Below are 72,089 nucleotides of genomic sequence, written 5' to 3' on the forward strand. Positions count from 1 at the left end.
CGAGCCAGTGAGACTGATGTGCTTTATGCCTCTCTCTACTGTGCACAGGTGTGAAGTTAAATGGTTCACTCCTCTTCAATGGTTTGGAGTCATTCCAAAACCACAAAAACCTTTGGGGGTTTTGGAAAGGGAAGTATCCTGATGGTGCTGCTGCTTCCCCTTCCTCCTGATTCTTAACAAGAATGGAAGGTCATATGTTTCCCTTTATGACAAGTTTTGTCATTTCAGGGGTTAAGAGGATCTCAGGTTTGCTTCATTTCTACCCTCCACCAAACTCTCCTCTTTTACTTCATACACACTCACACAAGCCAGTTCCTTTGAGAGACGTTTCCCAGCCTTCTGATGAGAACTTGGTACTCTGCCATGCCCCTTATCATGAAAAGTCTGAACACCTTCCACAGTTTTGGTGATTTTCACTTTTCCAGTACCAAGATTTGCAGAGAGCCTCGCTCTCTCCCCATCACTGACTGTAACGAGGATGTTTCTACTTGCCACTCCCAGCATGCCTCCTGCAAGGTTTCGTGGTGTCCCTGCCACCATTATGCCCAGATTATCTAATGTCTGCTCTCTAGGCTCATTGTAAAGAGTTCAACTCACTCTGCGCTTTAGGAGTGCAGAGTGATGGACAACAGTTGCACTAGGTATGGGTAATGGATTGCATTTCTGCAAAGACAAAAAGAATAGCCACTTAATAAAGATAATAACTTTTAATAGGCAGTTAATTTTTTTTCTTGACACACTGTGGTAGTTTCTGAACAAATTTTGCACACACACACAAATGTATATTTCACAATCTTTCTCTGCTTTTTTCTACTGTCCTTTTACTATGATGCAACATGTTACAAAATATTTTTTTTTAATCAACATGAAAATCAATCCACAATGATTGCTCTTATTGAGGAAAACTTCATCAATCAGGAATCTGAATAGCTGCAGATGCCAACTAGCATATTTTAGATGGCCTGACCTTTCCAAAGTAGGTATCCAAGACTTCTCTGCTTCTGAGGAACCCAAGTGATTCAGGAATACCTGAATGAACCACATAAGTTCAGCTGCAGCATGGAGGACACTTGTTTGTTCCCCATCTTTTACAGAGGTTCATCAGATATTTCTCATGGTGCCGCTAAGAAAGAGAATTATTAGACCCACCAAAGTGTAAGAGCAATGGTCAAGCACAGGGAAATGTACCATTTTGAGATTTGTATATAAACATGAATTAATAATTCTGCTCAATCTCTTACCATACTGGTAGGTAAGTTTTAAAATTTCAGCAAAGGGAATTGGAGAGAGAAGTTTCTCAAAAGCATTGTATCAATAGATATCAAAATGTAGATCATCATTCTGAATCTTGGTCCTGCCCTTAGGCCACCAGCTGTCTTCTTTCCATTCCCCAATAAAGCAACGGAAGTTCTTGGGACACTAACAAGAATCGAGGGATTCAAACTGAGGAGATGCTCACAGTAATATAATTTTCAAACATTTATAGTTCTAGAAAAGTAGGATACATGCAGGTATAAGCACTACTTGATATTTTGGAATTGCCAGCTCTGTACAAGTTAAGAGTGTCTTTAATGAGCACTTGAAACACTCCTTAAACTTCCAGAGTTATTCAGTAACCTACAGGAATCCCACGCATTACTCAGAACACAGGGAAGAAGGTTCATCTGTAAAATTGCTTGTCTTGCTGATTCCCACAGCGTGCCCCAGGCTATATAGAAGTCATATTTGTAGCACACATAATGCAATTAGCCAAGGAACAGGTGAAAATAAACTATGTTGCCTGTTACATTACAAGGATCATATTCAGTAATTTACAGAACTTCAAAGAGCCTCAGTGCAAGGTATATTCCCCCCTTAACAGAAAAAAGCACACACTTCAGCATTCCACCCAGGCATCCCACCCTGTAAACATTTATGACAAGCAAAGCATGTGCTACAGTGAGGAGTCTCATGGAAATCACTGAATTAATTTTCATAGTGGCTATTTGCCCAGTACTGTTTCAAGGGTCAGGCCCTGTTTGTATTTTGCTACATACAATTGAAAGAACCCTAGGTACTATAAGTTCAACAAAGTATGCCGACATATTCCTCCCTGTATGTGCAGAAAACATTTTTAGTAAGTACTATGTAAACCACCTGATTTTTACATTCTCGTCAACCTTGTTTCCCTGCTTTTACTATATGTGAAAATAATAAATACATATGATATACCAGTTATTAAGCCTTCAAAAAAATTACATATTCCAGAAGGGACAGAAGACACTTGAGAAATCAAGAGCTGGTCATTAACACAAGTGTCCTGTCTGGTAAAAAGCTTCAGCTGGTCCACATTTCCCATGGAACTGCAATTTTGGTGGTACATTCCTGCACATTGTGATAAAACAGGCTGTTTCACATCTGAAATGACAACAGTATCTATACATTATTATTCCAGGTAACATATTTAGAAACATAAGAGTAAGCTAAAATGGAAGGCATGGAATAAATCTGATTTGGGTAGGCAATCAGGATTAAATCCACTGTCCAGGCCACTGTCCTGCCCCCACACAAACAGAACCACCTGTGGGTTTTCAGTAATGTAGGCAAAATTTCATTTTCTTGCTCTAATTGAAGAAAAAAGGAGGTTAATTTGTCCTTACTGCTAGCATTGGGAAAGCTCAGTTTCTTCATCCGGGGGGCATAAGAATAGGTCAAAAAAATGAAAGACGTTCTTCACATTTCTGGTCAACCAGATATTTCTCAGTGGAGGGTGATGGGATCCATTCTGGAGGGGCTTCATTCTAAAGTGATGGTGGCAGACTGTGCTTTGTCTGAGCCCAACATAGCTGCCTCTCTCTGGTCCATCCCACATATGCTGTGACACTCAGGTCCTCAGGCCATCCTTCTCCTCAACCTCCCTGCCCTACCCGGGCTAAAGGGCCCTTCCCACACCTGCTTCCTTCTCTCACCCTCAGCAAAAGACCCCATTTCACCACAAGTGATGGAAGAAACTCCATGGGAAGTGGATTCTGTGGTGCCTGAGAAAGCTTCGTGCATGAAGGAAAATGCAGCACCCACATCACAAACAGTGGATTTCAGGGGTGCTCTGATGGTCTTCGCCCTCTCACACATAAAAATACCATCCAACACCTGCCATGCATGTTAACCACCAAGGATTTCAAGCCATAATAAACAACCTCAATAAAAGTACTGGCATTTGCATGAAGTGAAAAAGATACAGATTTTTCATGGAAAAAAAAAAAGGAGCAAAAAAATTCTGGATACCAAATTACTTTTTTTTTTTTTTTTACAGGTAACTACCTTTAAAAATCTCTTACTTCTCACACAAACAGAAAGAAAATTCACCCAGGGAAGTACACCTAGGAAATGCTGAACAGTTTAAGTCACATGCTCTGCCTATAAAGAGGTGAGGTGGCAGCTTCCCCCTCCACTGGCCTGGCTCTCTGGTCATGATGGTATGCTCAAGTCGAGCTTTGTTTAAGCTGTTTTTCCTTGAGGCTGTTACCAACTAAAGTCATTACTCATTTTATTTTTTTTATTTTTAACCTTTTTGTTTAGTTACATGGCACATACTGAGACTGAAAAGTATTAGAGAGACTAACAAACACTAACGTTAGTGGATGTAAGACTAGGGCTACAAACTTACAAATTTATTGCTGAGATGCGAAGAGCTGCCGAGTTTTATTCTTCCCTTGAGATGAGTGCTCTCCTAAGAAACAGAAAATATATTTGTATTAGTTAAACATGTAAAGATAAAAGGACCAATGAGTCTAGCACGAACACATCACTGACCACTAGTCTCCTTGTCAGATTTACTTAATCAGCAAAAACTGTCCATGCAATAGGTTTTTATCACTCTTTCTGTTTTATAGCTTATTTCCCCTACTACTACAAAGTATTTCCAAGAGAGTGCTCAAGAGGTTTGAAAACAAAAAAAACTTTAATTAATTTATAACCAGGATTAGAACATGAAATTATAAAAATAAGAAGATACAACTATAAAATTAATTTTTGCCAACAATGCTGACATCAGCTTGGTTCCTCCACAGCGGGAAAATGAACCTTTATGAACTTCTGTCAGGGATTACACACAGTTCTTACTCCTCCTTCCCCAGAGGAGCAGAACCATTACCAGCAGTTCCAGGCAGAAAAATAAGCCTCAAGATGACAATGTGTTTACAGATGTCCTATTTCCAAACATGCATCCCAGGAACGGCAGTGGAATTCTTTTTTTTTTTTCAGAGATTTGTACATGGAGATGAACAGGGAATGGCATTCCCAGAGTGGACAGAGCCCCATGGAAATACATACAAGGGTGGGAAAACCCAAACGCCTCCAGGAAACTGTCTTCTGCCTTTCTGCTCACCTGCAGGAGACAATTTAATGCCTCACACACACACACGAGAGGCAAGAAAGTGATGTATTACATTCTAGGAGAGGTGAATATGTATTAAAAAGTTTTATATGATCTATAGCCTGGGGTTGCAAATTGTAATACAAATTAGGATTCTAAAAAATTATCTGATTAGGCACTTAAATAATTAGTAGCCAAATTAAATTGTTGCTCTCCTGAAGAAAATGGAAAAGACTCATAAACAGTTTTTGAACAGCTTTTCTTCACCGTAAAGAAAAAGGCTCTTTATTTAGTGCAGCTTTTTGGAGATAAGTAGAACTTGGTATCTGTGGAAAACTGTTCATCAATAATGTGCCGGAATGATGTTCGCTTCCCAAGTGTTCAATTTTGAACAAAATTATTTTACAATCTTTTTAAAGTGTTGCTAAGTTAGAGCTTCCGAAGTTCTGATGATATTAAATTTCAGGTAGAGAAAAGAAAAGCACAAGTTTCTGTTAGAAAAGAAAAAGAAACATTTTAACAACATATATTTTTGATAGGTGAAGTGTTTTTGTTAGATAAAAATCTTGTTTTGAAAAGCTAAAGTGAACAAGTTCAAATACTGTACAGTTTTATACCAACAAAAGAATGAGATTTTCAAGACATCTCTCTTTTTTCTAATTTTAATTTTATTTATTTTTCCTTCCGCAAGTTTTTACTTTCCTTGTTCAATATGCGGAAATAGAAGACTTAATAGGGCATAAAAGTGACAAATTGACAAGATTGTTCAAAAAAGAAGGTGTAGCAGAAACTAATTGAGAAATATATCATGAGAAATAATTATTGAGAAATAACATGGAGAAGATAATATTCAGTAGTGGTAATAAATATCAATACTTTGTTAGCAGTTCCACTCTCAGCTGATTGTTCTGCAGTCAGACTTACATGGAAGGTCGATACTTTGCACCATAGGAAAACAGCATGTCTAAGAGGAGGCTCCAGATTCAACATAGCTCCCTGGATAACATCCCATTTATGCCAATAGACTTTGGATCAGAGTGTGGAACGAGTGAGGCAGTGCTGGCTGCAGAAGTCAGACTACTTGAGTGGTACCTGCCAGCAGCAGTGGTCAGGCCAGGAGGGGTGAGTCTGCCTTACTGCAGACCCTGTGGCTGCAGCACACAGACACACTCCCTGTCTGCATTTCCTGGTGCTATACACATTATCCCTGAAACAGTGAACCGCCACAAACTATTGCCAGGGTTGATGTTCCCATACAATATCAGTGTCTGTCTGATGAGGGTTTGAAGCAGGCAGGGATGCTCTACATTTCTTTGCCATTGCACTTCCAGAAGGGCAGGAGCCTGCAAGACTTCTGACACAAAACCGAGTTGTTGCCACTCCATGGTTGCAAATGTGTCTTAAGATATTTGCATCATAAGTCCTGTAATCATCAATGCCAACCAACAATTCAGTGATGAAGAGATAACAATTATATACTGGAGAGGAAGTGGTCACACAATACATTGTCTCTTCAAGAATAAAAAGGTAGTGCACAGGTTTAGATACAGAGCTACAGTGTGCCTTGAGACTGCACAGAGAGGTGTACAAAATATTCTGGAGTCCAGACTCAGTAGTTTGATATTCCACTAAATATCCAGTTGCAATCCAAACAGAAAACCAAGAAGAATGTTCAGGTTAGCTGCAAGTGGGAAGACACCTTTATTGGTCTCAAAGCAACCTTATAACTGACAGAAACAAATTTTAAGAACAAAAAACCCAAACTTGCCCCCAAACCATCACTTACCAAAATTGAACTTTGCTACCCATAAGGGAAATGGAAATCAAATACTTGTGTTTAGTACTTTGTTAAAACAGATGATATTTTTAATAGAATGAAGAAATTATTTCACAGTGAATTGTTTGCTGATTAAGAAAATACACGGTGGAGTGGAGGTGCTCAACCAGTCTAGATAGATTACCTGAATCCCTTGAAGGCTGTCACAGAATCATAGAATTGTTAAGGTTGGAAAAGATCTTTAAGATCATCAAGTCCAACCATCAGCCCAGCAACACCACCATGTTCACTTTAAACTGTGTCCTCAAATGCCTCATCCACATATTTTTTTAACAGTTCCAAGAATGGTGACTCCACCACTGCCCTGGACAGCCTGGTTGCTCTTCCAATGCTTTGCCATACTTTCTGTGAAGAAATTTCCATAATTTCCAGTCTAAACCTCCCCTGGCAGAACTTGAGGCCACCATTGAAAGAGATATAGTTATGCAAAATATATCAACAAGAGCAAAATTGCTGCACATTATCAGTGAATATTGTCTTTTATTTATTCTGGCTTAGGCGTTTAGGGAAGGATGATACACAAAATCTAGTGTGGTGTGCTAGGGGATGAAAGGTCTCAAGAGAGACTTGAACCATCAGCTTCTCACTATACAGTTATTCAACATCTTGCACGAAGGTGTTGATTGATCCAATTGGAAAGGTTCTATGGCAATAACTTTTTAATAATAGGTTGAAAATTCATTGTGAATTTGTCTACTTTGATAAGTGAGTGAACACAGAAAAATGGGAGACGAAGGGAACCGGAAGACAGTATTTGGTGCAGTTAAAGTGCTGTGAACTACAAGTGTAATGTGACCCCTTTTACCTGTGGTCCTGCCTTGTGTCACCTCTCCTGATGAAGGAGGAGTTGTGGACTCAGATAGATTGGCAGAGGGCAGTGAGAAGCCAACCTCATAAATATCACGTGCTTCTACAAAAACTGAAAGAAATGATTCACAGTTTGAGAAAGAGGCCTTAGGCAGAATATTTGGAAAATGAAATCAGATTGATACTGACATGGAAGTTTCAGCTGTCAAACAAACTCTTCCATTACACTCTTTATTTTCCCTCTCATTCTCCAGAGTTGCACCTGTTTGTTGATTTTTGTCTGAAACTGGATGGCAAACACAAAGACATAGGCACCATGAAGTCTCTAAGCACTACTGTGATAAAATGCAGATAGATCTGTAGTTACACTGTTCAGCTTATTGCCACAGGAGGCTGGAGATATCCCAGTGGACAAGACAAATCCATGGAATTAGAAGCCACTGAAAACTATGAAACACCAAAGACACAACATCTGATTCAGGACGTCTCTAAGCCGCAGGCTGCGGAAGGCTATGGTGGAGGACTCATTAATGTACTCCTTTCCTATTTGTTATCCTTCCCTTCACATCTCATGATAGCCACCCTCAGTGACAGGATTTGGGGCTACACAGATCCAGGATCTGAGCAGGTAGAGCTGGCTCAGATCATTGTTTCTCAGCTTCAATATTAAAGGAGATGGTGCTCTAGCAGCAATACAGCACTGGTCTTTCATACACACAGCCTTCCACATGTCACCCCTGAAAGACTTATGCTGCAGCCTTGCCCATCGATTCACCCCAGTGGATCAGCAACCCAGGCACTGGGCCCAATCCAATATACACTGCATACATCCTCCTCTAAAATGCAGTCATGCTGTAGAAGGATAAAGATAAGGAAGATACAATAGGAAAATTTTGTATTCATAACTCCTCATCCTTCAAAGTATTTGTTTCAAGTCCATGGAAAGTAGACTGAGTGCACAGATCTGCAAAGCTAAATGATAACCAGGAAAGAAATAGTACTGCAGTGAAAATGCAGGGTTTTCTTCCTAATTAAAATTTCACTTGTGTAGTATTTGTTTCGATTTTCCACTCATAAATATACTCATTTCCAACTATTATGATGCCAGTGAATAAGTAATGGGCACAATCAGCTGAAATTACACATTGTATAAAATCAGTTTTGAAGCATTGAAACAAACATTTCTTTGTCTCACCGTTGTGGAAGGCTATTGTATTAATCTTATTGTAATTTGTCCCTCCCCCCCCATTTGATTAAGAATCTGAATATATTATTCAGAATACACATACACTGCAGAACATCATGACAAAAAGAGAGTACAAAATGAGTACTATAAGTACAGAAAGTCTTTGACCTGAGCAAAGCCCTCTGACATTACTGGGAAAGCTGGAAGAAAAAGGATAAAAAAACAATCTTTGACATAAAAAATAGGTTGTACTGCATCTCAGATTACATTGTCTGTAAGAAAAAATGAGTTGTGCTGTTATTTCATTGTAATATCTGCTGCTGAGAAATTGCTCATAAGTGGCAATCAGGTTCAGAGCAAAAAATTAAAGTGAGCTTTTAATAAAATCTGATTGCAGAAGCCTATCTTTTACAAAAGTATAAAACTACCTCTGCAGAGAGAGGAATCAAAATGCCTATTTTTACCGTGCTGAACTAAAAGACTGAGAGGTGCATTACAGATGCTGGAGAACAGCCTTAAGTGGGAACCAACGCTTGGGTGCAGTGGCTGCGTTTATTGTGGGCCAGTGGGTCCAGCACCTGCAACGTGCTGCAGCACTCCCCTGCCACACACTTCCCCCACAGCCCTGCAAACTGCTCCTCACCACTGTCAGTGGGACAGAAGGATCTGTACAGCTCACCATGACAGAGAGGGAGTGTGCAGAGATGTCCAGGTGAGGGACAGGAAGGCAATTGCTGCTCAATGGGGAGCAACGAGTGGGAGGAGGCTCCTTCACAAGGTGCATCTCAGAAAACTGCAGGCTGGAAAGTTAACAAATGCTTCACAAATGGAAACATGACTTGACCCTCAGCAGTCTGACTGTAAGAGACTTCTTTAAAACCCCTTGAAAATATGCACCGTTCACAAACTGAATTAGAAATAGAGAAGGAAGCATGTGCTATTTAATGCCTTTGACTACAGTTTTGTCCAAAAATTTTAGCTGGAAGGGTGTGCAGTCAGATCTTTGTGGTGCAAGTAAACACAGACTCCAACCGTGAGCTGCAAAAGCTGAGAAAGTTTATTCTTCAGTTTCTGTGAAGACAGAAAACACAACTTCAGGCTATTATACAATACAAGGTTAAAAAAATATAGTGTCAGAAAATGAGAAAGAGAAGGAAAGAGAAGAAGGTGCTTGATTTTTCTCTCTGTTGTAAGGGGATCCTTTTCTATGAAGCAGCTTCTAGGTTTCCTATCTGCAGGGGAAAAAAAAGTAAGGCACTGAAGCAACATCTCATAATAGGAAAAACAAATAATCAATATCATATCCTCATATTAGTAGAAACACCCTCTCTTACGGTTCCTAAGCACACAGCATGCCAGAAGACTGCTCTTTGCTCACCTGTGTTGCTCATCTTGCAAGTGAGAGGAAGAGGGAAGGGAATTTTCAATGACAGAGTGCCTCACCTGGGAATTCGGCTTCTTCAACTGCTCCACAGGCATCCACCTGGATACTAGACACAATGAGAAAGAGATGAAAGTCCCAATGCAGGTTGAGAAACCCTATGGCCCACTACAGAACCATGCCCCCTGGCAGGGGTAAATTTCTGTGGGTTGAGCCCTTAATGAGGTAAAATGCAAAGATTTCTTACCTCCTTAAATGCCATAGTCCATGCTCAGATGTACTCAGCATAGCAGGAACCAGCTCCCAATTTGTCCCATTATACCAAAACCACATCATGTGTTTGATGTGTGAGGCAGAACAGTTAAACAGTCTCAGCACTTGGAGATTCACTGAAAGCAGGGACGCTGATACTGTCATTCAACTACATTGTTTCAGAAGATCACAGCATTTTCCAAGTCCAAAGCCGAGCACCACACTGGGTTGTCTTGAGGGATGCTGAACTTTATTTGCACTCCAGTGACCAAGGCAAGTTTTTTTGCTGAATGAGAGCAAGGGGTTTTTCATTGTTCTGGGATGATTATGGTGTTTGGTCACTATGTATAATAGAGTCACCAGCCTCTGATGTGGAAGGTTGGGAATTCTCAAAGCCTTTACAAAGAAGACTTTGGAAAAGCAGGAAGTCTGGAGGAATGATACAGGCAAAAAGTATGGTCATCTCAAATAGGCTGAAGTTCTAGGGTCCGACTAATCTATGCCATGAAATCCCATATATCTTCAAGGTAGGCAGCTCATCTTGTGCAAGGGATGCGCCCAAGACGTGTTATGAAAATCAGAGAGGAGGTAGAGCCAGTTGAAGTAAGAGATAACAGCTGTAAGGTCATGATTACTGTTGAACAATAGCAGTTTTTGGAAGAGATGTGGAGCATATGGGGAATGCAAGTTCTTCTGCATCCTCGGTTCATGCTATTTTGTACTGCACTGCCATCTGAGAACACCTCTAGGTGTTGACTGATCCCTTTCTCCAATGTGATTACAATGTTAAAGGTGGTTTTCATGTGAGAGGTTAGGTGTCTCCTCAAATATCCATGTTTGCCTGGCACATTTTCACAGCTCTGTTTAGTAGCAACACTTGAATTTTCATTTTTGTCCACAGTGAGTACCTTGGGAAGCCATAATGCAAACATACCAGGGATCCTTTTCCAGCCACCTTCCACTCCAGGTGCATCACCAAAATCTGAACCACATTGACACCAAGCTTTGACATCTTGAATATCCTTTCAGAAAATTCAGTGTAGAACAGGCAATACCCCTGCAGGTCATATCCTACCCTATTATCTCAAAAGAGCTCACTCTGGTTAGAAATCATGCCCTAATGAATCAGCTTATGCTTAGGTGCCAGAATTATACTGAACAACTCTGAAATGTTATGTTACCTGCACATTCCTATGGACTTTATATTGAATACCCAACTGGTGTGCTGCTACTATGTACCTTTTACATGCTCTAGAATGGGTACTCCAGGCAAGGGCCATAAAAGAAAATTGTCAAGTTGTTACTTAAGTATCAATATTTCTATCACACATCGTTCATCTGTATGGAGTAGCCTTACCGCAACCTTTCTGTACCTGAGGAATTTCCATCCCTCAGCATTCTTCATGAGTCCAAAATAGGTGATTAATACCTTTACTGGTTTTTCAGTGTAACACGCAAGAACCCTTACATAAAAAGTTAGGTCTGTTTTCAAGACAGCCAATACTTTAACACCATGGATGATGGTATTGATCTCTTAGTCATCAATTAGAACCCTTCATCTTATATTCTCAGGAAATATATCTATCACTGAAAAGCCAAATGTGCAGTTCTGTGAGCTATGTTGAACCTCAAATAAGAAATATTTTTGCAGGTAGATTTTCTAGAACTCTGTATTGTAGAAGACCATTTATTCTCCCTAGGGAGGGTCACCCTAAATTTACCTCTAGAGTCAACATGAAATGGCTGCCATAAGTCTTGCATTTGTATATTAGTGTAAAACTTTTGAGATGATTCAATATCCTGAGCCTTTTTAACCAAGCAGTTTTCAAGAGGCAACTACAGGCACTTATCTTGCATCAGGCATTGCAGTTCACTGACAAATGTGCATGAAAAATTCAAGGTGTTTAGTTTTCTCTGTCTGTTGTTTTTACTTTACATAAATTCTAAGGCACAACCAGTTCTACCTTAGAGCTCAAAGCATCAGCAATTCCATCTTTCTGAGAAGAGTTTTAAAAAGTGAGAATATTAAAGCTCTATTTTACCTAGTGTTCCTGATGATACTACTCTATTAAAAACCATTATTTTAGTCCAGGATTAATTGACAACTATTGTTTTCCTGTATTCTTTCACATTAATTACAGGTATTTGAAATAATATTCTTTATTAAATTTAATTCAGCTGTGCTCCTGAAAATGGAGCCTTTTCTATTTCTTTCATTTTATATTCAGAAGTTAATTTTAGAAGTCCTAAAATAGGATCTTTCAGTAGTCAGTGGACTGCCATAGGTCAGCTCATTCCAGCTCAAGGTACATATCCAAGACAGACAGGATAAATAGCCCTCTGGACACATACATCTCTTTCAACTATGTGCAGCTGGCATAGCTTTTAGATAGATAAAATAAGGCAAGATTAAACGCATCATAACTCTTGATCAAGGTATATCATGCACAACCCTGAGAAGAAGTTTATCTAGGTTGCTTGCTTGAACAATTTGTAGGTCATATCCTTATTTGTTCAGTATATATGGGGTTTCTTTACACTTTTTAAACACAATTATATAATCTCAAAATCTTCTGTTTGGAATGAAAAGTAAAAACTAAAAAAATATAATGTATAATTATAATAGAGCTTAATTTGAATACATGTCAAAGCAGAACTTCATTGTATATATGCTTGAGCTTAGGCACCTGAGCAGCCTATTGATAGAGGACGATGTAGATCTACCTGTAAAGTTAAGGTTGCTCTAAAGAACTCCCTAGCTTTAGTCTTTTGAATCACAACTTTTTGTCGTTTTGTTGGTACATGCAATCAGAGGAGGCCACAACACACACTTTGTAAACAGCTGGATGAAGGAAAAAGAAGAACCCATTTAAAGAAGTTTTATGCAGTGCAATTGTTGTCAGCAGTCGTAAGAAGGACCACAGGTCAGACAGCTCTCGAGTCTATCTATACCATAAGAAACACTTGCCTTTATGCCCAAGCTTTTAAGGAAGCAAGTAAATCTGATTCAAATGGGCAGGCACCTAACATCTTTGAAAATACCATCTTTGAAAATACCTGCATGAGTGACAAATATTTCTGTAAGAAACAGGACCTTCTGTCAGAGTGCTTTTAATTTAAGATGTAAAGTGACTCTAAAAACCTGGGCAAAACCAGGATTTCACTTTCTGTGAAAGCATGTTTAATTTTGAAACATATAATGATGTAAGAATGTGAGAGAAAATGGCAGTTAGTTTAAATATGAATTGTATTAATGAGGAGAGGGCAAGAATCTTGTCTTCTAAGTGCTTATGACTCATACCTTCTTATTATAGCACGTACACATCCTACTTCAGTAAAAAAGAATATCAAGCATACTCTGGATGAAAGATATTCAGATACTTGGTGAACTAGTGGCTGATTAACAGGCACCAGAGTTCATCTTGTGGGAAAAAAAAAAAAAAGAACCTGCAACTTTTCTTATTTTCTCTGCTGAAAAACACAAACAATTCTGCTGCTGACAATGGAATTCTTTTGTTGTTGAAAGGGCATGAGGGCAGAATCAATCAAAAAATGTCTATGAATAAGTTTCTGACTTCATTCAGATTACAAAAAAATAAAATATTAATTTAGGAAAGTATATACTCAACTCTGTACTCAAAATAAAGCTAGAAGACCATTCCCAAAGACAAATACTAAAAAAACCACCCCAAAACTAAGATTAATAATTTCCCAAATCACAAAGCTCTGAAATGCAGTCACTTAAGTGCAGTGGGGCAGGATGATGCATCCTGTGATGGAGTAGGCCCTTCTGCTCCTCTAGCCTCCTACCATGCTGCTCAGTATCGGCGAGGTTATAGGGACCTTGCACGACTCTGGTTTGTTTCAAGGCCTGCAAGAGATGCCATGTGGGTCTTTTGGATTGCACAAAAGCTTCTGGGAGTTGCAGAGAAGGCTGGAGAGTCCAAACTGTGCCTCTCCAGCAAGTAGAGGATAGTTCAGACAAAGCGCTGTATTTCAGAGGACTTCCCAAGGATTCAGACAAAAGGAGAGAGCAGCTATTGGTCAGCCTCGGAAATGTCACTAGGAGAAACACATGGCCAAAACCCTTAAAAACAAAGAAGAGTTTTATACCTAAACAGTAGAAAGTAAGAGACCCTTTTTCTGGAAGGACTTCTGCAAATGAGGTGGGACCTACATGGCTGAGGAAGCGTAGGGTGAAGCTGGGCAGTTTCACCATCACTACCTCTACCATAAGGGGTTTGATTTTATTTATTTGTTGAATATCTGTGAATCAGATTAGTTAGAATTTTGTTCTGCCTCAGTCTTATTTTGTGCTACTCCATTTCTTGCAGAACCTATAGCTGCATCCATGTCTTTGCTTTGAGATTTTGCTTTGTTTTGTGCATATTATCAATAACCTCTGTTCCTTTAGGCTTTATTACCATATATTTTGTAAAAAACTGAAGACCAGGACAGAGGAATTTGCAATGAGTGTAGGATTTTTAATACAAAGGGTGGCTGAGTACAGGGCTGACTGAGTACAGGCTGCTTAACCCAACTCTGACAGAGCCTTGTTTACATAGGGCACTGACTCCCAAACCTTTTGACCCCTGGGATATTAATAGTCTTCAAACTTCCTTGTACAGCCAGATCTAGCTGATAAATACCTTGATCATTGTTACTCCTGAACAAGCCTGGTTGTAGATCATGTACCATCAATGATTTTAAAAAAATATTTTCCCTAAACCAGTCATACTTCTCACTCCCAAATACCAACAGCACAGACTGTGCAGCTAAACTGCAGGATCCCAGTCTGAGGATTTGCACTGTGGAGGAATTGTTTGCACTGACTTTGACCTGACAGGAACTAAAGCTGGTTTTCCTATTAGAAACATCATCCCAAAAACTGCTCTTCTCTGAACTCAGAGAAGGAGACAGATATACACAGAGAGGAAATGCTCACCAGTCTCAGGAGAAGTTGTCTTCACAGAAAGAAGTTTGACTCCATCTTTGTCTGACTGGGCCCTGTTGAAATCAGAAAATAGTTAATCAGACAGACAGCATGCATGTTGGTCAGCCAAACAAAACTCTAAATCATGATCTGGAGAAGGCAGCAGCTACGCCAGTCTACACTGGCAGGCTTGAAATGGGCTTTGCATGGGATCATGAGCAAGACTTGGTGATGGAGAACACCATATACCAACACCTCTGATAATACTTTTCTCTTAAAATATGTAATAAATTAAGTTTCATGATTCCAGGTTTAATCTAGCATTTCACAGAAGTACATCTGGGAGAAAAGAGGGAGTCATCTTTTTTCTGTCAATACAAAGCTTTTAGCCATGTTGAATTGCAAACAAAACATTGACAAGAGAAAAAACATTAACAAAATAAGGGGGATGGGAAAGAATGGGGGGAGAGAAAAACCAATGGGGGAAAAAAATGAAAAAAATAAAATACTAGGCCAGTGAGTCCTGTGACACAGAATAAGCTGTTTGTCCATTCCAAAAGGATCCCCTGCAACACAGCTGAGAGTCATCACATTTCTATCCATGCTGGAACAGCTGCTTGTCATGCATACAGGTGTACAACAACTGCAAGAACAACACTTCTAGCAGGATATTTCTCTTTGGGGTGGTAACTGCTTATTATGCTTAAGCAGAGAGAGATCAAAGAAAATCCTACACAGAATCCACTGCATTTACAAGTGCCCTGTGATAGATCTCAAAGCAATGAAAAGGATTCAACCTACTGTTCAGCGCCATTCTCTTGTCTCTCTGGAAGAAGAAACAAAGGTAGTATCATTCTGATTGCTGGAACTCACTTAAATAAACATTTAGACATAGCTATTGCAGTTTCTGGCAGACAGCTTAGTTGTGATTTTGCAGTATTGCATTAAGTGCATTAACACAATCAAGCAGCTTGAATGGTAATTGTTATTTTTCTGGTCATCTATGAAAGTGAACTGATACTGCTGATACTGATGCTTCTGGAAACCAGGGAGAATGATATGTGACTTGTCCAAGAGCACAACAGAAGCACATTTTTCCCTGCAGCTCCCAGATCCCTGGGTAGCTGGCACAGAGGACGTGAGCATGGAATGGTTCTTGAGTACATAACAACTGAGCTAAAAGATACAGGGTGAGGGGAGTGAGGGAATATGCTGCCAGGCTGTACACCCTGGGGGTTTAACCTATCATGACATCTGAGAGCAGAGCCTGTCATCCTAATTGATGAGGAACAGGTTTCTCCCCAAAATGAATCATATACTGAATGTATTTTATGCTTATGTGCAAGTGTGGGCAGATGGATGGGGCCAGTGGGTTACATCAGAGACATGGAGCCAACTCTAGCTCCATGGCACTAAGCACAGGGGTTTCCACCCACAGGGGAAGCACACTGGATAGGTCTGGGCAAATCCTACAGGAAGCACCACAGGTATCTATCTTCCAAGTGAATTTGCTATTACAGTGCCTGATGGCATTTGTGCATAGGGCAGGCTGGTGAGGAAATGTTCTTCATCTCATGTCTTTATCTCTTGACTCCAAATATTTAATAGTTTCCTAAGCAAGGATCACACCTTCCTCTGTTTATCTGGGTCTGTTCTTCCATGTCATTGGCTAAATTGGTTGTGACACGCTGTTTGCCTTGGTTTACAGCTTCAACACCCTCTTGTGATTTTGTATTTCCAAGGCCTGGTGATTTCACAGCTGAAGCTCCGCACAGGTCTCCTAACTCATGCCAGCTCACAGGGACAGAAAAACCACAGTCTGGATTCTGCATTTTCACTTAATGAAGAATCACACTTGCCTGTAGCCCACTTGGGCAACTCTGAAATATTTGGCAAATGGAACTTGATGGAACTATAACCCATTATCTAAAGTATTTAATGGATAGCAGTGAAGGAGATACTGACTTTAGCTGTCCTGTCAAAATTACTGCATCTTAAAATACTGCTTGCTCAGGGATTTTGTTCCCATGTACATTATAGTGTAACTAGAAAATTCTAGTCATGCATAATGTGTGTGTGTATCTGTGTCTCTGTGTGTATCAGGTATATTCCAAAAGAATATTTCTTTGCCTGTATCTAGACCAGAAATAAAATAAATATAATGATTTTGTTAAACAATATCTTCAAACTTAGTTTTCGCTTCCTATTTCTACCTGATTGACTGATTGTATTAGCACAGGTGTGTGCTAGTTCTTGGTAGCTACAAAAATGTGAACAGAAAGCTTGCATCATTACACATATTCTCTAAAAATCAGAGACATTTTTGCTCACTCTGTTCTTCCTACTGATTTTGAAAATGAAGTGTTAGTTTCCCACTTTAGGCAAAACACTTCAAAATACAAGAAGGTTTCCCACCAGACTACCACAACAGCTATGGTTAAGGTAATCTAAAAGAGATCTTTTAACAATAAAAAGCACATTGACTGCTCCCCCTCCCTTTCTTCCCCCCCCACCCCCCCCATCCAGAGAAAGCAAAACAAATACCTGGAGTTTTCTTCTGGCACATTTTGTACAAAGCCACCAGTGAGAAGACAGAGAGGGTAATGACTATCAGGGTGATAACAATTGGCAAGATAATACCTGCAAAAGAGGGAGAACATATTTTTGGCTGCTGCCTCTGGCTTGTGTTGCCTCTGTGTACAGGCACTTGCACACGCAAAGGTGAGAGGCATCTCCATCTCCACCAAACCTTACCAATTTCTCAGGAGCAAGGTAGCCTGCTGCTCCTGGTATCCTTCCAGCAACCACTGAGCCTCAGGCTCGGCGGCTTTGTGGAGGAAGGATTTAGGAACTTTCTCACACCCTTACTCCTTCCCTGACATTTGTGTTGCCCTGTGTAACTGGCTTCACCCATTTTCCAGTAGAAGAGCGAGGTTTCAGTACCTGCTCCACTGGGACTACCATAATCTTGATCAAAATATTTATGATTCACCCCCACTGCTGATGGCCCCAAAGATTTTATGAGAGAGACGTGTCAGAAATAAATTTTTCATAGGTGTACTTTATTTTTTCCTGTTGTTTTTGAAAACAAGGTTTGTCTGAAATTCAGCAACAGAAGCGATTATTTTGCTTTCAACATTGTACACCCAGGAAGACACCAAGGAGTTACATAATTCGGTAACATTCCCCACAGCACTTATAACCAGGGATAGAAAAAGCAAGACCTCCTTTTAAAATGAGGACATTTCTTTCCTTTTATTATTTCCCACCATCTGCCATTTCCTGACAGGTGTTTCCCAGCCAAGAAGCAAAAACGGAAGAATTATGTAATGAAGAGAAGCTTTCCTGGGGAAATATATAAGCCCAGCTTCTCCCCATTTATCTTTTTTTTCTAGCAGCAACCAGACACTTTCAAATTTAGCAGGCACTCTCCCGCCTGCTGGCCTAAGCCTTGTTTTGGGGGGAGGCTGCCTTCCACAGCATCAGCCATCATGCTGCCTGATGTTTAGAGGTGGCATCTTCCATGTCTCCTGATGCAATTAGTACTTAATATTAATACAGGAGTGTGTGTGCATCTGTGAAATCAGAGGGAGAATGCAGAGACAAGTTTACAGTGGACAAACATCAAACTTGTTTTCCTAAGCCAGTACCCCGGGCAGGAAATAGCAGGTCTGCAGCAACACCCTTGCCCCAGAGATGCAGAATACTAAAATAAAATATTAAGTAACATGCATCATGCAAATATCAAGTGCTTAAAGAATCTGCAGAAGACTGCCTTGTAGACCTTCTCTACCATGACAATATAAAAAATATATTCATATAATACATTCATACCAATACATTCATATAATATGTACAACATGTACACGTGCAACTTTTTCAAATGTTTCCTTATGTCTTCTCTCACAGGGGATGATTGTTCACTTTTTTTTTTCAATTTTAACACTTTGAATCAGTCCTTGGGCATAATTGTGCTGCTCTACAGTGAGATCAATGTCAACTTGTTAAGCTCTGTTTCTCTTTGAGAGGAGTTTTATAATAGGCATTTAAATTTGGTTTCTAATAGGGCCTACATCAGGTAAGGCTGAAAATAAAAATGCCAGTTTCATTTGCCTGCTACTCCAATCACTCACCAAAAGCAAAACTGATCAACCGAAAACTCAAAAGCTGGACAATAAAGTAGGAATACTCACTAGAATAGTGGATATCACTCTCTGTCCCTTTCTCATCTTCTCCAGGACTGCTTCCACGACTGCCAGAAGCTAGATGTGCAAAAGAAATAGTGCCTTTCACGTATTGCCAGAAGTCACAAACAACTCACCCTGAAAAATTACCCTCTTAAAAGAACTTTTGTGTCCCCAGTTCTGGAGCCACTCGGTGCTTCACATCTATATTTTTTCTCAATAACTCTCTTCTTGGATAACTTGGCAAGTGGGGTGGAAAAGTTTATCTAGTGTGGCCTAGAAGAAACACACACTTTACATGGTTGCAGTCCTCCCTGGGATCATCTGCTGGTCCACTTACAGGTTATAAACTACAAGCTTTTTCACTTTTATGAGCTTATGGTACTGTTCAATATTAGAAGAGAACTCTTGACAAGTAAAAAACAAGAAAGAGAGTGAAAATTAAACCTCTCTCCAAAAGAAGAAAGACCAAAATATTTCACTCACTGCTAATAAAATTTTTTTTTAAAAAGTGCTAATAGTAGATGAAGAAGTCTAAAGAGGTGCAATATTAGTAGATAGCAAGTTTCTTGAGAGCTGTTATAGAAGGATGTGCATGCTCTCTCTGCCACATCTGGAGAGAGCAATGACTTCTGTGAGCCTCTGGGACATTTTTTAGGTCTGGGTATAAATGAATGAATTTCTACCTTCAGGTGCTAATCTGAATTTGAGTTAGATATCGAAACCCCAAAATATTTATTACCTTGTTGCACACAATCTGTGAAAAAAAAACAATCACTGAACTTCCAGAGAGAAAATAGAAAATGCAAACATTTGTGTTTCCATAGTTACATTACATAGCACATGGGATTGTATTCCACGTTGGACAGAGGCTTGAGTAGACATGTGCTCCCTGCCACTGAAGAAGCTGACCAGCTGGATATTTCCATTGCCTGTTTAAATATCAGATGGCTCTCAAACAAAGGCATCTGGGGAAGGTGGCCTGTTAAGAAGTGGGCCCAGCAGAGACTATAGCTCCATATATAAGTAGTGAGAACATGGCAGCAGCCACTGAGGTTTTGTTGGAGGCTCCACTGCTCAGGTACCTACTCACAATCTGCACCTGTAGGGATGCACGGTTCCTCTCCCAAAGAACACAGTAGGGCTCAAATTGTTGGGTGGAAGCTATGAAGTTAACTGAGTCATTAAAAACAATTTCCCAATGGTAATTTTGAGGTCTAGAATACAATTTTGTTTTACTTCCTTTGAAAGACATGTCCCCATTTTTACAGAAGCTTTTGTACAGGCAGTAATTGTAACTCTAGTCTACAGAATTATATCAGCTGTCATAGGTTTGAAAAGAGATGTTGGAATTTTTTCCCAAATGCCACCCCCCCTTCTGTTTCTTCCAGGATGGGGAGGGGGGTGGAGTGAAGCCACATGCACTGGGCGGGGGAGTGCTCTCGGGAAACGGAGGTTGCTCCAGGGATGGCTAGAAGTCGGTGGTTCGGGGGCTTTTGGGTTGTTTTTTTTTTTGTCCACAGACCAGACAGAGCGAGAGCCTGGTTTCAGCCACCTATTTTTCTTTTCCGAAGAGGAGGTTTTCTTTTTCCCCACGGGACACCTCGCGGAGAATGACACAGAGAGAGAGACAGACCCATCTCAGAGCAAAGTATTCTGCTTTCAAAGACTGCCCGTGGGGAAAAAAGGATTTTTTTCATTGCTGGCTGCGAGCACACGTGACTGTGAGCAGCTTTTGAACTGCCGGGACAGTCCTGTCCTCCTCCCGACTCCCTGCGGTTGCCGCGGGTTTTTCCCTCCCACCCGGGGAATTGGGACTTTGTTTTGCTTCTTCTGAAAGTTTTTGATTGCACCATTTGTTGCTTATTCAGATTTTGTTAATAAAAAGCTGTTTCTCTTCCTTTTCCGCACTTCCACCTGAAGTTTCTTAATTTCTAAGTTGTAATCTTCTTAAACTAAGACAGTAACAAACAAGGTTTGTTTGTCCCAGCCATGTAGGGCTCCCTCTTCCTTGCTGCACTGATTTTAAACTCAGGCCTGCTATTAAAAAATGGGTTTTGTGGACTTCCCTCTCCTGCCCATTCTCTCCCCTTCATTTGTCTGGCCACAAACAGAAACCACCATCACTTACTAAGTGTTTGTGTAGTGCCTAAATAATACAGCCACAGCTGAGACCTTTTGATGCTATAGTGTAGGAAACAACCATTGTCCAAGACCTTTATCTCTGTTTCTTTAAAGCAGAAGTTCTCTTTCCCATGGTGCCTGTCTGCTGAGGGGTGATAATGTAAGGATGGAAACTGAGCCATCATCAAGTGACTAAAATAATTCCTATGAATTCTTAATTCCATGTGACTGCTTTAGATTTCCCATGGAAATACTACTGCCCTTTTTGCTATCTTATCTGGTATACTACATGATATGGAGGGCAAGCAGGCAATTATCACAGCAATAAGTTACCCTGGATACTGACTGAAAATGTCAACAGAAACAAATTACACTGAAAAACATGAGCGTGTATCCCTGCATTTGTGCGGGAGATTTGTGCATCTCCTCAGGAGAACAACTGCGGATTGAAATCCACTGGCTATTTTCCTGATTATCTGTCAATTGACCAAGGTGTGAGTAACACAGGAAAGAAAAATCCAATAGCTTGGCATTTTAACTACTTGAGACCATCAATTAGTAATACAACAGCTAAAAAGAAACATTACTGAATGAAATAGATTCATGAACTAAAAGCTTTAGCTCATTTCTCCATGTCTTTCACTAGATTCTCACAAGCTAGCCCATCCTGTCTACTTTCCCTGATCTGGAAGGTATTTTCCAGTTATGGAATGATCTGGGATCAGAATAAAAATTAATTGGAGAAATACATCCATCATGGAAACAGGAGGGACAAGATTTTGCTGGCAGCAGCAGCAGCAGCAAGAACTGCAGGGACCAGTACAGAAGAGACTGTTTCCTGACAAGCATGGAGAAAGGAAAATAAGACAATACAGGTTCATTAGCACAGGAAACTTGCCTTACTCTGGGACTTGCCGCTTCTAACTACAGGACAAGGAACAAGAGCCACTGACAAGAACAAGCTCCTTGGTAAACACTCTATTTATATCAGCTTCCCCTTGCATCACACAATACACCAGCCCTGATTTTTTTTTGTGCTCCCACCCTGTTTTCTTTCCAGTATCTGCTAATCCGACATAGTATACTGCTGAAATCACAGCAAAGCTACTCAATGCTACAAGTCGAACACCACTCTTCTGCTTCTCTGTATTATGCTTCAGATTCATTCTTCCTCTAGAGCTTCCTTGTTTCCCCGAACATTTCCTTTCCTCAGGCTGTCCCTCTCCCACTCCACACCAGCGTTTTCATCAGTGTGCATAGAGCAAACTCTTCCATCACTCTTACTTGTTGATTCCGTTGGAGAGCTCACGGGAAGGCCTGCAATAAAACAGAAGGAATAGGTTATTAGTACAGTTTTAGATGTCCCAAGTCTTCACATCATGCAAACTATCAGACTCTAGCAACATGCTCAGTAACCCCACAACAAATGCTGCCCCAGAATGGACTTGCTAACACAGTTCCTAAGCCCAGAAAATCGGAGCTGTTAAAGTCTGCAAACACCTCATAGATAGGAGCAGAATCAAAAGCCCAGCCTATGCTAGGTTGTTTTTCTGCTCAAGAGAAGAAAATCCTGAATTAATTGATACATTAAAAAAAAACCTCCTGCCAAAACCAAATAAGTGCCTGTGAGTGAATAGCTGACATTTAACTGACAAATAAGTGTTTTAATAAAAGAAAGTCAAATGCCTAATTGAGACACGTCTTCAAGTGTCACAAAATCCTTTAAAAACAAATCTTCATTTATTATCTTGGTGCTTTTGGCTAGCAGACTGCCGAGTAGCAGGAGTAAGAGGCATTGGTAATGAGGAAGAAATTGACCTCGCAGAGCACTGGGCACAATGCTTACTGGCCCACTACTGTCAGCTTCCTCCAGCCACTTCACAAGTTTTTGGTGCACAATGCTCATTTTCTGTTAGCTTTTTGTTAGCATGCTGCTGCTTTTGTGTGTCTAGACTGTAGCAGGCTTGGAAATAAAGGGCGGCTCTGAATGCCTCACATTTGTAGCCTAACCACAAACAACCATCACTCCCATAGTGATTTTTATTACATCACATTAAATCTCTTCAAGTCGAAGGGAAACGAGCACCTAATTTATCTGTGTCTTTGAGAATGTTCACCTGTGTGAACTAAAAGCAAAACCTTTATCTGCTTGTACAAGACAGATTCTGTTTTACCAGGGACAAGCGACTGACACTCTGCCCACATGGTGAGACATTTCACACTGGATTACTGGGGCTACCAGGGGAAAAAATATCTCAGGCACTATATATCCTCAGCAGCCACTCATTATATATTTTGAGCTATAAACTACAGAATCATTTAGGCTGGAAAAAAACTCCAAGGTCATTGAGCCCAACCTTTGACCGATCTCCACTTTGTCATCTAGACCATAGCATTAAGTGCCACTCCTAGTTGTTTCCCCCACACCTCCAGGGATGGTGACTCCACCACCTCCCTGGGCAGCCCATTCCAGTGCTTGACAAACCTTTCTATGAAGAAATTCTTCCCGATGTCCAACTTGAACCTCCCCTGGCACAGCCTGAGGCTATGTCCTCTTGTCCTATCTCTGGTTGCCTGGGAGAAGAGGCTGACCCCCACCTGGCTACGACTCCTTTCGGATAGTTGTACAGAGCGATAAGGTCTCCCCTGATCCTCCTCTTCTCCAGGCTAAGCAACACCAGGTCCCTCAGCCCCTCCTCGTATGTCTTACTCTCCAGACCCTTCACCAGCTTAGTTGGCTTTCTCTGGACACGCTCCAGCACTTCAGTGTCTTTTCTGTAGTGAGTGGCACAAAACTGCACACAGAATTCAAGGTGTGGCCTCACCACTGATGAGTACAGAGTGACAATCACTTCTCTGGTCCTGCTGGACACACTATTTTTGACACAGGGCAGGATGCCACTGGCCTTTTTGGCCACCTGGGCACACTGCAGACTCATGTTTAGCTGCCATGGACCAGGACCAACTCATAGCATTTGGTCACCTTTCTCTAGGCTAGAGGACACTATAAAAGTCCTCCTAGTTGGATCTGTTCAGAGTTCACTGCTGCCAGTGCATTTGTGGGGAATGGGGTGCATCTAATCCTCTCCTGAGAGCTCCATGGAAGGACATGACCCACCAGCATGTCTTCCATGTCCCAGCTGTGCCAGGCTGGGGGACCACAAAGGGGGGGAGCATCTTGGAGGCAGCTCTGACTCTGGGCGGGCATTAAGCCTCTCCCCTGAGTGCCCTGGGTTGCAGTGCTCCTCCTCCAAATCAGGGTCTCTAGGGAGTACAAATCTACTCTTATGCCCTCGCTGCACTTTCTGTGCATGGACTAATGATTTGCACAAAGACAGCTCCTATCACCAGAGCTGTAACACACATTATTCTACTGCTGTGAATGTACTCTTTGAAAACTAGAATGCTGCTCTTGTTTTTCGTCCTCTCTACACTCAATTAAAAACATGGATCACTTCAGCCACTGGGATGAAAATAACTGCTTTTGCTAATGATTTATGTGACAGAACTTTAACTGCATTTTAATCACAAACATTCATGAAAAGCATGTTTAGGTGGAAAAGCCAAGTACTTAAAAGTCAACAGTAAGAGCTCTTCTTGAACTTACTAAATATTTGTAATGCTAAGTATCCTGAAGCTATAGTTACCTCACCCTTACTTCCTAGAATGCAGAGGATACTTTTTTCCTAAGCTTTTTGTTATCTCATCAATCCATCTGCCAAAAGCAATGTCACCTCGTTCAGAGAGGATCTTTGTGCTGATTCATTAGGTAATGTTTATACATTACGAACAAGACCAAGGAAAAGCTTTCAGGAAGTTAATAAATCATATGTCAAAGGAGGTTTGGAAAAACATGAAGTACAGAACGCAGCAGGACACATACCCGGCATTAAGGAAATATCCAAATATGATATGATTGCTTCTTACCAGAATACTACCTTTCCTTCAGCCTATGACGAGTGGGATCCCATGGAAAAAAATACCATGTGATCACACAGCAGTGGTCAAACAAGCAAACTGTAAGGCTTTGTGTGTGCGTATTCTTGGAGGAGTGCAGAAGACCTTGTCAAGTCTTACAAGTAGGTCACTTCTCTATGAAACTTCAAACCTTTTCCAAGTCTGTGGAGCTTTCCTATAAAAGATCTCCAAGACTACAACGTAGTTATACATTTCTGCTTGACTTCACTCTTAGAAACAAGGTGAACTGTCTTGGCTCAAATTAAAACAAATAAATACATAGAAACAGCATGTCAAGCCCAAGACTGATATCCAAGTTCACCTCAAAGGCTTAACAGTTTGTTAAAGGTGAATGCCAGTGACATTAGGCTCTGCGTTCAAGAAGGTTTGGGTGACAATGTACCCACTGGCACAAGCGAAAACCACTTTGCTGTCCTGGCCAGACCTTGCCGCTTCAATAAAAAGCAGACAGCAGAAACTACCCCAGGCAGGAAACATGACAGCAGCCCCCTGCCCTCCTTTCCTGAGCCTCTGTTATTTTTTAACAACTGCACATATGCACACATCTACACACAGTAGAACTACAAGCATCTTTCCCGAAGATATCTCACCCAGTTCTACTAGATCATGAAAAATTAAAATCATGAAAGATTAAAATCTCATGCCTTTCTCTCTCTCTCTTCCTGTCTCCAGTATGCAAGCAAGGTGCTAGTTCACCCTCTGTTCAGAGATTGCTCAGTACTGCCACACAAACAAATCTCTGCTTATTGGAATGATTAAACAGGTGCTTCCAGTTTGCATTTGTTAAATAACCATCCAGTGCCCTTTTTGGTAAGGGCTCTCATGCTGCTGTTCTACAGAAAGAGGATAGAAGGAAAAGCAGCATTTCACTCACTAACATAGTTACTGTAGTTGCTGTATCTGCCTGTCCAGAGCTTACCACATCCTTTGGTGCTCCAAGTTAGGTGCTCTGCATAAATAATCTGGGAAGATTTCCAAATTCATAATGAAAAATGAGGTGTGCAACACTGGCTGTGCTGGGTTCCTTGTTGTGCAGTAAGGAGGGCAAGGATAAAAAATTTGGCATGTGACCATGGTTTGATTTGAAATTACCTGTCTGAGTCAGTTCAGTGCTAGTGAGAAGCTTGACAGATGGAGAAAGAGACCAGTAGCTAAATTCTCCCCGCTCTGCTCTCCAACAACTGCTACCTAAGCAGCCTGGATACCCTGCAGTGTGCTACTTCTGTTTTTTGGAGTGCAGCCACATGCAACTGTGTTCACTGGCAAAACAAACGAATAAATATGGCTGATTACTCAGAGGGGATACCACAATATAAATCAAAGCAAAATTAAAAATTTGAAAAAACCCTTCTTGCCCTGACCATACTATAGATTTGTAATAGTGTTAACTGAGGCTTTTCTGTGTTTTCCATCTCCCAGAAACTTCTATTTTTGTGTCTCTCTCTTTGTGAAGGAGCTGAAGATACGGTGGGTAATTTTTGCCTAATATCACTATCCTGAGTTCCTACACAGTTTGTGTACAGAAAGAGTCAAACCCTCCTAGTCTTACTCATAAAAATTTTTCTTAGGGAGATGCCTCCTGTGAATCAAGTGAGTAGGATTTATAATTGGAGGAGTGCAATAAAGATATCAATAGATGTAGCAGGTTGATTCATCTGACAGTTTATTATAATAGATCATTTAATTTTACCACCCTGCTGGGTGAATTTAAGATCACACTGCTTTATGGATTTTTTTTTGTTGTTTAGATCACAGAATGAAAAGCCACAATACTTGCTGTTTCTCAGGTGTATTTAGACTCTGACTGATCCATTAATCTCCAATTTTTCATTAATTAAACAAAAGGAGAAAATTAAATATTAGCAAGCAATCCTCCACGGAAGTGAAGAATGAGTAGGAGGTATATCATATATGACTGCCAAATTTGGAGAAGCGTGTGTGTCAATGGCACACATGCAGGTTGCTCTCTTTGCTGAAAACAGTCCTTATTGCCTTCTCTAGCCTGGGTGAACACTATGCAACCTCTCCTTTGTGGCTGCTGGTTTCAATCTTCTTTAATACAGCAATAATGTTCTCTGATGTTTCTCCAAGTTCTTCCCTAGGCTCCCCCACTCATTTCAGGCGCTCTCCAGCTCTCTGTAGCACTCCTCCCACACCCTGATCTTTTGATATGGTTGATTGGAAATTTCTCTGCAAAATATGCTTTCTTCTTTTTCTGCATCAAGAAAGGAAATTTTCACCAAAATGGCATTTTTTTTAAAAATGGAAAATGGTCTCAAAACTAAATGTATTTAGCCAGCTGAATTATTTTTTTCTGATCATACCAAATAGAAACATTCTGTTGTGGATAAATTTCACATTAATTTGTCTTCCCCTGAGCTCCCTCGCAGAGGTTGTGGCTCAGGTACCTTCAGCTTGCAATCCCCTATGGGCTGCAGCCCCAGCACCTTTGCACATACCAGCCTCTGCTCTGGTGAACGAAAGGTATCCAGCCCCTGAATAAGTCCCTGAATACAAAATTTAAAAGACCTAGGAATACATAATCTGGTGGCAGTGAGAGAGTCAGCATTTCTTCTAGTCTCAGCACAGAATGAAACAACTGGCTTCACACTTGCATTGCTTTAAAGTTATTAGGGTGCAGCATATGGCTTTTCTTGGCCCTGAGCAATTGCACATAGAAGAAGAAATCTATTTAGGAGGGATGAAAACATTTTTTCTTAAAGTCTTTAATGTATACAGAGAATAAGGGAGCGAGGATAGTTCTGAGGTGTAACCAGTTGGGGTAAGGTATGTAACACTTCAGGGTGAGTAAGGGGATTTCTTGGATATATGAGCTGCAAGAAAGAAGCAAGGAGCTGGTGCTGTGAGGAGACAGGAAAGGTGACAGTGTGGAAATCCTGGTGTGGGAGGAAGTGATTTCAAAATGGCAGCTTTATGGGCACCCAGAGTACTGGCTATGCCAAGCACTTAGGCTGACTCCCCTTGGATAGGTAGGTCCTTTCTGTCTCAGCCAGGCAATTATAGTTCTGGCATCTTGGGTAGTCTCTGAGCTCAAGAATATTTATTGTTTTTACTGCAAAGTGAGCTGCGTAAGATGATGACTTTTGCAAAGGAAGTTTTTTACAACCAAGGAAGGTTGTAAAACTCTTGACAAATTTTACATGTAAAATGTAATTGCACAAACAATGTATTAGATAATTCAATACACATGATCCGTAGTCACATATGTATTACAATTTAATTTTAATCTGGAGAATTTACCTGTGTGAGAGACTGTTGAATCAAAACAGTTATAATTTACTGTTTTATTGCAGTATAACAATGGTGAGGTTTCTATAACATGCACATATCTGCTAAAAGACACAAAATCTAACAGGATAGTCAAGAAACTACAGGTCACAGTATATGCGTTATGGGCAATGGGCTTATTGAAATAATTGCAAAGGATCCTCTCTAAATCAGTGGCCTTGGGTTAAAAATGAAAAATTCCCAACTTCCTTAAAATGCTTATTATAATATCTTTTTGCATACTTCTGGGCATTTCTGTGCATACTGAGCATATGATATTGCTCCATTTTATATCCAAACCTATCCTTTATGAGGAAAAATCGCAGTACACATGCATGCTTATCTCTCACAAACACAATCCAGAGTTTTAAAAGGGGTCTTGTATCCCTTGGGGGATGTTAAACATTAATAATAATAAGGATATGCAAACAATGACAGCGTCCTTGTTGGATTTATGCACATGTAGCTGAGAGTAAGTACTGAATTAAATGGAGGCTCAAGAAACCTTAAGAAAACCTGAATAAGTGGGTTTTCAAAATATATGAAAGTTAAGCCAGCTAGAAGCAAAACAAATGATCACTCATATGACCTGGCATCTGCATTCACCACAGTGTTTCTTAGTAGGTGCATGTACCAAAACACACCCAGAAAAACAATAAAACTAGACTGGAATTGGGAATAATTAATATATTATTGACTTTGCATGTGACCATGTTGTACTTTGAACAACATCATTTAATTGGTAATATGCATTAACTTGCTGTCCAGATTTATTAACAATTGTAAAAATTATAGCTGTTTTCTCTTTTGCCTCCTCTGCTTTGCAGAGAGAGAATTTATCTTGATGACCTCCTCTGACAGTAAACGTTACACAATGACCACGTACGGCATATATAAAGATTACTACTATCACTTGTAATTTATATCCTCCTGTAATGACACTGAGTATCTCAACTGAATGTTTTGAAGTTCACCCGTCACTCGACACAACTTCATGGCTAGATGACATGGACACAGTGTACCCTGCATGAATAAGGAGATGTGGTCCTCATTCCAGAACTATGAACATCAAATGAAGATTCAAAATTATTTCCATCATTTGTATAGAAGAAGAGAGAGTACATTTTCAAGGATTACCTGAGGTTCCAGAAGCAGAAGTGTTTATTTCTGGAGAGACTGTAGAAGAATAAGATGATCCCTTAGTAGATGAATCTTCCGAACTCCCATTTTGTGGCAACTCTGTTGCACTTGCTTGTGTAGCTGGAAATGAGACAGATGTTCAGGTAAGATACACTTGTCTTAGGCTCTGGACCATCCCTCAGACAAATGCTCCTACCATCATAGAAGATACTTAAGGTCAGAAAGCACTACAGCTTCTGGTAACTGCTTGTCAAGCAATGAACCATCCCTATGGAGTTGCTACTACTGGCATAGTTGAGGCATCTTTAAAGCACATCCTAGCAACAGAAACAGCCTCACATCTGTGCCAGAAGACATCTCAGAGCTCTGACTTGGAAGCCCAAGATAGCTAGACAGTCTTGCACCAAGAGCAACATGAGCAGAAGACAAAAGCTCAACTTATTGCCCTTTGTATATTCTTAATTTGAAAATAGATAAATAAATAAATAAATAAATCAAGCTTCAGCCACAACTGTCACATAATGTGATATTGTATAAAATTTTAGGGATTGTAATTAAGTACAGAGTTAATTATTTAATTCTGGGCTGTTAAGGCCTAGGAAATAATATATCCCTGAAAATTAATATATGAAAAAGTCAAGTGTCTTATTTCTGCTCTCACTCAGCCAATAGAAGATCAAGACCATCTGTGTCAGAAGATTTGCAGCCTAAGGTGAGTCCAAGACAATGGTGCAGGGCACTGCCTGAGCCCAGAGAACTGAAGGTTGCCAAATGACTACAAGAAATAATTTAAGCTGTTCCAGCACTGTTGATAATTCCTACGTATACACTCCGACCTCAGCATAACAACAAGCAAGACAGTCCCTGCTGAATAATACATGGGGTGCCCAAGAGTAACCTTATACTTCCTTTCTGATATAAATCAGAGATGCGACTGAGCTGTAAGCTGTTTTCAGTGCCCCTTCACATGAATTTCAAACACTGGAATTAAAATGACTTTAAGACATGTTTTAGTCAGAGAGCAACATCATGCAGATGCAATGTGTAAATCTTGAGGAATGCTTCATCACATGCTTTATTCAGAAACTCTGATTTCCAGTTTGGGCCCTCAAAGAACCCTTTGTTTGGGGAAAAAAACCTCTGACAAGCTCCTTATTTGACCACTACACACCTTCTACTCGGCCCTTTCCTTCCCCTCTTGCTTATTAAGTGCAATACCTTGGAAAGGCAAGCTTCAAAAATCAGTGAGCTAAGAAAGAGTGAGCTGAAGGTGCTAGAGTCAGGGGATTCATATAACTTTGGAAACTGAGAGAAGCTAGGCAGCCAGAGGTGGTATCTTTCAAGGCTGAGGCATGGAAATTATGCAAAACAAGCTTAAGCCTAAAACTTTCACTGGGATTCTAGTAACAAGAAGCATAACTTCACATCAGCTCCCTTCAGAAACCTCAGCATTGTAACCCTTCAATATGCAAGCGTGACCTGCAGTAGAGCTGAGTGTAAAAAGCCCCTCTAACTCATTTTTCACTATAGTATAATGCAAGGATCTGAAAACTTTAATAATTTCTGCATTCTTGTCATAGAAGCCTTGAATGAATCTTTAAGAGCAAACCTTTTCCACTTTCGATTCTTACTGTGGTTGCTTCAAACTCAAATTTTATATGTTGAATTTTAATCTGAGATCAATTTTAAAAACACCCAGAGTACCTCCCTCTCCCTTGAAGATGCACAGGCTTGTAACTGTAAGAGCAACCATCTTGTGGCACCCTTGTCATAAGTTACTAAAAGCTTGCATGGGAGAATGAAAAGTAAGTAAGAACAACAGTAAGCCTTCATGTGCAGAGACATTAGAACATGAATATGTTTTGTGAACAACAAAGCAAAATAATCAGGTGTGTGGGAGAGATGAGGAGGGAGGCAGCCAGTTGCCCTGTAACCCTATAGAGGACTGTTTTCCCATGAGGATCACTCGTTCCAGGCATCCTATCAGTCCTGGCAGCAGCCCAGCCCCGGGGTGCTCCTCTTGTGTTTGGGAGCTGCAAGAACAGATCGTTCTCAGGAACATGGGCTGTGCGCTAATGTCATGGTTTAAGCCTTGGCAGGGGGTCGGGAGGGGAGGGGTGACAGCATTTCCACTTTATTTCCTTTAATTCAGCCTGGGTGAGATTCTTCCAGTGACTCAGGTAACACCAGATATGACTCACACCTTTACCTAGGGCTTGGCATGAAGCTTGTTGCATTTATTTCATCAGACTGCAGAACAGGCTCAGTGCTCCTGGTGTCAAAGGGTGAAGTAGATGTGCTACAGTGCAAAAATCCGTGTGCCAGTTTTCACTTTCCCAAGATGAAAAACGCAATCTGCTGGGTAAGGTTCCCTTAATTCCACTGTACCGATGTAAGATGAAATCCTAGCAACCCAATTCTCTGCTGACTTGTGGCTTTGAAGCAGCTTTTAAGCAGCATCCAAGCCTTACGCCTAATACACAGCCTAGGCTCTACCACCAACACATATAGCAGATCAGACAGCTTCTGCACCAAAAGCCTGTGGGAACAGAAGCGTCCATATCCAGCCACTGCTCACGCACGCAACCACAGCACTGACAGCACAGTACGCCTGCTAGAAATCTGCCTTTTTGGTAAATCCTGTAACTCATATCTATGCAAGGTTTAATTTGATCTCAACTGCAGGAGACAGCGCAAGCCCTCACTGCGGTGCCCGTGCTCCGCGCGGGAACAGGCGGGGGACTCTGTGCGGGCGCGCCGTGACTCAGTTCTGTCATCCCCACTGACACATCGCTGCAGTAATTCATCACGCTTCAGCTCAGCCAGCTGCAGCAAAGATTCCTGCCTGCTGCCAGGGGGAGGCCTGGGCTCGCAGAAAAGCAGCACAGTGCAGAAGGGCTGCTGCTGCTGCTGCTGCTGCAAAAGCACTTGCCTCATGGGTTAATGGGTTTGTTGTCAACAGCTGATTATGAATAAAAACGGTAAAGCAGTAAAGACTGTAAAATAGCTGTCCAAATGAGGATGATTGCTGCAGCAGCAGAACTCTCTGGTGGAGATGCAGCTTTCCCTGCTGATATTTTGATAAAATAAACGACAGTGTGTTAACACATATTTGGCAAAGGGATAATCAACAACAGGGAACCTGAAGCTGCTTGACAAAGCTGCTGTTTGAGCTTCAGATATTTCCTTACTCTCTGTGCTCTGAAAACCCTTCATTTTCTTTAACCAGCTGAAATTCAACACATATTCTCTCTTGATCTTAGCATGATTTTCTACTTAACCTACGTATAATCCACACATATTTTGGCATTTCCCCGCAGTACTTTAAATTTTCTTTACAGCAAGCTGTTACCTAACTAATTTTGACATTGTAATATGCTTGAAGTAAGCTACAAATACTCTATGCACTGCAAAGAATATAGACATCTGTATGCGTGTTAAAACGTTAAGTGACCAATAAATGAATCAAGGAAACACAGGGCAAAAGGAACAGCACCCAAACCATGTTAAAATGCCATCATGAGGGCTTTGTTAGATGAAGACTAAAACTTCTCCCTTGAGCTCATATTTTGAGCATAAACACACAGGCCTTGCCCCTGTAATCAGTAGCCTGAAAAGCCATTTGAATTAATGAATACATTCATGAAAGCTTTGAAAAATCCAATTGTAGCAAAAACAATTACATTTTTACCCATTTAGAGGAAGGAAAATTGGCTAGGGAGGTAACCAAGCAGATCTCAGTTTTAATGTTTACACTCATAGTTGATTGCATCTGCTGTTTGCAGCTTTATGTTTTCTGGTAAGAAAAAGCCCCAAATATATAAAAATACATATTTTAAAACTTCTTTCTGCCTAACATATCTCAGCAGCCAACTATACTCAGCGTTTACCTGTAGCATGTGGTAACAACCTGAGGAAAACTGAGCAATACATGTTAGTATAACCCTCTTCTGGTAGTGCTACCGAAGTAAAGCTTCCTTTTTAATTGCCCGTAGTTCGATAAAGAGAGAAAAAGGATCTCCTCCACTCTTTCCTTTCCTCACTTTTAAATATTTAATATCTAATTGCACCGTGATGTATCATCATCCAGGAGAGTGGCATGAGATAACTCAGAAACACAACAGTCAAAAATCCACTCTTAGTAGTAACTTAATAACTTGAGCACTGACCTTGCACAAGATGCTTGCTCCATATCCAAGGGAGGAAGAATAGAAACTTTTGTTGCATTTCATTTTGCATTCTCTTTGATAACTTCAAGTGTCCCAGGATATGAAATCCTGATTGCAGATGCAACTTTCTGTGGTGTGACACCACATAAATTCTTGGGTTTGGGCCTGAACTGCACAAGTGAGGTCATTCCGGCAAAATGTGAAATCTTGGATTTGACACCTTATACTGATAAATAAAAAGGCTAAGGAGACCAATCTACTGCTGGTTTCCATTATAATAAACAGGGCAGGAGGGTTAAGAAGGAGAGACTGTACTTATGGCCTGCAGAGGAAAAGAACACTGAAAAAAAAAGACAAAGACTTTTGCATGATTTCACAGTGTATGGAGCACTGGAGACTTTTCCTGAATCTATAATAAAAGGTGACAGCAGCCACAGAAATTGCAGCAGAGACAGGAAGCCCTGTCACATCTTTGCTGTGTGAATGTGATCATTTGCTGAAGCTTTTAGCAGGGATTGAAGCAGAGAAAGTGATGACTTTCATTACAAAACAACAGAGGCGCCTGCTTTTTATTAAAAATCAGGTGTAGCAAAAGTAAATTTTGAACTGCCATAAAGGCACCACCAATTTCTGGCTCAGTCTCATCCAGTCAGTGCAAAAAGGGGGAGAAGTGAGTGACAGTGAAAAAGAAAAAGACAGAGTAACCAACTTTCATCTCCTGTCCATTTTGAGAGCAGAAATCTTGCTGTGCCTATGCTTGTTTCAGGGAGCACAACTCCCTCCTCCCTGTGCTGTTGCTGGGGGTGCCGGCAGGGGTTGGGAGGATGCAGTGAAGCCAGGGGCACCTCGCTGGGCCAATGTGTGGGCAGGGAGCAGAGAGATGCCTGTAGCCAGCAGCCACACAGTGGCTGGGGGGTCTGTGGGTTTTCTGTGAGGCTGGCCACACATCTGCACAGCCCTTGTGCTATACCCTGTTCCAAAACTAAAACCTTGTGCCCCATCCACTCCTTTGCGCTGAAGCCAAGGCTATGACCATCTTGAAACGTAGACCAGAATTTTTTCTTAAAAAGCCACTAAAATTGGTTTTCACATACACGTATTTCCAAACACCACTGTAACATTAAAAGAATATATTAAGTTCTTTAATGCCGGGCAGTTGCCAGTGTCCTGGACACACTGTCCCAGTTTTCCTTTATACAAAGGCAATTGAGAGGCAGGTACGCCCTGCTTTTAGGTTAATTTATCAACCATTTTTTTATCACAAGATTTGGGGGATTTTTTTAGCTTAAATGAGGAGTTTTAAAAACAAATCACAATGCAAGCAACTAGGGACTGAACTCTAGTTGCTGGGAAAAGAATACAAGAGGAATGGAAAGGAAGCACGTTGGTGAAAGCTTCTTGCTTGGAGCCCAGCATATCTCCAGTGCCATTGTATCCCCAGCACCAGTTTTTCAGTGCAGAGCAGTGGCTGGAGCGAAGGTGCACTGGCAGGCATGCCTTTCCTCATTAGCTTCCCTTCCCCTGCTGAGAGCTCTACCTGTCACCAAGGTTTAGTTCCAGGTGGCTGTGCTGCTCCGGTACCCACAAGCCAGGAATTTCTGCCAAACTGAAAAGACTAGGAATCATATCCATAATGCAATGTGCCACGCCTCAGGCTTTTGACAGGCCTGCAGTGTAACAAATGCAAGTCTTAAAAGATTCTCTGTGGCCTTTGGTATCACTTTCAGCACCTTGTGCATTGGCCAGGCTGTATGTGTTTTGTGACTCACTGACACCGGTATTTAAAAGCCAAGATAAAAACCAAAAGATTTTGGGCTGACAATCAGACTACTCCTTACACAAAGCACAGTAGGAAACCTGCACCAGTAGAAGATGAAACCACTAAGTGAAAGGGGAATAGCTCTTCAGGCAGCTTAGCAGGCTTGGGTCTATGAGGGGTGGCTTTAAAGGAAAATTTGCACAAAGAAAACATGCAGGCTTAAAAACATGTGTTGCTTAAAAGCTGCTTGAAAAGAGACAGGAGCCTCTTTTTAGGCAAGTAAGCCAAGGGAAGAGAAGTCACATTCTAATCATTAGTCACAGTTCAGTATGCTGTAAACATCAATTCTGAGAGCATTGGTGTACTGAGGTAAATATTTGGAGTATTTTTTTAATTTTTTAGTAAATTAAATATAAAAAATGGAGTATTTCAAAACTATGGTTCATCAAAAGACTGAAGCAAAAATTTACAGTGCAGTTAATGGACAAAACCCGAGACTTAATTTCATCTTAAGTGTATTGAGCTCCTTTTGGATGTTATTATATTGTTTACATGAATCCAACTACTTGCTGGATAATGGGTTTCAGTTTTTATTTAATTTTATTTTATTTTACTAAAATCCAGTCTGATGTTCCAGCCAACACACACATTATTCTGAAGATTTATGGGTAACAAAACTGTTTCCTGTGATTGATGCAGAGTAATTAGTATCACCTCTCTGCTTTCAGTACGATGACTCATAATAATATGGCACATAATTAACTGTAGTATTGTAACATATATAAACATAAAAAACAAAGGAGGGCTATTCTGACACTATTCTGATCACGCAGAATAATTTTTTTTATTAAGTACTTATAAAAAAACAAACAAAGAAGAAAAAAAAATAAGACCTTTTCAAATACATCTCTCCCAATTATAAGGAGATTAAAATCCTGTGCAATGGCTTCAGATCATTGCAAATTTAAGGTGCCATGTTCTTTGTGTAAGATTCTAGGGCAAGATTCATTAAAGATATTTAATATGGTAGGATTAGTAGCTCTGCTTCCCTAGACCACCAAATTCAAAACCCAAACCAATCTTTTTTACCTCCTTTTACTTCTCCACACTGTTTTATAGAAATGTAGCATAGAATGAACCAGAAATGGCTCAATGAAATTATCACTTACGGTTTATTGTGCTGAAACTTTCATTTGGTGTTGTAGTTGTCACTTTTACCACTGCTTGTGTTGTTGTATCTTGTGTTATACCTTGTGTAGCATTCGACAAAGAAGACATGGATGCTAACAAAGGAAAGACATTCAATTTATTTCCTTTAGTTTTGTATACACACATATGCACACACACAAAACACACCTATTTCCCCGCTTGAAGTTTAATTTTAAATTATCAAAAGTATATTTAATTTAAATTGAAGATCAACAGGGATAGGACTCCATTCACTGCAGAGGAAGCCACTCCCTGTCCCATAGGTGGGTCATCCCACTGAAGACAAGCGGTAGTACAGTTAGAAGTCCTAGACTGGAGCTGTCTGGAGCCTGATGGGGAGGAAGCTCCTGCACACTCCTGCAAGGTTTCAACAAAGGGTTCACTGTCCCAGAACAAGAGGCACCGCTGCTTAGTTTCCTGAATGCCCACTGGAACACCACCACCGACTAACTGAGAGCAATTTTCACTTACTGTTTGTGATGGATTCAGTTGTAGCTCCAATTGCAGTTGTTGTTGGCACTGACGCTTGCGATGGTGTTACTTGTGAAGTTGATGTCTTCATAGATTCTGTTACTGCAAGAAAGGCATTCACATCTTAATTGATCTATTTTATCATGCATGAACAAACATCACATACCTCCAGCTGCATTCTCTCACCAAGCAGTGAATTTCTGTTTTAAGTCTCACCCTTACAGAGTTTTCGTACCCATTTTTGAAGAGGATTCAAAGGGTGTATGGTTGGTTTCAGAGGGGAGGTTTGGCCTGTGAACAATCTGCAAGTTGCCTATTGAAAATTAGCAGCTGTATCTACCAGCCAGCTCCTAAAGGAGAGGTGCTTGATATGACTTCCAAGGGAAGAGGTGAGGGGAAAGGAGCCTGGTGTAGATGGATGAGTTCACTGTGCTGGACTACACCTCTGACCAGCCCTTTGCTGCATATCTGTTTATAAGGAGGAGGGATGTAAAATCCCCATAAAGAATTGTGAGTGACACCCGGGAGCACAGTTTACAGGTCCCAGGTAAAGAGCTGAAGGGGAAGAGGCTCTACTAGTCTTTGTGCAATTTTCCCCTCCTCTCCCTGTTTGTTCGCCTTGAGCCACATTCAAGTCTTCATCATTGGCCAGCTTTCCTAGATCCTCTTCCTCTGCACCCAGATTTCTGGGGAAAAAAGGGCACCCAGCAGGCCTTCCTCTTTTGAGTACAGCAAAGCTTAGGAGATTGTGCACGGTATGAATAGTATTCTCTAGTAAGTGATATTCCCTGGGGTGAACTCGGTGGCCTTTTTACGATGACTCCTAGTTCTCTCCTCCAGAGGAGTGAGACTTGGAGACTAAGGGGAGGGGAAGGGGCTCCTGCAGGCAGCAGGGATCCCTTCCCTGCTGCTGCTGGTATGGAAATATGGGGACAGAGTTGCCCAAACATGACTAAGGCAATAGCAAGGTTTAAATCAGTGTCTCTTGCTGTGCACAGATGGCATACTGCAAGTCCCATGTGGCCCAGGCACTTGCTCAAGGGAACGGACTGACTAAAATACTGCCAGGGATTCTGGACTAAACAAAACTCTGTAACTAATAATTTTGAGAGTCCAACTTTCAATTCTGTAATCTAATGCAAACAGAAAGTGCTACAGGTGCTCATTTAAATACCTACAACTACTACTTCTACCTACCTACTACCTCCTCTAGCACTTTTAATGGATGGGATACATGAAAGAATAGGAACAAATGTCATGTAATTTTCTCTCATAGGACTTTATTACGTCTAAAAGCAATGTTCACACCAGAACTTTTAAAATACATCTTATAGTCTCTTTCTCTGCTCTCAGTTTTCTGGCTGTTCACCTAGAATAAGCAATGCCTCAAAGAATGGACCTCCTAGCTCCACACTCACAAATTTCTTTGGTCTCACAGTGGGTTTCGGATGTTTTTCTCATGGGCATAAGTAACAATGCTGCTTTCCCTTCTGCGACAAAAAGCTGCAAGAGAAATTTCAGTGAAACATTCAAAGGGTTCATTCACTGTGAGGTGTTTGGCCTTTATGGAATGCCTTTTAAACAGACATGAACATCATGGTATTTGAAACATAAAAGAGCTGCAACACAATTTGAAAAGGACTAATTCTTCTGCTGTAATAAACATAACATTAGGCATACTTCACCTGGTTGTATCTTATTCACTTGCATTACTTGCATGTCAAGTGTATACTTCGTAATCTCAGTGCTTTCAGCTCCACAGTAGACTCATTAGTATCTCTAGTTATCAAAAATTAGAATACCATGTTCATGTTTTCTTCTCTCACATGCATCACTCATTAAATGCAGCAGTCTTCAATATTGAGACTAATAAAGGAGTTGATATTTAGCTCACACGAATGAATCATGGCCAATATTGATTTTTCATAACTTTCCATAACAAAGATGCACAATAAAGAAAACTGAATGTGTCAGTTAAAGATGTAAATCAGAATCCCAGACTTTTACTATCTGAAGCAGGTGTTTTCTCTGTTAGGTCTGCATCATTTTAGTACTTGAAGTTTGATCTAGTTAAATCAATCCCAAAAAAAAGAGAGACCGAATGGAGCTTTTGAAATTGAGGGCATTGGTGCCATCCTCTTATCCTGAAATGTGAATCTTGACATCAACAGTTTCAAGAAGTTATCAGCAGCATTTCTGCAAATGACAGGTTCATGCAGATGTAATCTCGTCTATCAGCTGAGGCCCAACATTGGCATGTATTGGGTATTTCTTTACTATCAAAGTCCACCTTCCTCTTCTGTCATTCTACATCTATCAAATCAGCTACTTCCTGCTGCCATATGTCTTAACTGATGCTGTTACCCAAATCATCCTCAATCTGATAACTTCTTGAACTGTCAGTCTTTGGTAATTTATTAATATCCAATCTCACTTGAACCACTCTTGAGCGTATAGGAACTCACAGAATTTCAACCTTTTTCACCTGAAACAAAAAATGTAGCCCGCTCAAACCAACTGTCTCCATACGAAGATACTTCAATCCTTTCTTTGCAACAGTGTTTCATAATCACCCTACATGAAATAATTCACCTGATTTCTCTCTGAAGTTGGAAAAGCTGAAAACTAAAAAAACAGGGGCTTCAGAACACCAGAAAAGGGTGAATTTGAACTCTTACCGGATTTTGATCCTGATGCAGAAATGGTTGAACTGAGAGTAGGGGTTGGAATGCCATCTTCTGAAATAAGCACAGAAAGAATCATGTTAATTCTGCCACCTTCCAGATCTATTTAGCACTACGTAGTCGTATTAGCAGAGAGCAGCAAGACCCTTCCTGGAAAATCAAGTTCAGAAGCCTATTAGCAGAAGCAACTACATCACATAACTCTGCAAAAATCTTTTCATGCTGTATCCTAAATCTCTTCATTTTGCCCTCACTGCTGTAATGTGGAGCATTTTCTACTGCCTCCCACCTTGGACTGCACATTGTTTTCCAACAGGTGTCTCCAAGACTAGTTTGAGGGGAAAAATGGAGCTATTAAAAGTCTTTCTTTATCTCCTCGTCTCCTTGAGTACAACCACATCTGCTCTGAGTCTTCAGGATGGAGGATTACCTAAAATAACTGTCCACAGGAGAAAGCATCCATTCTCCTGCCTTGAAATAATAAAATTGTGCTAGCTCCCTGGCTAGTATAAGCAGTTCAGGAAGTGTTTTCAACAACCCCTTGCTCCCTATATGTGAGAGAAAAAGGAGAATTCATAAAACATGGCTTGAGAAGCACCAGGTTGAGTAATGACTGGCTTTCCCCACTGCCCTGAAGGCAGTGCTTCAGCTATTGGGATTTTACTGCAGTAAATTTTGCCAGTCTTAAAAATTCCAGGTCAAGTTAGTAGGTGGGTCTTCAATATTACAAAACAAACAAACCATCCAAAAAAGAGACCCCAACAAACAAAAAACAAAATAATTTCTGTATTTTCTGACTGTACTGAAAGGTTGTTGGCTTCAAACAAGATTTTCAATCTTATTTCTGGTTTGTCCATGATTTTCTACTAAAAGAAGTTAGGGGTGATGAAGGGGGTGAAAAAACTACATTGACTCAGAAGCAGTGGCATTTCTCAACCATTTTACACTGCTGTGAGACAAGTGTGGGTACATTTGGGGAGGACTAGATCAACTCTGTAACTGAATGGGAGAGGAAAATGGCACAGACTAATCCCCTAGTGCTTTCAGGTTTGAAGCGTGACATCCTGTCATGCTGCATTAGCATCCTGTAATACAGACATCGCAAAACTGAGTCAGGACAGCATGTCACTATTCTTCTGTGACTCTATTCATGGTAATATCTGCTGGCATTCTCTCTTTTTTTTGGCTACAGGGCAGAACAGTCAGTTGTGTTCCCTTTGCTCAATGTGCTGCGCTCCGATTAACATTTCACGACCACCACCCAAGGCCTGCCAGAGTCACAGATCTAACCTGGAAAAAAACCCAGCATAATACAATTGCAAGGGCTCTGCAGGAATATATTAAAGTCTAATCAGATAAGCCCTTACAACTCCGCTTCCAGCAGTGTATTTTCAGCCCTCTTGGCACCTGCGTGTTTCTAAGGGGTCTCAGCCCGTTCTCAGTGAGCCCCAGTTCCTTGAGTATTTTTCTAGGGATGCTGCTGCCTTCATAATGCCTCATCACAGCACATGCTAGGCCAGCTTGTTGTGAGCATGTCCTACACAAAGTTAAATGTCTCCCCTACGGGCCTGCTGCTGCCCCAGCTCTACTCCCCAGAACACATGGATACACTCTGACTATGCACAGTCTCTTGCACACTCCATTTAAAATATAGATTTTCTTGCCATTCAGTTCCCCAGTCAGAATAATGCTTCATAACCCACACATGAAATACTTGGAAAAAAAATTTTATCCAAAGAGACCTAAAGGCAATCTTGTTTCCCTAAACATCAAGCATTTTTCCATCTCTTCATTCTCATTATGTGCTGCTGACAAAGCTCCTCTAATCCTCCACACCACAAGGCCACAGCACTAGAACAGAATGTTTTTTCAACAGTGCCTACATTTCATATGGTTTTGTTTTAACATCTCTCAGTAGCTACCATATCTGTAACACCAGCTAAACGCACTAGCTGGCCAATTAGCTCATTCCTGAACTCATTTTTCTCAAAACTCTTCCCCTAACTCAGCATGACTTTCTGGGAAGCCCATTGAAATACTTAGATTATTCATCCTTTAAAGATGTTCCATTTAATAACCATGTTGATAGGCCAAGCTTTCCTCAAAACTAAAAAAAAAGGGAATTTAAGGCACAGTTTTGTTATGACTCACTATTTGCTGATTTCATCACAGGTTAGAGATAAACTAAGGTAAATTCAATTAACAGAGTATAATAAAGTAGAGTTTTATGAATTAATTTTTTTCTTAAAAAGGTGAATAATTAAATATACTTCAAAAATAAGTTGAAAGCAACATGCAAAAGACAGGATTGTGGGGGGAGAACTGGTTGATTAAAAGAAATGATAGAACTCGTGGCTTATTATGCTCTTATTTGCAATGTTAAGTTGTGACTAAGGAGAATCCTATGAGGGATAAAAGCAAGAGATCAAAAATGATCAAGAAAAGAATTTTCACCCAATAGAGACTGTTGTTAGACAAAGAGGGAGACAGAAAGCTTCATTTTTCTGCTCGTGTCAGGTTGCCTGCAGCCTCAGGTGATGGACAACTAAGTAAAGTTATAATTGCAAGTTTTTTAGTAAATTTAGATGCAATGATCCTTTTGATATGAGAGTCCCTTGATATACTCTGATGTGGGAGCAGCCAAAATCTATGCAGCAATTTCTCCCACACAGAAACTGCTGCAATTTGCTGTGCTCACTGGCAAGAAACTCAGCTAAAAGGGCATAGGTGACCTGTGATGTCTGGAGAACATGCAAGGAGCTAAAGGTGCTCACATACCACACTGGGCTGATTAAAGGGATGATGGTGGTAGTGCTAAGACTGACAAAGAAAAAAGAACATGCCTTAGAGCAGATACCAAGGCAAGAAGAAATCAGAACTGGAAGAAAGATAACAGGATGGGAAGATGAGAGCGGAGGAGCAGAAAGGTCTAGAGACAGTAAGACAGTCAGGATGGCAGGGAAAAATGAGAAGGATCTAAGAAGAGATCAAAGAACACTTGACACATGGCCATAAGACAAAACTGAAAAGAGAGTAACTGTTGTGGTTTTGTTGGTGTTTTTGGTGGTCCCTCCCTCCTCCCCTCAGGTTCACAGAATTTCCATTTATTGTTTTTCTGACTTGGATTTAAATAGTATATTTGTTCTAAAATGAAATCAACAGTACAATCATTTGTATCTGGTCTTAAGATTTCTAAATGGACAAACTGAACCACTGAACTTACTATCTTCTTTTAAATTCAGAAGGAGTCTTTGAATTTAGATAGGGTTGACCAACAGTCACAGTTGTCCTCAAACTGCAGCAAGGTCTGAGCTTGGAGTTCTCATAATTCCTTACCTCTCTCTCTCATTATTTTTGCCTTTACACTGGGAAGACTAAGATAAGTGGGCTCTGACCTTGTGTTAATTAGGGGCCTGTTATTGCTATAATCAAGACAGAAAAAAAAGAAGAAATGACTGCATGATATTAAATCAGTGGTTCTGTTTATATCCTACAGGATACTACAGGGCACAAACCACAAAGTTTAAAACACCACATAAAACAGATAACACAAAACTGAACGTGAAAGCAAAAACATTTTTAAAGATTAATAGATTGTTCAAAGTAGATATGGATTATATTCATTACATGAATTACTGAATTTAAGTGCTGTCTGGTTTGGCATCAATATCTGATTTTGAAAAGACATTATTTTTATGGAAAACTCACTATAATTACAGAAATAGCGAGTGAAATGGCCTGTTCGGCATTTTTTCACTTGACCTTGCACTAGGTAGACAAAAGCATTTCATTCAAATCCTTCTGTTCAGAAGGACCAAGCTACTTGGTCCAGCTTCAGAAGGGTTTTAAGAAGGGTGTGGATTCATGGAGGTGGGGAGTTTTTGGAGAACCATAAAAATCATCAGGAGCCTCAAGAAAAATAACCACTCAGGAAGGACAGCAAAAATTGCATTTGTTTAGTTTAGAGACAGAAAGATTAATGGAAGGCACAACAACAGCAGTCAGCAGGTGAGGGGCTGCAGCAAAGACAAAGGACTATAATTATTATTATAACATCCACTGAGGATGAAATGAGAGGCAATGGACAAGGAAAATCTGAACTGTAAACTCTGCAGGTTTTTTGGTGCCTGTGTCAAGCTGTCGGTGTAACAGCCAAAAACTGGTATTTTAACCGTTTTGTTGATAAGGATGTAATACGTTCCCACTCAAAACCAGACCACTGCCCAACAGGCTGTAGCTAGGAGCAATTACCAAAGAGGTGTCCTGAAGAAACCTGTACATGTTAGTTCCCTGCTTCAAGGTTATAAAGCAGAATTTGCAATTGGTGTTTTTATATCATGTTTGTTTACTGTATATTATCATAGAATGGTTTGTTTTGGAAGAGACCCTAAAGACCATCTAGTTCCAACTTTCCTGCTGTTTGCATGGATGCCTTCCACTAAAACAGTTTGCTCAGAGCTCTATCCAGCCTGGCCTTGAACACTTCCAAGTATGAGACATCCACATCTTCTCTGGGCAAACTGTTCCAGTACCTCACCAGCCTCACAGTAAAGAATTTCTTCCTTATATCTAATTTAAACCTACTCCCTTTCAGGATGTTATATTATGGTTGGTTGTGTGACCTCGGGTCTTTGCAATGGCATACAAGTCATGGAGAGGTCAAAGCTGTGTTTTTGCTTTCTGTCTTACCATGCCATCAGAAATAAATAGTGATCTCTTTCCAGCAAATGCTAATTCTGCCAGCCCTTATGACCATGATAGAGCCTCCTGTAACAGCTGCTCCAGCAGTACCCATGTAAAGACTGTACAATTCATCGAATGTTTTACCCTTTGTGGAAAAAGTTATAGCTGTCCTTGTAAGAAAATCTAGCACTAATCTTCTCAGAGTTCCCAAGAAATAGCTGCTGCCTGACAATGTGCACAACCTGTTTACTCTTACCTTGGAGCTCTGTTGTCTACTATGTTTTCTCTTTCATTTTTATTTATTGCTGCTTCATCTCTTCATTCTCCTATCTGATCTTTCCCCAGGCCCAATGTAGTTCTTACATTTCTCTTATTTCTGTTTTCAGTACTTATTCATCTTTCTTTCCCAGTGCATGACCTTTTACCCTAACCTTGAGATAAATTTCTTTTTTCTTTTGTAATGCATTTTTGTGTAAAGATTCATATAATCTCGAAAGAAAAAATAAAATTTACCTAGATGATCTCCCATCTGCTAGTCACTGCACACTGTTCCCTTGTGTTGACAGCAAACCCAAGTCTTAGGCACTGCTCAAAATCCTACTCAGGCCCTTCAAACAGAATTGAAGTGCACCTGGATACATTAATTTAGGAGTCAACCTTAAGGTTTAATTCCTGATCTAGAACTAGGCCTTCTGCATGGGCCTTCTACCTGGGGAGGTTTAGCATTTAGGTGCCCTTGGCCTTCCCTCTTGAGTAATGTTTTGTGGAGGCCCAGGTTGCACTTCCAGCCTAGGGAGAGAAGGCAAGGTGCTACAGTGTTCAGGAAACCCAGGCTCAGCTTCCTGCACAGCTTCAGGTTAATATTCTGCCAAGACACATAAAAAGATGTTTTAAAGCAGCTACCACCAATGGTTATTGCTGTTTTGTAACAATATGGTGCTGGACAGTTCTTCAAGGATCTACCTGATTTCCTGCATGTCTGTGGCATCCACACTGCAGTGTCGTGCTACCATAAGTAGTGTGTTGGCTTGTCAGTTTACATCTCTCCTGGATATATCATCACACTTAAGGTACATGGCTATAAGTGCAGAGTAGAGATTACTCACAGAATCATAGAATGGGAAAGGCTCGAAGAGACCACAGTGGGTCATCTGGTCCAGCCTCCCCATGGTCACAGGTTAGTCACTGCTTGACAAACCAAAAATGACAAACCAACACAATGCAAATTATTTAGAAAACCAGCAGGCACTGCAAAAAAAGTCTTATAGGAAGCATAGATGCTTCCAGTCACAAAAACTATCATTCGACATGTACTATTAGAAGAGGTTTAAGTGCAATTTTAACAATATTGGTTGAAACTGTCAATTCCTTTCTTCCTATTCAAAACCTCTAAGATCACAAATACAAAATCTATACATTAAACACCACAGAAATAAATTAAACAAACAAACAAAAAACCAAATCTCCAGACCTGCATATATTTTGTTCTGAAAGAATTAATTTTATAGAAGTAATACTGTTTCTAGTACATTTCATCCTTAAGGACTCCTACTTTAAATCTTGCTTCTATAGTCATGTCAACTAGATTTTAAATGGGAATCAAGGTTCTGATGCAATCCTGTGAATGGCTGAAGCTGGTAATTGTGTCGTAAAGGATGTTAAATTAAACAAAGCCATTTGCAAACTTCATGAATTTGAAGCAAACTCAAAGAAAAGTACAACCGTTATGTCTTCGTATTTCTTTAGTATGCTAAAGCAATACACAAAGCATGACATCCCTCACACATACATTCAGATGGGTTTGTAATAGGGCCTGCACACAACTATTCATGCTGTGGCAGCACTTGGTGAAAGAAAAGCTGTGTCCCTAGTAAGAGTCCCATGCTGGATCACTGCCACTTCACTATCACTAAAAGTCAGAATTGCAAAGTGTTTTTCCAGCCTGGCCTCACAATGGTTTTGCACTGCTGCAAATGCTCTTAACACAGCCTCCCTTGACGTAAGCCATTTTCCACCCCAGGATTGAATATCTTATAGTGGCAACCGGAAGGACAAAGTTACACCAATCACGCTTAAGGCAAACCCCTGTGAGATGTAGTCAGATACTACAGGTACAAAACGATAAGGCAGGGAGAAAGGCCACATTCTTTGCTGCCTATGCCGACCAGCTGGAAGCCTGTGGTTCCCACTGCCTAGGGAGGTGGGAAACCACCTCCCGTTTGCCAAGCTGTTACCTTCCTTTCGGTCACGTCTCTCTTCAGCAGCAGTCCAAAAACATAATATACAATCCTACATGTGGAGATCTTACACTTTAGTTCAACTTTCTACTTCTTCACTGTGGCTACGGGTCCTGGTTTGTGGACTAGTGTCACACAACAGAGACAATCTGCTATAAAAGAGTGGGAAAATCTTATAGGCAGGAGCACAGGGGAAGACACGAAGGCAGTAAGGAGAAGCTCCTGGGTCAGAAAGGCACAACACTCTCCCTGCAGAAGGCAAAAGCACCTGAAAACAGGTGACAGAGATAGGCATTAGGAAAGTGAGAGCATAAATGCAAAGCCCCATAGCTGGAAAAGGAGGGACAGGCTCCTCCTGCATGGCATGGGAACAGGCAGCAGTGATTGGGATAATACGGGACTTGGGTTCTGCAGAGGAAGCATAAAGTAAGTGAGCTGGAAGCAGCCAGCAGCAAGAGCTGAGGGGATGAAGAAAACAGAGGTAGGTGCCACAATTTCTCCAGCAGGGAACAGGGAGAAAGCAGGGAATGCAGCTTTGGTGCCAGCACTTGCCCCAGTGCTCACCCAGGTGTGTGGCATGACCCAACACCAGGCATTAGCAGGGAGCTGCTGGGAATTACTAATTCCCCAGGCAAATGGCACTGTTTCCACAAAGCCTGCTCAAAACACCCAGCAAACAGCTCCTGCACCAGGACCCACTGCCCAGAGAAATACTGACAAAGCAGCTGCCAAGGACCAACCTCAGCTAACGTGGGTTGTTGAGGGCTCCCCTCACCAAAACATTAATGAGAAAGGTTAGATGAGTGCCCCCATATTACTGAGTATTTGAAACAACCCAAGCACTGCATGCTTTGCCTCTCTGCACGTGTGGACATAGAAATCTGGGCACTTTACTAGCCAGCTTGATGGGGTTTTTTATTGCCTCAGAAGAAATGCAAACTCCCTATCAAAAGCTTTTAATCACAAGCTTTCTCATTGTGCCTTCTGCTCCTACGTGAAGCCTGGTGGGTATCTTTATTACTGTGTACTACAGAGGGATGAGTACATTGCTTGCACTCCATAAAACAATAAATGTGCTCAGCATGCTCATCAGCACTCCAGCCTGCTTTGAATGAAGGCTCCAAGCTCTGCACTTCTCTTTATTTAAACCTGTTAAACCTATTTAATAGGTTTTAATTAAACCCTTTAAAGCTATTTAAGCCACCAGATTGTCACCCTTTGATGCTGATATATTTGTTTGCCCATATGTAAGATAAAAGGTAGGAGCTTATAAGGGCTATTTTATAGTATGAAAAACGAACTGCCACCCCCTCCTTGTGTTACTCATGCTAAATAAATTTGGAAAATGTCTTTAATGGGTGCAATTTCATACAGAAAGCTTTTTAAATATTGTGCATTGCTGAGTAGAACAAGACAAAGAAATAAAGGAGAGCCCCTTCCCCTGCAACAGGAAGGAATAAGAGTGTTGGTGTAAGTCACCTCCGCCCAGAAGGTGGAGAGAAAACTATGTCCTTCTCTGTGTAATCCTTGCAATGCTTTTTCCTTACCATGCTATTTGGAAGCCTATTTTTGTTTCCCAGGAAAGCGTGTGTTTGGGTAGGGCAGATATAAAACAGCCAGAGCGGAAGCTGAGCCCAGGTCAATCCATAGCTCTCCTTTGCAATGTGCTGCAGCAGTTAGTAAAGTCCTAGTTCTTCTGCTTTATGTTTGAGATCCAAATGCATCTCCAGCAACATGACTAATTGTACAATTCAGAAAAGGGTCACTGCCGTGTCTGCTATGATGTACTTATTTTTAGAACATCCGGGATCAGCCTAGACACCCATTTGAGCTACACCCGCCCATGCCACTCTGTTCCTGACAAAGCTCTGAAAGCCTCTGGAGCATCAAAAACCAGTTCCTGTCAGAAAACTCTGTGGAAACATTGTGAATTTCTTCTATAATTAATGTAATTCCATGCTCAATGGTCCACTGAGACTCACTTCATCTTTTCCACACTGCCTGGAGCAAAGGTTAAATGGTACAGACTATCCCAAAGGGAAGGCCCCAAATGGGCTTTGCAAGCTCTGAGTGGAGTACAATCTCACTGGAGTTACTTTATATGCAAGGATGAAGGGTATACTTTGAAAATATCTCATCCCTCTAATTGGCACATATAGCTGATGAAGACCTCCTTGTCTGTAAGTATCTTGCCCAGCTTATTTGAACTCTTGTTATTTTGAATTTCTACCAATTCACAACTGCTCAGATCAGATGCAAAACTGAAACTCTTTTCCCACATGCTTTATTCCTAGTAAAAAACCAAAGTTGTTACTCAGAAAGCACTTAAAACAGACTGTCAGTACTGAGGACCTATCAAAGAGCAGTGGGAACTGCTGCAGTAGCCATGTCAGCTCCCACGCTGATAACCACCTTCCTAGTGGAGCAGAGTGGCCCACATTCAGGATGCTCAGCCTTGTCAAAATCTCGTGTCCCAGTCAAGGCACTGGAAAGTCCCCTTAATAGCTGGGAGCTATTCATCTCCTGTTGGTGAGCAGTTATGGACACCCCTTGTACTTCTGTTGGCAATTAGAGTAATTTTATTCCCCATGACAATTACAACTACTGTGAATAAGCTGTTCCATTGCTACACAAACCCTTCTGCTCTTCTTCAACCTCTTCTCCCAGAAATGATCAATTCCCATTTTCCATTTTGCATCTGGAAAACAACATTTTCTGCCAGCTCTTGGAAATGGAAGCTGAAAGCAATTACAGAGGAAGCAGAGAGTGCACTACAAGAAAGTGTCTCTAAGCCAATAAGATGAATTGTGCACTAGTTCACCTAAATTCAAGAGCATTAAGACATACCAGCCACGACTCCATTAGCACAGGGAATGACACGCAAAAGGGAAATAATGGAATCCTCTGAAGCCATTTGAACTAGACAGGATAAAATGTGCAGAGAACCAAAAACCAGTCCTGCACTGGGAGGTTTTTTTCTTCTAATATGTGTGCTCTGTCCTTCCCTTTCTGTCGTTAGCACATCCTGGGTATTGGGTTATTTGGCATAGATCTCTAGTAAGGTCTTCCTTTTGTTACATGTTGGAAAACAGTGAGTTGTTAGAAGTCCAATAGTTTGTTAAATATGTTTTCTGTCTTCTGAATCACAGCAAATATATTAATGCACTACTCTTATAAGAAGAAACCTTCCTAAAGAGAACCTAAAGGTGCTCTGCTGGAAGAGGTTTCTGACCAGCCAGCTTTTGGTGTAGTTACAATTTCTAAGAACTATGTGTTTAGTCTCAAAACAGAGTAAGACTCCATAGGATGTCCAGAAAGCTCCATAATTCAAAGAATTCAGTAGTTTCCAAAAAGAGATTTTAACAGTCCTGCGCAGGAATGAGCAACTACAATGAAACTGCACACTGGCCCCAAACATTTCATCTTGTCACAGATTTATGCCTTTATGACCATCTGTAGGAGTCAAGGGCAAATGAGGTTTGACAACTTGGCAGGAGTTTCAGAGTCTGTAATTCCTGGGAAAAGAAAAAGCCCAAATTTTGGCTGTTAGAGACTTTGAATGGCCATGGAAGCATCAGCCATGCATCATGTCCAAAGTTGCCTTTCTCTATTGGACATGAGATCGGGAATTTGGGGGGGAAAATATTTGAATTTCACATTTTTTGAGAGTAATCCTCACCTATTTTTGCCATTTCACCTAACAATGTTTGGTGATATTTTTGCTTCCACAACCTTTGAATGAGTTTCCAAACACTGATATTTACATCATCTATAGTGCTGTGATATAGTACCCATGCTGAGATGAGGAGGAATAATTCATCTGTCTGGAAAGATGATTTCAGCCTGTCCTCACATGGGCATAGATAGCACCCCATGCACTAACATTTAGAAGGTTATCAAGACTGTATTTCAAATAAAACCCTAGATTTAATGTTGAGCATGAGCAAAAGTAGGAAAACTAATAAAACCCAAAGCAATATATGGGGTTTTGATCACTTCAAGTAATTAATGTGCACTGAAAACACATCTTGACAAATAAGTATTTTACAGAGAAAAAGAATACAAATCACTGGCCAGGGAGGTTTGTAAATCTCCTGGCACAATTTTTCTCAGACCAACTAAAATCCAAAGCTTTTGCCATTCATATCAGTAGTTGCCTCAGTAGCTAAATCTATCAAGCCCCAAAATGACATTAATCTCCTGCTAAAAGTTATGAAAGAAGGAATCTGCAGGAAGCGTACACATCTCATTAATATAATCATGGATTTAAATAATTTAATCCTAAAGTTTTGGTTACACTGATGCTCATCAAACCAAGTACCAGACTGAGAAATCACACCATTAAGACAAACTGAATGTGCTTTTTAGAACAATTACTTATCTTGTAGAAATCTTCAGACAGCAAGTCTGGTATAGTGCTCCCATCCCAGCAAAACACATAATATCTTTAGAGTGATAAGGCAAGGCAAAAAGGTTCCAGCAGATAAATATGATGCAAAACTACGTGCCACTTGCTCTGTGGTTCCAGAAACCTGAGATGCATTGCTCTCTACAACATGTAGCTAACACACACCCAGGAGCATGTTAATGTCATTGAAAAAAGATTAAAACTTGTTGTAAAAATACTCTATTGATAAATAGGATAGAATTTGCACCTGTACCAAAGTCAGGCAAGCATCCACTTTCCCCACAAAAGCAGTGAGAAAATCCTTGCCCTGTTACTAGTTTGAAAGATAACCTTTGGAGCATTAGCTAGTTAGCCTGGCCTGAAAGGGGATGTTGTCTTCCCTGACTGCTGAGAAAAAAAAAAATCTTTCTGAATTAATTTGGACCCCTCCAGACCAGCCTCTAGGACATGTGAGGATGGCAGCAGAGGGCTTCCTACCCTCTTTCTACAATACCCCATCAGATCACACTTGCTGAATTTTGTTCCAAGTCATTATATCAGCAAGCGATAATCAGCACAGTTTTCTCACATGGGGAGGTAGGGTCAGAAGGCACAGCATAGAGACAGAATCATATTAAATTGTGTCAAACTTTTCTTAATGCAGGTAGGTCTGGCTGATACAGCATGCAGCTCTTAGGGCACCCAAGGGCCAATTTTGACAAGATGAATGCCAAGGTATCACTACCTGTATCTCAGTTGCTGGAATAATGATGGTGACTTCCATGGCAGAACACGGTGCAACTCAGGGGTTTGACCCTTCCATTTACATCTGGGAAACCTATTTTTAGAGGGCTAGCTGAACACAAAAGTAGATGTTTGTCTTCCAAGGGAGCCAAGTCTTTAATTCTTGACTTGTATTTGGAAATAACAGCTATTACACACAAATCCAACATTGTCTCTCTGTTTTTCAAAAAAACCCCAAAAACATTAAAGGGTCTTTCTTGAGTTGTTGCAGCAAAAAATACAAACAAACAATACCTTCTCTGCCTCCACTTCATGAGGGCCACAAGTAATTAGGATGGCTTTCCATGCAATTTTACTGTCTTTAGTGTTTTAAGTTAGTCTGACTATCGAATAGTACCAGTTCAAAGTATTCCCTTCCCTAGGTTAAGAGTTTCTTGGAGATTACTTTTAATTCATACTTTTTCAGGTTTTTTACATAGGACTCAGATGTATAAACAATTTGAGGCCAGATTCAGGGTACTTTTCCTATTTAGAAAAAAACATCCCACACAACCAAACAAAAACAAGCCTCAGCCAATTTTTTTCCTAATTTATAATGGAATAAATATTAATAAGAACTCTAGGTTTAAATACAGATAAAAAGAGAAAGCTAAATAAAAAAGAAAACATTCTGGCAAATTTTCAGAGGAGACAACCATTTGTTGGGCATGGCATTATGTATTCTCAGTTTTGGAGCTGAATGCTGCAGGCAACTTGCCCTTCATATTCAATTTCCATTTATTTTGGTTGTAAATCACAAGCAAGCAGGTATCAAGCCATCTGCTTCTATCCTCAGTAAATGCAGTAAACTTGTCTTCAGCTTTGGGGCTAGAACAAGCAATTTTCTTCTGTCCAGTAATAAATACAACTTTAAAATCCATTAGGCAAAAATTTGCCCCATATGCAAAAGATCTAATGAATGAAAGTAATGTGGGGGCAGGGGAAACAAAAAGGAACAAAACAAATCTGTACAGGGATAAAAATTCAATATTCAATTAAAGGTTATGATAATCTCCAGCACTATAATTTGATCTTTGACAAAGCTAGTTTTGCAAAATGCTAGGAACAGCGAAAATGCCAAATGCTTTTTTTTTTCTGCAACAGGAAAATTCTCAAGACATTCAAAGTTTGGGCTCAAGCAAATTAAAGGTGTAAGAAAGCCTTATGCAAAGCCTATTCACATTTCCCAAATTTTCAGAGATGAGACAATGATCCAACTGTGACAGTCTGTGTCTTGCTGGTCTTCTAGAGAACCAACACGAATAATAATCCAGATTGAGGGAAGACTATACTCAAAACCTCTAACTGCTCAAAATAGTTTAGCTAGTATTTAATTTTTAAAATGAATTTTTAAAAGACTTGAAGGCTTGTGAGCACAGTAGATGGAAAAGGAAAAGGCTATCCATCTCCTCTAGTTTACACCAACAAGAGCAGAGCTCAGGCAGCTGCAAATATATGTAATCACTACAGGAGCCCTGGTTGAGTGGAACTTTTCTGAAGCTGGGAGTCAGAATTAATCACCTGCATTGTAGGGTTAGGATGCTCTACAACATCCCTTTAATGGGGAAGGGGGCTGGAAAACCTGTAGCTTAGGGCTGATCCACAGTGTAATGGAATACATCTAAATTACTTCAGGGGCATTTGGACCAGGCTCTCAATGCCAAGACTTGCTCCTACCTTTCCAAAATAAAAAGCACCCTTGTTTGGTTTTTTTTTGTGCCATTAATTTTGACAGGGCACTTGGATAAAGTTACTGCTAGCTGTCAACAGGGGTCAGTAATCAGATGCTAATAAACCCACCTGCTGTACATATTCAACATGAGACAGTCCGTTCCAGCTCCTACATTTGAGTACATAACCTGAAGGCATCCAGACTGATGTTAAGGGGAGCACAACCCACTCTTCTCTGCTATCAGTTCTGCAAGAAACCAACCTGGGTGCCTGAGTGAGAAGGATGCTGTGATGTGCTACAAGCACTTTGTGGAGGACATCTGCTGTGCTGTGTTGCCACACATTTGTGCAGACTCAAGAGCATTTGTATTTGATTACTATAATTTGACAATGTATTTTTTTACACATTCCAGTACTGTCTGTTTAAAGTTGGAAATGCTATAAATCAACCCAGAAAGCATTTCTCTTTGAGTTGTTTTGGAACAGGTAAGAATAAAGAGCAATATGCCAGGAGGACTGAACACTTGAGATGAGCATGAAGGAACTCCTGTTTTAAGTATGTCATTTAACTTCCAAAGGGTTGAGAAAAGCCTTGAGAGGAGGGATGAGCTGTCAGGAAGCTACCAACCTCCACATTTGAACAAAACTGAGCCCCCAGTAACGTGCTGACACGATCTCACCAAAACATTCGGGGCTTTTGAGGATGCAAGGTCCCAAGACAAATTAGAAAATTGCAAAGAAAGGCACTGCCAGCACACAGGCTGAATACAAAGCATGAAATTTGGAAGCCCTACAGGAGACTTGGTGCTTTCTTTACTAACCACAGTGGAAACATCCTTGTCCACTTCAGTATGATACACAAAACTACAAAGACAGGCAACTTGTGTGTATTACATGAAAAGGTTGCAAGCCCACAGAATACTTGTCTTTGTAAGCTTTGAAGGCACAATACCCCAAAACCTGGGAGAGGGAATATTAAAATACTGGGGTGTGATTTGACCTTCTCTAAATTTTACTGAACATCATTTTAAGATACTAAAGGTGTTCCTAAGCAACCGGAAAAAAGTCTTGCTACTGTCTCCAGTGTTCAAAAAAGGGAGATTGAGCACAAGGGAGATTAGTGTTAGCCTCCTTACCATCAGTTCCCCTCTTCAGATTATAAAATCTTGCCATTACAGCCCAGGACACTTTGGGGATCACAAAAGTGGAAATCCAAATACTCATTCCAGCTTCATACTACAGACAATAAAACCACTTCTGTCTTAACAGGTTAATGCATGGGGTAGCCCGAAGAAAGCCTGACCAGATTATGCACCTTTACTTTCACAAGGTAGAGACATACTCCAAATTTTCCCACAAATATTCTTAATTGTGAATTTACCAACAGAATTTCACTACCATATCTACCTTGCAATAAAGCATTTAAAAATACTTTCACAGAAACAAAATTGTTCAGAACAAATGTACCATATATAAAATTTGCTTATTCACTGTCATCAGTTCTGCCACATTCATATCACGCAGAGGAGGGAAAATCCTTTTTAAAGAAAGGATTGTATAAAATTGACAGAATTCCTCCCACCTTTGCATGTTGCTTTCTGGTAAGCTTTATGGACTGTTGTGTTAAATATGCTCTTTTTGATGCAACTCCACTTTGCTTTTCACAAATTGTGAAATTAAAGCTTCAACAATGACAGGAAGGCTATTTTTACTAGGAGTAGCAGACAGAGAATAAATAGTACTTCAACACAGACTTTCAGGGCTTGTACTTACTTAACATAGTTTTAAAAGCAGTTCTTTCTGTGGCACAAGCTTATTTTTAATCTCCTTTATTGATTTGCTTACCTAACAGCAGTGAGCCTAAGCAACAGTGTAAGGTACATCACAAAAGACCAGATTTTAACACATAACCTGAGCAAAAGTTGATTAACTTTGTATAGATGAGTTAATCTATTATCTACTTTCTATGAGATACCCATCTGATAGATAGACATCTATTAATTATCAGTTTTTAAAGTTCTGATTCATAGATCCCTTGCAGACAATCTGTAGGCATTTGTGGAAGCATTGGCCCAGAGGGTCAGCAAAGGAAAGTGCAGACAAAAGGCAGATTTTACTTCAAATGTATCTTTTGACAAAGGTGATAGACTCTGGCCGTTGTTGCAGTTTCTCTCATCCTTTCAGGGCGACTAGTTAATTTCACTTTAAAAGCATGATCTTTCAAGCTGAAGAATAATGAAAACATCAGTTCAGTGACCACGTGAACATCATAAAATTTGATTAAATCTGTGCATTTGAGAATCATGTTTAAAGAATACAGCACTTAGTAACTAATATCACCCCTAGGCTTGCATCCCTCAGTATGTGACACTTGATAAATTTTGTAAGCCCCTATATCTTTGGGGACAAAACTAAAATAATTTCTAAGAGATACTCTTGGCCAAACTTATTGCTGGCGTAGTGCCAGGGAAATCCATCAGAATAGATCTGATTTGCAAGAACATTAATTGCAAAATCTTTCAGATATTTCAATTCCCCCCCTAAAGCCATCTGTACAAAAGACGCTTTATTTCTTAGAAGAAAAACACAACTGAAAACTTTTGTAAATATATCTCTAATTTTAATTCCTCTCAGATTTAGGAGCTTCATGATACCTAAAAAGAAAGCTGTCACAAAAATACAATGGCAGGAAAGTTTTTTCATAGAACACATGTAACTCAACTACCAGTTAGTACCTTCTTTTCCTCCAACACACAGTCTTTCAATCACTGCAGTGGAAAAAAAAAAAAAAAGTATCCAGCTACTGACAGCTAAGCTTTTGCTCACAAAACACCCCACAAATGTGACAAGTCTATCCAAGAAAGCCAAAGGACTTACCTCCCACAGCACAAACACAGAGTACAGCTAAGAAAAAGAAGGCAATTCCCAGGAGCTTCATGCTTGGTGGTTGTGGTGGTAGTGGTGGTAATGCTGTCAGCCCTCCCTTACACAGCTGGGCAGGGAGTGCTCTCTCACTCTGGGGCAGGCCTTAATTACTCCATGGAAAAAGGTGTGTAGAGACTGTGCCTAGTCACTGCCCATTCCTGCTTATTTTGGGGACTTTGATAAAGAACAGGAGGAAACACAACATACTCCCTCTGGGAGTTCAGTACAGAGGAGATTTATTGTTTCAGTTCTTACAGGAACTCCTTTTCTTTGGCAGTGAACTGTGTTTTTGTTAATACGTTATTTTGTTCTTCTTCGGTCACGAGGTCAGGAAGGTTTCTGAACAGAGGCAAATCTTTCCTTAGAATATGCTATACATCACCAGCTTTCATACTATAGTTTGTGATACTTTTAAAGGGGACATTTATGAGAAGTGAGGGAGCCCAGGCAGTGGGGCATAACACAGAGAAGCAAAACAAGCAACAAGAACCCTCATCTATCTTGTTTTTGGGGTGCATAAAGTGGCCTTGGTGAAAATCATAGCTGCTTCATGTTAAAGGTAGAGAGAGAATGCCTCCCTGAGAGAGCTGCCATCCTGAAACCAACAGGATGCAAGGGGCCACCAGAATAGGGCAAGGAAATAACTCCAGCAAGGTGCCCCAGCAGGGAGAGGCTCTGGGCTTCTCAGATTTAGAGCTCGGGTGTGGGTTTTTTCTTTAAATGGAAATGGATCCTCTTTATTTTTTTATTTTTTAAAAAATGTCAAAAGTTGAAATTATGGAAAGGTTTTTTTATTCTTCTGTATAGGTACTTGCTGGGCCATGGGATGGGAATACAGTCTCCAAAGCAAGCCTCTTACCTGGGCTGTCTAATCAACCACCACAGAATTGCTCTCTCCTCCTCAGGACCCACTGACCTGGGAAACTTTGGTATCCCTCCTTCTCACAGCCTTTCTCCAATTTCCGTGGTAGAAATCTGAGCAGAGTTCTAGAGATAAAGGCTATCAAAGCATGTTCTTGTACTATTCTTGTGCTCTGTGCCTTAACAATTCAAGGCAGCTAGTGGCATTTAATCACAAAACTTCAACCACAATGAGAGTGCAGTGCAGTATGTTTGCTCTTCTCCCTCTTTGTCATCTCTCGGAAAAAATTGGTGGAAAAATTGACAAACAGCCTGACTCATTAAATAGTCAACTCTACTTATTTCAGTACTCAAGATTTACTTTTTTTTTCTTCATGACTTTTCCTCACTGTATGGGGAAGTTTTAGAATGGCTTCACATGCAGGAACTCCCATGAGCTAAGCCACAGTGCTTCCAACCACAGTGCAGTTTTATTCGTGCGATGAGGAAAACGGTAGTAGCTCAGTATCATGTGTGGAATCATAATTGTTTAGGTTGGAAAATACCTTTAAGAAGATCACTAAGTCCAACCACTAACTTAGCACTGCCAAGTCCACCACTAAACCATGTCCCTAAATGCCACATCTGCACATCTAAATAACTCCAAGAATGGAGAATCAACCACTTCCCTGGGAAGTCCATTCCCGTGCTTGACAATCCTCTCTGTGAGGAAATTTTTCCTCATATCCAACCTGAACCTCCCCTGGAGCAACTTGAGAACACTTCCTCTTGTCCTCTGCCTTGTTAATTGGGAGAAGAGATCGACACAACTTTTGTTTGAAGAAACCACGCTGCTATATCTTAAGACTATGACACATCCTTTGCCTATTGCAGGTGATAGAGACTGGTGCTCAACAGAAATCTGATGGTAGACAACGAATTTCTGGCACTTCATTTGGACAAGCTTATGTATTGGCATCGATGAGAGATGCAAACATGTAAGTTCTTCTTAGCAAGATTGTATTTTCACCATTATTGAAAAAGAACACGCTAATACAAACTTCACTGAGAAAGTGGTGGGCCACACAATGACACCTTTGTCAAGTGAATTGGGGCATATGGCAGAGAGTTAGCTCCAGTGCTCTGTTTTTATGCTAGTTTTGTGCTGCCATAGGACCTGAAGTTAAAAGGGGCTAGAAAAGCAATAACTACTGTAGCAGAAAGAAAGGGAAAGAAAGACAAAGGGACAGAGAGTCCTAAGGCAACTTACCGCCTCCCTGAAGTATTAGAAGTACCTCCCTCTGAGATACTCACTAACATCAGTTTCAAAGGAAACTAACTTTCACTGGATCAAACTTGGATAGCAGCAGCAGTATGCACAGTGAGAAATAATAGGAATAGCAGAGGAACAGCTCAAATAACTCACTAAAAGAAAAACTCTGGCTAAAGCTGAGTTGTAGTTGTAGCTTCTGACTTGGATTATCTGAGATGCAGAAAAGATTTTCACAACTCTCATCAATGGAAACAGATATTTTGCTTTAAAAAGAAATAATTTAATCTTTTAAAAACTTGCAGAGGTCTTCGCAGCAAAAGAATATTCCTCTATTTGTTCACTGAACAGAAATCTTCTCTTGTCGTTCCTACTGGCAAATAAGTTTTTCTTTATTGAATAAATGTTTTTCTTTCTTTCCTCAAACCAAGAAACTTAGCTTCAGTGCCAACATGTGCTTTGTTTCATAAAGAGAAATTTGGTCATCGGTACTGCTGCCAACTCTGGTATTGCTGCCAGTGCTGGAATATCTGGAGTTTCACTTAAAGGCCCTTAACAAGTGACTGTGTGGCAGTCTGAGTTTTCATGATTTTTCAAGTAAAAATTTAGCTCTCCTAGTTGCAGAAGAAAAGAGCACTCTAGAGAATGAAAGGACTCTCTGTTTTAAAACACCATTATTTTGTAGGGTTGGGATAGCTTGAGTTATATATTTGTTTTTGCCAGTGTGGTATTTCATTATTAAAGGGAAACCATTTACTGCCATGGTGGATTTGCAGCTACAGCTTTATTGGTCTCAGGCTGTATTTATATTTATATGTTCTTTCCTGGTTCACGTTGCTTGGAGCAAAACATTGCCTTTTTATGCACAGTTTTCCTAGGAGGTTCAAACAATCCCCATCAGATTCAGAGAATGTAAAAATTTTACGTATTTTTCAATAATCTTGAAGCACCACTGCATAAAACAGGTAATAACATGGACAGCTATGTTACCTTGCTGTGGGCTGCTGACAATTTCCAATATGGGTGTGAAGAGTCAATTTGTCAAAGTCTTTACAAAAGCAAAAATAAAAAGATTAAAAAAATAATGAGTCTTTGGTGTTTTACTAAAGTGAAGAAACAAACACACTGACTAAATTTTACAGCCTTTCCCATTGACACTTGCTATCCTTTCCACTGACGGTTATTTTAACTCTTATAGCAGAATGATAGAAGAGCAAGCTGTCTCAAACTCTAATGTTTTTCTCCATCTGTACTTCAGCAATACCTTTAAAGCAGTATTTTATCAGAAATTACATATGACTTACCTGTACATTTAGCTGTACTTCCATAAACAGGGTAAATTTGCATTGAAAAATGCAGTTGTAACAGTGTAGAAATACATTGCTTAGTTATGCTTTATATTCTTTTTAAAAATGTTTTTTAAAGTACTTAGGTTTTACTCTATTACATATATTAAAATTTTAATATAAAGTAGAACTCCAAAGAACTTGAATTTAGCAGTAGAAAACCAAGATATTTTGATGGTTATGTATAGAAGTTACTCTAAAAATTCATGCTGTGGGACACATTAAATACAGATATTTTGTTCTGTATTTTTTATGGAAGCATTGGAACATCTCATGGACTAAGAATATCAGTGTCGAAACCCTCTGCATGAAATAATATTAAAAATATGAAAGATCGGGCTCATAAATGTATTCAATTGCTTAAAAAAACCAAGACAGGGACCTTTACTTTGAAGGATGGAACTGCTTAAATCTCATTGATTTGATTCAGAGCTAGCTGCTAATGTGAAAAATTCCACTGAATCTCTAAGTGCCTAGATGCCTTTATGTAGACACTAAAGACCGAAAGGTATTTAGTCTGGGGTTTTTGTTTGGGGTTTTTTTTTTTCTTCCAAAAGATATTTTCAAGGCCAATAGAGTTACTGCATCTCTGGCTACAAGAGGATTGTTTATTTGCATTACCAACAGATTGTAGCAATATCCATTACTGCAGAGCATGTTTTTCCTATTCTTACATACCTGGAATTTTACTGATATACTACAGGGACTCAAAAACAAGTTTGAAGGATCTGGGTCGATTGTTTATTCCCTTGCAAATGATACAAGTGGACCATATTCATAGAAATGTATTTGCCACTCAACTAGAGTGTCAGATTTCAAAGGATTGTTGTATGTTTGAGATATTCAGAAGGTATACATCACTACTGAAAGGGTGCAGTAGCCTTACACTCCTGAGCTACCTCTGTCCCTCTTTCCCACTGTATACTCCCACTGCTGCAATCAAAACACAAGACAGAAGGAGGGCTCTGCACTTACATGCTCCATGTTCCTGTTACAAAAACTGTATTTCCATTCCAAGCCACAGTTTATTTCAGCATCTCATGAGTCTTAGGTATCAATAAAGACAGTCTCATTTCTGTGCTCAGTCGTTATATCCTAATCTAGTAGAAGATGTGTTTTAATGGAAGGGACCAATTTGCCATATACATCATGACTTGGTTCACTGGCTTCAGGAGTTACTCAGTTACTCAGCAGTTATGCACTTGAAAAGCTGTTTTTGTTGACAAATCCCCATTTGGTGGTTTTCCCTTGACTTTGTGAGCTCCTTGCTTGGCGTGGCAATGTGCTGCTTAACAGCTGAGGTCCTTCTAAGGGTACCACTCTAGGTCCATTCCTTCTCTCTTGGTGAGCTACTGATGTATAGATATTTTGATCTTGTTAGTCTGAGAGAAGATTAAGTGTAACTACAGTAGCCGAGAGAAGAAAGTTATAGAGGCACAAGTACTGCTGTCTCAGGCCATATTTCATGCTTATGTATGGGCAGTCAGAGGAGCTGGAAGAGAGATACCATAAACAGTTATTCCAGGGATACAAAAAGAAAAAGTGGGTTTGCAAACCTAGAGAAAGGAACTTCATGTCATGTAAAGACTCACACGGAATGTGTTTATAGGCTCTGCATCCTGCCCTGAACTAATGAAATGGGAAACAGTGAGTCAGTCTCAGTTTCTCATGTTATTTGAAGCGCATGGAACGATTATACGGTTGGCTGTCTCAGAAGAAACAAAACAGAAGTATGTGTTTGAACCATGCCTTAATTTTCCAAAAGGCTGAATAAATCCAACTGCTATCTATCCAGACATATATCTTGTCTTTATTGTGGTAAACTGCAATGAGCTCATTCTGCTTGGGCCTGGTTAAAAAACAGGCAGCAATGTGAGATTGCAGTGGACCTCAGAACCAAAAAGCAAGATATGCTTTCTGTTCCAATTGTACTTGTCATTTTTCCTGTGCAAGATGATGTTGGACATTAAGCTGCTGAGCTGAGTTTCTGTGGTTTCTCTTTTCCATTTGGTTTTCTCTGCACAAGCAATGGAAAAATGTATCAGATTTCTCATCAGTCTTATGAGTGGATAGTCTCTGCGTCTAAGCTATAGTTTTTAACAGTGTCAGCTTTGTTTTTAGACCACTAGTGCCAGAAACATCTTAGAACATTGTAAAATATCTGATTATAAAGAGCCTATTGTACTTAAATACAAGTATTACAGCTTTCCTAGCAGCCAATACTATTGCTATGCTAGTACCCCAATATCTATTATAAACCTAAGTTTTCATCCACTCGTTGCAGGAGTCACAAAAAAAAAAAAAAAAAAAAGCCTCCATAGTCCTCATTGCTCAGTTTTGTTTCTTTTTGTCACTGTTGTGAGATTTGGAGGGCTTGGGCTACTCCTTCAAATGCCCTGGGAGCTTCTAAGCTGCAGGAACAGGACATGGGGCTGGAAAAAGGGAGAGTTACAGGAGATTTGGCAGCCATGCAGAATTTAATGTTGGGCAGATAGAGAGTATGCAGGAACTGCCGGGCCAGCACACTCATTTCCTGCATCTCTTATTCCATCAAGAAAGTGAGGTAAAGAGACGATTCATAAGGAACAGCTTCTTCTGGAACTCATAACAAGAAGCTGGAATCTAGATATTATGAGTCTGAGATTAAGTTATGCTCCAAGGCAACATGTAGGAGACATTTTGTTGAACAGAGCTGCTCTCAAACTTAAGACAATTCTTCTCTGCTTGGCGTTTTTCCTTGCAGCTTTTTTTGTTTGTTTATAGCTATCTACCATCTCCTCCAACCCAACTTCCAGCATTGATAGGCTTGAACTCTTTGTGGCTTAACCTTCTTACACAGATTAGCTGTTACTGCTGCTCCTTGGTGTTTGGCTTCCCAAGCCTTCATTCCTTTGGTGTATTTCAGACTTCCTGTTGTCGCTATCAGAATTAGTCCTGCTGGCAAGCACTTTTTGACACATGCAAAATACAATGCATGTCTGGTCTGATAAGGAAACAACATCGCCAAGAAAAGTAGGTAAAATCCCTGTGCCAAAATATACCTCCAGCATTCCAGCTTCCTAGAAGCCTGCATATCTGCCCCTTCACAGATATCATAAACATTTTCCTGTTCTCTGCGTTTCTACTTTCCGATTTGTTCAGCAATCCAGATGGGAATAAATGCTTTCCACAGTATGTAATAGTTAGGCAGTAAGTAGCCAACTGAAAATAAAAGCATTTTGGCCACCTGCTAAAAGCAGGTATTTCAGATCATCCACAGATAGCTGGAAAATGCACAAAAAATTCCCACATACATGCTTTAGATCATCTGTCATATTGCAGGGCAGTTTGTCATCAGGAACACAACTGATACACGTTCACCTCCGCTTATGCTCACCTAAACTTTTGTTCCAGACAGCTCGGATAAGACTGAAAAGTTTTTTTAAGGGAAAAAACTCACACCAAACAACAGATAAAAACAGACTACCAGCATTCTGTGCTGCCACATACTGCACTTAGTACTGTTCAGTAGCAATGAAAACTGCTGGTAGTAACAAAAAGCTGCTAACAAACCACTACATATTATGCCAATCACTTTTTTTAATTAACTTTATGGTATTGGCTGTCACATATTTGGAGTTATAAAACTATGCTCAGGGATGCCCCATGGGTCTTTGCAGCAACAACACTGAAGGTAATACTTAGCTTTCATTTTTGTTCAGTGCAGGGAATAGCAGGTGGACATCAATTGCTTCTACAGATGAGTTATTTTTGTTTCTTGAGGGATGGGCAAATAAAGAAGGAACAATGTCAAGGCTGGGACAATGGTATTCACACAACTACCATTTCAGGCTGAGTACCCTAATCATGTTAATGAAGGAAGTAAGCACTCAATAAAACTACAGCATACTGTTTTCATCTGACTTTCTACTGTCTGAATAGTTTGGCTGACAACAGGGAGTATTGCCATCAGTAGCATGTAAAAACAGGTTAAATATCTGTCAGAGATAATGCACCATGGTTTGAGGCAGAGATCTGACTCTTATTTCTATAGAGCCCTTGCTATCCTGAAAGTCTTGAGGTAGAATCCCAGTTCTGGAAAATGTATCATTTATAATTTATTAATCCACCACTTATCTAACTTATATCATTACTTATATCTAACTTATATCAGATACGGAGACCTGTTTTCAGCCTGTGTATGCAGAACAAAGCTGGGGACTCTGGGGGTTAGTCCATTAGAGCAACAAGATAGAATGCAAAGTCTGCCAAGGGCTACCTGAGGTGTCAGTTCCTTGTGGATAGCCTATCAGATCCATGTGTTAACAAAAGATGGGTAGAAACAGCCAAAACCTGTGATGTGACATACTGTATCATCACATTTACTGAAGTACATGTAATGACAGCACAAAACTCCTCCTTTGCAGAGATATTACTGTACTGACAGAAAGTTCAGTTTTGTAGAATAGCTTCATCCACATTAGGAGGATATTGCCCTTTGTTCAGTACTCCTTAAGGAAGCCTAATATTTTTATTTTGTTTAATTGGTATGACTGTTTTTTTCATCTTCATTGCACAACAGAACCTTACAAGAAGAGACTGTTTCAACGTAGCTTATACCTGCTGGAAATCACTACCTCACCTGATGCTTGGATCTCCTTACAACTAAGACTGGATCAGCTCAGTACTTGAAAGTAAAAAGCATTGAAAAGTGCATGTGTTTCAAGAAGTAATATCTAGACATTAGTGCTGCTCCAGCAGAACACCGATGATCAAGAGGAGCAATACCTGACCAGCCAGTCCCTCCTCTGTGGTCTACAAACTTTGATAGAGTACTTCTATACAGCAATCACTCCTTGCCTTTTTTTTTCTTTTTCCTCCTTTTTTTTTTTTTTTTTTTTTTTTGAGTGGGGAGGGGAGCTCCTGCACTTCAATCCCTGGGTAGCAATTGGCATTAGAAACACTTTCATTGCCCCAGGATCCTGTTGTTTAGCTGGGAGGCCCTTTGGTGAGTCACTGAGCCATCCGCTGCAAAACAACAGGAAGAGTCACAAAATCCTTCAAGAATAACAATGACTGGGAGGTGTCTTCATTCAGGCTAGATTGCTGACAACATTTGCAATTGCATTAGAAATATGCTTCATTCAGGTCATATTTTTATTTTATTCCCTCCTCTAAAATGCATTTTTTTCACAAAATATTTCAAACAGTAGAGGTGATGGAATACTATTTTATCAAGCTTACAATTTAGTTGTTTTTTCTACATTTTGTTGAAAGATCTGTTTAATAATTTTCTTAGTGTTTGATCATCTTCAGAGCTGGCGTTATATATCCTTCCAATGCATATTTTGGAGAGTAAATATGCTACATTTGTTGAGAAATTTAACTGAAAATAATATTTTCTGGTGTTCAGACAGACCAGACTTTCACTCAAGCCAGGCCAGATCTGCCCTCTAGACAAAGTACTAGGCAGATTCTTCAGATCCTTCCAGACTGGCCTAACTGTGCTCCCAGTCAATTGAATGAAAAAACACAGAACCAACCTTTCACCAATTTCAGTGAGCAGAATTAGGTCTGATTACTTCGGAAAATTCTGCTTATACCTATTCACTATTTACTTTGATGACAGGTTAACAAATGTATGCTTCAAGTGTGTAATCATTATTCCTAATAAATTCAGCTGGACATCTTATCATAAAAAGTTATGCATTCAAGCATTCATAGAAAGAGGCTCTGGAGAAGGAACGGTGGCATGTGAATAGCAGTCCTATATTTCTATATTCTGCAAATCTCCTGCATCCTACTCCAGTCTCATATTACTTTCCCGTATGGATGTTGGCCTCCTTCAGAGTGTGATAATGGAATAGGGATAATCTTTATTTCCATTGGGCATTAGCCCAGTTTATGTGATAGAATGGAACCTGCAAGTTAGAAACAATACCAACAACAACAGGAATTTTCTGTAACAACAGGAATTTTCTACTGCATCAGATCTAGGACTGAGTTAGCTGTGAACTTGATGAACCATTGGCCTGTGACATTCACTGTGCATGAAGACAAGCAAGTATAGACTAAGTAACAGGGCATGGAACAAGAAATACACATTGCATTCACTTTGAAAGGTAAGACAGATGTGCTCTATATGTCAGTAAAGCAACTGATGCTGCCCTTGTGCAACTCAGCTGTTCCTTATACAGGAACCAGCTGTTGCTTTCAACCACACACGACCTTGATAATGTGACCTGCAGGTACCTTAGTGTCCAACTGCTACAGTAACCAAAGAGTACCCTCTGCATATAGACTTGTCATGGTAATGAACAGAGAAAGCAAAGCAATCCAGTGTGGCCAGTTCTCCCTGGTTTCTGCACCTCCCATAACAACATGGAGCTAAAAGCTTGGCCGAACACTTCTTTTTGTCTTGCTTTCACTTTTGTGAGACTTTTAACGTTTTGTTTCCCAGTTTCCAACAGTTTTGAACTGTTTTTGACATGTAACAGGCATTACCTCTGTGTTTTTTGCCTCCCCCTCGTGACTTCATACAGTCTAACTTTACTTCTCCCCTTTGTATCTGCACTGAAAACAAGTAATGTTTTTCCTTGTTTGTACAACAGACAGTGCAGTTCACACTCAGTTGGAGTGGGTTCTGACCATATGACTACCTGGCAGACCTATACAACTAAGGTCTCACTAGCCAAATTATTCTTCTGGAGATTATAAAAATATGAGAAATAATTGGCCAGGAGAGAAAAATGAAGACCGTGCTCACACTTCTGTGGCTGGCTGATATTCCTCCTCAAATTTCTATGGAATATTATTTCAGATGTCGACAAACTGGGGCTATTTTAGTGTTAACATCCTCCTTCAGTTTACTACAGTTATCACTGTTTGCCAAATACATTTCCTTGGTCTGCAAAAGCAGGGAGAACTGCTGGCAGCCTTTGATCAGTATGTCTGAGCTCCTGTAATGTTTGATGATGGGCTTTGGGGTGGGTTAGGGCAAATATATTCCAAACACTATTTATTAACACAAAACATTAAAGGGAGGAAAAAACTTCACAAAAATAAAAATACATAGCTCAGGAATGGGCTAAAACTCAACGTCAGCATGCTCCAAAAGTGGGTGTCTAATGTTAGGCTCCTAAATCCTTTTTAGTCACCAAGATTAGTAGCTTGATCTTTGCTACTGGTAATTGTCCAGTAGGTTGTGGGAAAGTAGCCTTTTTAGGCACCTAAATGTGAGGTTTAGGACCCTAATTTAGGCTTCTAAAATAAGAGCACCAGGATTTTCATTTGAAATTTTAGAGTTTTACTTCCAGGTCAAACATAAAATCAGAAGGGCTCTCATTTTTCAGTTCCACTTTAGATACCACCTCAAATGTCACCATTGCCATAATATTCTGTAGATGGAAGAGAGGAAGGATGACAGGGCCCACGGAGGAACACTGAGCACTAGAACAACTCCAGGGCCACAGCCTTGCTTCCTTTCCTCCTTCCGGCTTCTTGTGAAGTGGTCTCATGTCTTGCTGCATTGGCCACAGTTGCTTCCTTCCTTTCCTTTCATTATCCATGTGAAAGCCACTCATTGCCTATCTGTCTGCCAAGCCTCCAGCAGGGCTACACAGGCTATCGTGGAGCTTCCAGCCCATGCAGTGCCACCATTCCCACCTTTTGCAAGACAAGGGACCCCTGAGGTCTCAGGGACCTCATACACTCCAGCAGCTGAAACTACCTGCCTTTTTCTGCTGAAGAAGTGGATTTGTCTCTGCTCTGTAACCAGTAACAGGATGTCTGAAAAGGAATTGGAAGATAAAAATAAAAATAAGATATTTTAATTGGCTACCTTTAAAGGGGTTCTGTTTTCCTTGTCAAGACCCTTCAGAACACAAAAAGCATGACTCCAGGGTATAGCTATGCTTGAAACCAAAGTCTAGGCCAAATCTCAAGCAGAAGGCAAAGCCAAACCAGAAGCACAAATCAAAACCAAATGTGTTACTCTGTTCCTAGAAAGTCCTCTTTTCAAATAAAAATGTAATTACGCTCTTATTTTCTCGGGACTCTCCTATACACAAAAGCTGTAACCATTTTACTAACCCCTTTTAGAAGCTGATTTTTATTTTAATAAGTACGGCCCTTTTACATCCTGTTCCATTATTTTCAAAACACTGATTTTTCTTAATTCATTCCTTACAGACCAGGGAAGCTTTTTTCTCTGAAGTCCTCAGAGCACATATACTATATATTTTCTGTCTGTTTTTTTTAAGGGACTATATTTGAATAATTTTATGAAGAATAAAAATCTTTCTAAATTCCTTAATTGAATTTAGTGTAAGACTTGCATGTCTAAATGAATTTGAGAAAGTCATCCTCTGCAGGACTGCAACGTAGACTGTAGGATAATAGTGTTGACTGGTCATATAAAGGTAGGGAATTAATCCAAAGGGGCACTAAAAACAGCATAAGGAAGAAGCTTTCTTAGCCACCTTAATCGGTGAGTAAAGCAAGGTAGCAAATGTTTTTATTAACAAGATTGAGAAAATAAAGCTCAAAAGGGCAACTCCTGTGAGCTTAAACCCTTAAATATTCCTTAGATAAAAGGAGAAAACATTTTCACAGGAGAGTGGATCTCCAACTTTGTAGAATGGCTTCGGGTTTATCTTCTAGAACTGCTTATCCTCTGAAATCCACTGCAGCAAGCAGGGTGAAAAACAAGATGATGATTGATAGGACAAGGGGAGATGGCTTAAACTGAAAGAGGGTAGGTTTAGATTTGATATTAGGAGAAGTTCTTTACAGTGAAGGTGGTGAGACACTGGAACAGGTTGCCCAGAAAAACTGTGGATGCCACAGCCCTGGAAGGAGTTCAAGGACAGGTTGGCTGGATCTTTGAGCAACCTGATCTAGTGGAAGGTGTTCCTGCCTAGGAGGAGGAGGGTGTTGGAGCTGGATGATCTTTGAGATCGCTTCCAACCCAAACCATTCTACAACTACATGACAGTGGAAGATAATATTAAGTGAACAATTGCAGTGCACTGTTGAAAAAGTATTTTCAAGATCTCACTCATGGAGTTGCTCCACAGATTTTAGTGAACACTTGTGCCCAAGTACAACATTAACAAATTTTGCAGATCAATGTTCAAGAGCTTCCTCTTGGAGTTTCCCCTTGGAGCATTGCCATGTATGCAAGACTCAGATCATTAATTCAGGGATGGCCAAATCCTGGCTTTATTTTCACCATCCTTTTTGGTAAAATGAAGTTAGTAAACTAATAAGATTTGCTTAGTGGAAGATATCTGTAGTAATTGAAATGCAGAATTGAGCTCCTTTTTCACTAATCTGTGTGATTTGGTTGAGATTGAAGAGTAGTTCAATATTGCAGCAAAGGAAGCTATAAAAGCAAACATTATTACAATTATGAAAACACCCCACCTATGATTTGCTTCAAGCAGAGCCCAGAGTAATTACCAGGACCTTCTGTGTTTTCAGCTCTTTCATTAGTCAGAGGCTTAACGAAACCTCCCAAAAGAAAGCAGGAAGGGCTGTGCACAGATTCTTGGTGATTCATTGATTTCCTTCCTTCCATCCCCAGCTACTGTTTTACTGGGCAAGTCTGCATGGTAACACGTGTAGTGTTGCAGTAAGTAACATCCACTGCAAGAAAGATCCATCAGCTCCTTTACCGTCCTTCCATGGGAGAGCAACTTTAAATAAATCTGAAGGTGTTTTCTTCTCTGAGCTGGCACACAGGATTTCTCCAAGGCATCTCTTAGCTGTACTAGTTCGGATAAACTTAGTAAATCCCTCCCACTGAGACCTGACTATTTCAGTGAGATCAGACATACCTCTTAGGGTGTTACTACATACAAGTTCATCTTCCAAGCAGCTCGAGTCTTGATCTCTTCTTTAAAAAAAATTAAAATTTAAATAATTTAATCTAGGGGATCTTGAATGTGGCTTAAACAAGTTTGTGATGTCTGCAAGAGTATAAGTGAAGCATTCCAAACTGGAATGCAAAGGTTCTGCAATAAACTGATTTTTCCATCTGTAGTCTCCAACTGTACCCCAATGCTTGTTATAAAAAGAAACCCAAATCATCAGACAAGGTTGTGTTCACATATTTCATGACCATGAAACACACAAGGATCCCCATGTCCCAGCTGAATGGTTGCCTGATAATCTAGCTGTGCGCATGGAATTGAATTGTGTTTTGACCTGTGTCTTTGGAATTCCTTGGTTATTTACAGGATAATTTAAACAAACAAGATCAAGAACCTTCAAATGGGGCTGGAATAACTTTTATCAAGCTTCTTGTGTACTAAGGTTTAACTAGCAGTATGTTTTTATTACTGGTCAGACTAGTATCAGTAATTAGATATATCACTGCAGTCAGCCATAGAAAATGTATAGAGATTGTGACCTTCTTTAAGTTTTGTTTCTGAAGAAGCTGACATGGGGTAAGGACTTCCACTGGACTAGGGATTTTAAGTGGGCTTTGATTTAGATTTTGCTCTCTCTATAAAGCATTTCCCTGAGCTGTCAGTGTGGAAATCCGATTGACCTGAGAAGGAAATCCCTGTTGAAAATGCCACCCTTAGTCTTATTTTTATCTTCAAACAACCCATGCAAGATCAGTGAGACTATTTCAAAAGGAAATTTTAACATATAAATGCTAAAAGCAGCTCCACAGTTTCACTGATTTGCTGTTTCAACTCATCCTTCCTTGTACATCTTGACTCTTCTCTTGTAGCAGCTTTTACACAAAACAAATAAATGAAGCATATTTTACGTGTTACAAAATGAGTGACATAATTCCCCACTATTTAAAGTCAATTGGAGTTTTCTCAATAATGTGGAAAGTGACAAAACCTGGCCTCTAATGGCTGCAACACATGCTTCATTAAGAGCCACGGCAAAACAGCTATGGAGTTTAATGGAAGCTAGATCTGCTCTCAGATTCCTATACCCTTATTTGCATTGCAAGAATGATTCAACTGCCCTATTATGTTTTCCCTCTCTTGAACAGGATTTCATCACCTGTTCTTGTCCAGACTTTTCCCTATATCCAAAGTTCTGTATATTCAATTTCAGGGTCTTACCATCCAGTTTGCAGTGGCATAATGCCACCCTATCTTGTAAAAGGACTTGGCTCAACTCCCAGCAAAATCAGTAAAATCATTTCCATTGAGATCACTGCAAGCTGAGTCAGACACAGGTTCATAACTCTGAGCTTTCTTCCATGGCTCCTCTGCTCTTTAGCCTTGAATTCCTGCAGGCTCTCAGGAATTCACTCTGCTTTTCCTTCCAAAGCTTTAAAACAAAACTGATAAAATTATTTTTCTCTCTACAGCTCTTCAAGGTTCTTTAAACAGAGCAACCAGACTGTGAATGAAAAAAATATTTGGCATAATGTTCTGTAAACAGAGGTCTCAGGAGTGATGTTGTGAGTAAGATAGAAACTGCTAAGCCAGGATAGGCAAGTGGTGTCTCTCATCCTCTGTAATTCTGTGGATTACAGATCACACCTAATTGTCAAGCATTATTTCCCCATATTTTTCCTCAAATAAGTAGTTGAGATACCAGAATTAGCTATGTGCAAGAATTTATTTTTTTTATGACTGTGAAACTTAAGAGTAGCTATAGCCCTGGCCTGAACAGGAGAGTAGGACACAAGGAAAAATCACATATCCTTGAATTTTATACAGCTGTCACAGGACATTGGAGCCTCTGCTAAGATTCACAGCTGACTTGTTGCCCATCAAAGCAGAGCAGCGAGGATTAAGACAATACCATTGGAGTTGTTGAAGGGGACACTATAACTGCATTGTGTCTTCGCATTTTTGCAGTTCCTCTCTTCTGGCAAGGAATGCGTTGCTCTATTCTTATTTCAGACTGATACAACTTGAATTACATTACGTAGTAAAATTTCTGTCTGCTCTAATTCCGTCACTTCGGTATTCTGTAAAGACAAAAAAGTTGGCTACTTGTTCCTCTAAACAGAGTGAGAAGTTCCTCACTTAAGTAAGTTGGTGGCTTGATGCCACCCTCCAAAAACTTGTTAAGGAACCAGTAGCTACACTTTCTATTACTGCAACAGCAAGTCCTGAGTCACACTTTAGTTCTTATTCATTTTCAAATCCAAATGACTTCCCTCACAGCAAGTGGTTCAGGATGTTACAACACACATACAGAGGACATGTATAATCATTGTGTTAATG

General features: G+C 40.2%; 1 protein-coding gene across 4 annotated transcripts; it reads right to left on the reverse strand.

The window, feature by feature from the left end:
- Nucleotides 1-692: 692 nt before the first annotated feature.
- Nucleotides 693-56,621, reverse strand: EMCN (endomucin). Of its 4 annotated transcripts, XM_064651991.1 has the most exons (13): nucleotides 56,395-56,621; nucleotides 39,751-39,810; nucleotides 37,073-37,174; nucleotides 36,562-36,675; nucleotides 29,462-29,584; nucleotides 22,343-22,375; nucleotides 18,944-19,012; nucleotides 17,295-17,390; nucleotides 15,552-15,576; nucleotides 14,763-14,824; nucleotides 6,997-7,110; nucleotides 3,647-3,709; nucleotides 693-2,397 (listed from the first exon to the last, which is right to left on the reverse strand). In XM_064651991.1, the coding sequence occupies exons 1-12, from the start codon at nucleotides 56,453-56,455 to the stop codon at nucleotides 3,651-3,653; spliced, it is 918 nt and encodes a 305-aa protein (XP_064508061.1). In that variant the 5' UTR covers nucleotides 56,456-56,621; the 3' UTR covers nucleotides 693-2,397; nucleotides 3,647-3,650. The 4 variants fall into 4 exon arrangements, 3 of the variants coding, with proteins under 3 accessions (XP_064508061.1, XP_064508062.1, XP_064508064.1); XM_064651992.1 differs by lacking the exon at nucleotides 6,997-7,110 and having other exon boundaries at nucleotides 56,395-56,617; XR_010430051.1 differs by lacking the exons at nucleotides 693-2,397; nucleotides 3,647-3,709; nucleotides 6,997-7,110 and adding exons at nucleotides 9,097-9,674; nucleotides 9,813-13,904 and having other exon boundaries at nucleotides 56,395-56,620.
- Between the last annotated feature and the right edge of the window lie 15,468 nt (nucleotides 56,622-72,089).

This window comes from Pseudopipra pipra, chromosome 4, assembly GCF_036250125.1.
Source record: "Pseudopipra pipra isolate bDixPip1 chromosome 4, bDixPip1.hap1, whole genome shotgun sequence".
Classification (NCBI taxonomy): domain Eukaryota; kingdom Metazoa; phylum Chordata; class Aves; order Passeriformes; family Pipridae; genus Pseudopipra; species Pseudopipra pipra.

Coding starts and splice junctions, on each gene's coding strand:
- EMCN (XM_064651991.1), bottom strand. CDS start 56,455: ATGAAGCTCCTGGGAATTGCCTTCTTTTTCTTAGCTGTACTCTGTGTT. Junction 39,811..56,394: donor CTGTGTTTGTGCTGTGGGAG/GTAAGTCCTTTG, acceptor TGCTTATTTCAG/AAGATGGCATTCCAACCCCT. Junction 14,825..15,551: donor CAAGAGAATGGCGCTGAACA/GTAGGTTGAATC, acceptor TGATTTCAACAG/GGCCCAGTCAGACAAAGATG.